This window comes from Carcharhinus amblyrhynchos, chromosome 5 (genome assembly GCF_965287045.1).
Source record: "Carcharhinus amblyrhynchos chromosome 5, sCarAmb.v2.hapA, whole genome shotgun sequence".
NCBI classification, from domain to species: domain Eukaryota; kingdom Metazoa; phylum Chordata; class Chondrichthyes; order Carcharhiniformes; family Carcharhinidae; genus Carcharhinus; species Carcharhinus amblyrhynchos.
Window position 1 is genome coordinate 122,881,747 of NC_137328.1, and position 72,089 is coordinate 122,953,835.

Sequence of the window (72,089 nt, forward strand, 5' to 3'; positions counted from 1 at the left end):
TTGCCAATATTGAAACTGATCATTGCAGGAGAGCTGGGTGGCTATGTGTTTAAGAAAGGGTTTGATGTCCAAAGGGAGTGCTGACTGATTTTGATTTGATTTGATTTATTATTGTCACATGTATCAACATACAATGAAAAGTATTGTTTCTTGCGTGCTACACAAAGCGTACCATTCATAGAGAAAGGAGAGAATGCAGAATGTAGTGTTACAATCATAGCTAGAGTGTAGAGAAAGATCAATTTAATGTGAGGTAGGTCCATTCAAAGGTCTGACAGCAGCAAGGAAGAAGCTGTTCTTGAGTTAGGTGGTACGTGACCTCAGACTTGTATCTTTCTCCTGAAGGAAGAAGGTGGAAGAGAGAATGTCAGGGGTGCGTGGGGTCCTTAATTATGCTGGCTGTTTTACCAAAGCAGTGGGAATTGTGAACAGAATCAATGATGAGAAGCTGGTTTGAGTGATGGATTGGGCTACATAAGAACACAAGAACATAAGAAATAGGAGCAGGAGTAGGCCATCTAGCCCTTCGAGCCTGCCCCGCCATTCAATAAGATCATGGCTGATCTGTCATGTCTCAGTTCCACATTCCCGCCCTCTCCCCATAACCCTTAATCCCCTTGCCTATCAAAAACCTATCAACCCGCGTCTTAAATATATTTAGCGAGGCAGCCTCCACCACTTCAACGGGCAGAGAATTCCAGAGATTCACCACCCTCAACTCTGTTCTAAACCGCCCCCCCTTTATCTTGAGGCTGTGCCCTCTAGTCCTACTGTCCTTTCTGAGCGGGAAGAGCCTCTCCACCTCTATCCTATCCATCCCATTCATCATCTTATATGTCTCAATGAGATCTCCCCTCATTCTTCTAAACTCTAACGAGTACAAGCCTAGTTTATTCAGCCTCTCCTCATAGTTCAACCCCCTCAACTCCGGTATCAGCCTAGTGAACCTCCTCTGCACTCCCTCCAAGGCCAAAATATCCTTGCGTAAGTACGGCAACCAAAATTGCACACAGTACTCCAGCTGCAGCCTCACCAGTGCCCTGTACAGTTGCAGCAAGACCTCCCTACTTTTATATTCAATCCCCCTTGCTATGAAGGCCAGCATCCCATTTGCCTTCCTGACCACCTGCTGCACCTGCAAGCTGGGTTTTTGCGACTCATGCACAAGGACCCCGAGGTCCCTCTGCACCATCGCATGCTGCAGTTTTTCGCCATGTAAGTAATAATCCTTCCTACCATTATTCCTACTGAAGTGGACAACTTCACACTTGCCAACATTAAATTCCATTTGCCATTTCCTGGCCCATTCGCCCAGCCTATCGAGATCCTTCTGTAGACTTTCCACACCCTCCGCACAATTTGCCGTTCCACCAATCTTGGTGTCATCAGCAAATTTCGACACCATACACTCGGTTCCCTCCTCCAGATCATCTATATAAATGGTAAATAGCTGAGGCCCCAGCACCGACCCCTGGGGCACTCCACTAGTCACCAACCGCCAATCCGAATAGCACCCATTGACCCCCACTCTCTGCCTCCTATTTGACAGCCAATCCCCTATCCACACTAACACCCTACCCCCAACTCCATGCCCCCTGATCAGTTTCAATATTGGCAATCAGCGAAAGGTTTTCACTCCGCACAGGTTCTGGGAAACACACTGTTCTCCCATGTACACTGAGGTGGGTACAAGGCAGCAGACCCATTAGCTCAGCTTTCTGATTCTCTCAACAACCCTGAAAATGTTGGCGCAATGTCAGGACATGAAAGAGGAAAAGTTCTTGCCCCATTCATGGCCTTTTGTAGTTCCCTGCGGCCTTGGGCAGAGCAGGAGCCATACCAAGCTGTGATACAACCAGAAAGAATGCTTTCTATGGTGCATCTGTACAAGTTGGTGAGAGTCATAGCTGACATGCCAAATTTCCTCAGTCTTCTGAAACATTCTGGAAACTGAGCTGTTGGAGCCTTGCAACCGAAAACAGTTAAGGAGAAAGGTAGGATGTCAGGTCTCACAGCAGCACCTACATTTCACTCAATTTCTTTCTGAACTGGCATGAGTTTTTTGGACATTTACTCAGGAGATTAAATGGGTTTTGTAGACTTCGCGGATGAGTGAATTGAGCCTTTGCTCATTCCACAATTTTTTAAGCTCTTATGAATGATCCACACATGATGTCAGTTTGCTTGACAACAGCAGAAAGCCTGGAGCTATTAAGTCAGGCTTGAGTTATGTGATGTGACAGAGACTCTGGTCACAGAAGGGGCAATGAGAGAGTGAGGAGCACACTGAGACACTGTGGGGGCAATGGGACAGAGAGAGGGACACACTGTCACTGTGAGGGCAATGAGAGAGAGAGAAAGGAACACACTGGGACACTGTGGGGGCAGCGAGAGAGAAAGGAACACACTGTCACTGTGGGGGCAATTAGAGAGAGAGAAAGGAAAACACTAGGACACTGTGGGGGCAACGAAAGAGAGAAAGGAACACAGTCACTGTGAGGGCAACGAGAAAGGGACACACAGTCACTGTGAGGGCAACGAGAAAGGGACACACTGTGTCACAGTGGGGGCAGTGAGAGAGAGAGAGAGAGGAACACACTGTGTCACTGGGGGGGCAATGAGAAAGAGAGAGAAACACACTGTGTAACTGTGGGGACAACAAGAGAGAGGAATGCACTGGGTCATTGTGGGGGCAACGAGAGAGAGAAACTCACTGGGTCATTGTGGGGGCAATGAGAGGGAGAAAGGAACACACTGGGTCATTGTGGGGGCAACGAAAGAGAGAAACTCACTGGGTCATTGTGGGGGCAACAAGAGGGAGAGAGAGGGACACATTATGTAACTGGGGACAACAAGAGAGAGAAAGAGAAACACACTGGGTCACTGTGGGGGCAATGAGAGAGAGAGAGGAACACACTATCACTGTGAGGGCAACGAGAGAAAGAGAGGGACATACTGTGTAACTGTGGGGACAACAAGAAAGAGAAAGAGGAACACCTTGTGTCATTATGGGGGCAATGAGAGAGAGAGAGAGAGAGAGGAACACACTGTCGGGGCAACGAGAGGGAGAGGAACATGTTGTATATCTGTGGGAACAACGAGAGAGAGGAACTCTCTGGGTCACTGTAGGGGCAACGAAAGAGAGAGAGGAACACACTGTGGGGGCAACAAGAGGGAGAGAGAGGAACACACTGGGACACTGTGGGGCAACGAGAGAGAGAGAGAGAGGAACACGCTGTGTAACTCTGGGAACAACGAGAGAGAGAGGAACACATTGTATCACTGGAGGCAACGAGAAGGAGAGAGACAGGAGCACACTGTCACTGTGAGGGCAACAAAAGAGAGAGAAAGGAACACACTAGGTCACTGTGGGGACAACGAGAGAGAGAGAGGAACACACTGTCACTGAGAGGGCAACGAGAGAGAAAGGAACACACTGGGTCACTGTGGGGACAACGAGAGAGACAGAGAGGAACACATTGGGACACTGGGGGCAATGAGAGAGAGAGGAACATGCTGTGTAACTATAGGGACAAGAGAGAGGAACACACTGTCACTGTGAGGGCAACGAGAGAGAGAGAGAAAGGAACGTACTGGGTCACTGTAGGGACAGCGAGACAGAGAGAAATACACTGGGTCACTGTGGGGACAACGAGAGAGAGAGGAACACACTGGGTCACTGTGGGGACAACAAGAGAGAGAGAGGGATGCACTGGGACACTGGGGACAATGAGAGAGAGAGAGGGACGCACTGGGACACTGGGGACAATGAGAGAGAGAGAGGAACACGCTGTGTAACTATGGGGACAAGAGAGAGGAACACACTGTCACTGTGAGGGCAGCGAGAGAGAGAGAAAGGAACACACTGGGTCACTGTGGGGGCAACAAGAGAGACAAAGAGGGACACACTGGGACTCTGTGGGGGCAAAGAGAGAGAGAGAGAGAGGAACATGCTGTGTAACTGTGGGGATAACAAGAGAGAGAGGAACACACTGGGGGCTACAAGAGGGAGAGAGAGGGGAACAGCCTGTGTAACTGTAGGGACAACTGGAGAGAGAGGGACACACTGTATCACTGGGGGGGCAATGAGAGGGAGAGAGAGAGGAACACATTGTGTCACTAGGAGCAACAAGAGAGAGAGAGGAACACATTGGGTCACTATGGGGGCAATGAGAGAGAGAAAGAGGAACACACTGGAACGGGTGAATGAGGAAGAAAGTAACACATTATCACTTTGGTGGCCTATAAATTATTTTGTAGAGCCCCATAGTGATCCAGTGTGTTCCCACAGGAATATAATGTGAATAATCAGAATCCCTACAGTGTAAAAGGAGGCTATTTGGCCTATCAAGTCTGCACCAACTCTTTCTCAGGCTTACACCTTCTCCATGTACTTACCCTGTTAACCCACACATCTTGGGACAATTTAGCATGGCCATTGCACTGAACCTGCGCATCTTTGGAGTACGGGAGGAAACTGGAGCACCCGGAGGAAACCCACACAGACACGGGGAGAATGTGCAGACTCCGCACGACTGTGACCGAAGCTGGGAATCAAACCCAGTCCCTGGCACTGTGAGGAAGCAGTGCTAACCAGTGCTAATGAAGCAGCTTGTGATAGCCTCTGCTGTACCTTCACAATATCTTCTCAGTATTCAGAGTGGAAACGATACTAATGAATAATCAGTGTAAATGTGGAAGTGGTGAGCTATCAGCAGCTTTTCTCAGCTGTATACTAACAGATCCTCAGCAGAGTGACAAGAAAAACAATGATTACTCATCTTACCCACACTTATAATTAAGGTGGAGTTGTCCTTCAAGCATTATAACACGGTAACAGTTATAATTGTAGTTATTAACTAGAATTTACTATATAGGCTATTGGAGCTCTGGTTTCCCAGTAAAGACCCTGTGGCTCATTTGCCATTCTGTAGCTATTTAAAATCCTTCTTTTAATTTATAGTAATGTTGATTGTTAATTTGCCCTCATTTTATTTCTAGATTCTCAGTAAATCAGTGATGTGTTTACTCTGCTCTCAGTTGGCCTGGCCCACAGACATTGCAATCGACAGTCCCAATTCTGCCCCCTCAGTGATTTGATTTGATTTGATTTATTATTGTCACATGTATTAGTATCCAATGAAAAGTATTGTTTCTTGTGCGCTATACAAAGCATACTGTTCATCGAGAAGAAAATGAGAGAGTGCAGAATGTAGTGTTATAGTCATAGCTAGGGTGTAGAGAAAGATCAATTTAGTGCGAGGTAAGTCCATTCAAAAGTCTGATGGCAGCAGGGAAGAAGCTGTTCTTGAGTCAGTTGGTATGTGACCTCAGACTTTTGCATCTTTTTCCTGACAGAAGAAGTTGGAAGAGAGAATGTCCAGGGTGCATGGGGTCCTTAATTATGCTGGCTGCTTTGCCTAGGCAGCAGGAAGTGTAGACAGAGTCAATGGATGGGAGGCTGGTTTGCGTGATGGATTGGGCTTCATTCATGATCTTTTGTAATTTCTTGCGGCCTTGGACAGAGCAGGAGCCATACCAAACTGTGATACAGCCAGAAAAAATGCTTTCTGTGGTGCATCTGTAAAAGTTGATGAGAGTCGTAGCTGACATGCCAAATTTCTTTAGTCTTCTCAGAAAGTAGAGGTGTTGGTGATCATTGCTTTCAGCCATTCTAGTTCTGCCACTCCCCTCAGCATCAACATCGCTCCCAACTCAAGAGTAACTTTTTCACCATGGTGCACCCTCCCCCTCCTCAAAACCCATATCTTTTGAGCACCTTTATTCATGTCCCCTAACTTTCTACCTGAACTACTCACTGACCAGGTCTAAGCCATTGAGAGGCCTGAGCAGAGGTTCATAAAGGGCTGCTGCAGGGTGTCCACAAAAAAATGAGGCAAAGTTAAGTCTCTTTATGGGGCCAGCAGGAATAATTGCTTCCCGCTTAGTGCAGATTCCTTCCTCTCTTGCTGTTATTGCCTCTACCTCTCTAACATCTACTTTCTGGTTGGGGTACAAGGAAGAGCCATTAAACTTCCAGCCCTTTCCTCCCCAACCCCTGTTCCTCTAACATTGACACAAGCTGCTTATGAGCGCTGGTCATAGCTTGCAGATTCCCAGGCTTGAAACTTCCTCCCCCAGCTCCCAGCCCTCGAGTGGATGGTGTTAAGGCTTCAACCATTTCTGGTTGCTAGAATAGTATCTTAACCACAACCCTAGTGCCGCTGTGTAAAGGCACTGCCTGCCACAACATTGAGACACAGCAACAACAACTTGTATTTACGTCACAGGTTTATGTAATGAAATGTTCCAAAGTGCATCAGAGGACTGTTATCAAACTAGATATAAACCAAGCGACGTAAGGAGACATCAGTACAGATGCTCAAAAATGTAGGCTGGGATTTTGCGCTGGGGGTGGGTAGTTGGCATATATGTGTGGGATGTGTTCCTGTGTACGTGGGGGATGGGGGAGGAGAGAGGGACTGGGGGTGTTCCTGTGGCGGGGGTGAGGTGGGGGAGGTGGTTTTCTGTTTTTTTCCAGAGATCTCTGGGAAGCCGACAATGCTGGCTGTTTGAGGTCCCACTCCACTAGCGTGACGGTGATTTTAATCTCCTAAGTACTGGACAATGTGGTGAGAAAAGCCAGCATACTGCACACTGCTTTTCTCACCTGGTCCTGCACCTTGAAGGAAAAGCAGAAAAATCCACCTGTGGGTCAGTGGTAGACCTTAAGGAGCATCTTATAGGAAGTGGGAGAGGTGGTGAGGTTTTGGAAGGTGATTTCAGAGTAGATGAGTTGTCACATTAAAATTGAGGATGTGCAAAAGGCCCGAGTTGGAGTAGTGCAGACCATATCCTGGGGGTTTCAGTATCTATCCTGTGATATGATAGCTGATGCTCACTAAGGGAGAGGTAGGGCTGCTGTCAGTGGCTTTATCGCCCGCAGGATAAGAAGGCTGAAAGGCAGCCTGAGTTCTGCTGCTCACTTCTATTCAATTGTCTGATAGAAAGTTGACATCAGGTAAAGACAGCATTAAGCTCAACTGCAATGATCCCTCAGATCTAATTGCCAGCTATAGACCGTCTCTGACTGGGCATATCCATGGAGAATGGCCACTCTGACAATGGACAGAACAAACCAAGTCCTCATGAAACCCCAAGAATCTGCTCTCATGAAGAGCAAATGATCAAAAAGTCTTTAATTCCCTGTCATTACCAAATGAAAATATTACCTCCAAAAATGCTTTCACACTTTAAAAATACATCAGTGCATTCTTTGTAGAGCAGCCTTAATTACTCAGTCACTGTGACTGATTCTAACTGACTGTGAAACTGGCTGACACATCAGTTAAGTACAGGGTTTCTGAGATGCACATTAACACACACAGTGCAGCTAGGTCTAGCACAACATGAATTCCAAAAAAAGGGGCATCTATTTTTAAATGCTTTTGAGAACTCAACTCATTGTAGCTTTGGAGAATGGAGATGGATAGGAAGCTTCTTATGTTTGAAACTGTCTTTAAAGTGACCACGGGATTTTAAAAATACATTCTTTTACATGATGTGGGCATCGCTGGATAGGCTAGCATTTGTTACCCATCTCTAATTGCCCTTTGAGAAGGTGGTGGTGAGCTGCCTTCTGGTCCATCATGTGTAGTTACACCTAAAATGTTGTTAGGAAGGGAGTTCCAGGATTTTAATCTGGCAGTAGTGAAGGAAAAGCAGTCTATTTCCAGGTGGAATTACAAAAGTAAGGAAGTATTTATATGGCACCTTTCATGATATCCCAGTGTGCCTTATAGCTAATGAAGTGTAGTCACTATCCTAAAATAGGAAACATGGCAGCGAATTCAAAATCCCACAAACAGCAATGTGTTAATGATTAGATAATCTGTTTTTAGTGAGGTTAATTGAGGGATAAATATTGGCCAGGTCACTTGGGAGAACGCCTTTCTTTTTTAAAGTAAATGCTGTGGATTCTTTCATATCCACCAGAGAAGGCAAACAGTTTAACGTCTCAAATGAAGGACGCGATCTCCAGCACCCTCTCAGTAGTACATTGGGTGGGTCAACCTTAATTTGTGCAGCTTGAGCACTTAATGCTCTGTTTCAGAGGCAATAGTGCTATCCACAGAGCCACTTTAAACATAACCTTTACAAACAATCTATATTCAAGATGTATAAGTGATGTACAGCAATATAAGGCTGTACAAACACTATTGGAGTGAAGGACAAAACTTGTTACAATGCATCAAAATGAAGAGATGGTACAAATGCAAAGATGCAATTTCCAGTATTCTTAAGTACCTCACAACTTTGACCACTTTGCAAAGAGGTGAAATTAGTCTGAGCAGGAAGTGAGAGATTAGCTAGGGCTGTCATTGACCTTTTCCTCAAGTGGTCTTTCGAAGACAGAGAGAGAGCTACCAAATAAAAGTGGCTTTGGAAGAGGATTTGAATTGGCTGATCTGTACAGACTGATAGATCAACCTCCTTCTACTGCAGGAGTAGCAAGAAAGGCAGTGGTTGCAGGTGCGAACATAGGCCTGGAGGAGATTAACGAGATAAGTTTACATGAGGCCATTTCGGGTTGAGGACATATGGGGGAATCATGAAATCGATTTGCTGGAGTGCAAAGTGGGCAGAAACTGGGGAGAAGTGGAGTGAAGGTAGTTGGAGGGTTTTGTACAGAGAATTGGGTGAGTTGATTGTTAAGAATAGTGGGAGGATTGCCTAGGTCTTCAAGGCGTGGCTATGGATTTTGGCAGCAGTGACAGTAGATAGGGTTCCCTTCCACACTCCAAAGATGTGCAGGTTCGGTGGATTGGCCATGCTAAATCCCCCCTTAATGTCTAATAATGTGTAGGTTGGGGGATTTGCCTTGGTAAATGTGCGGGGTTATGGGAATAGGGCAGAGGGATGGTGGGCTTGGTTAAGATGCTTTCTCAGATTGTGGGTGCGAATGAGATGAGCTGAATGGCCTCTTTATGCACTGTAGGGATTCTCTGATTCTATAAGGGTGACAGGGAGTGGTGGAGGATCAGGTGGGCCATATGTAATGGAAATTTGTTGGAAAGTTCAGGATTGAACAATGATTAATGCACTGATTCTGGCTGAATAAGCAGCCTGGTGGTGCTCCCCAACATGATTATTCCAATCTTGTCAATTTGCAGCTGTCTTATTGATCGAAAGCAGAGGCTATTGGCAGTCAGGTGGTTCAACAGCAATTTTGAAATCAAGCATTTGGAATGTCTTTCTGTATCAAAACTTCATCTCCTGATGCTAATGTAATATTTGTAGTTGTGACTGTTGATTTACTGTGAAATGATCTGCAGCTGATTAACAGCAAAGGTTATATTCAGTGGCTGTTAGAACAGAACACCATATAATTACAGAATCACAGAATTGTCACAGCACAGAAGGAGGCCATTATGTCTGCAGCAGCTCTCTAAATGAGCATTTCACCTAGATCCTGCCTTCTCCCTGTAACTGGCACATTCCCCCTTTCCAGTTAACAGTCTAATTTCCTTCTGAAAGCTTTGATTTAACCTGCCTCCACCACATTCTCAGACAGTACATTCCAGATCCTAACCACTCACAGTGTGAATCTGTCTCTATGACACCCTCAGACAGTGCATTCCAGATCCTCAGTACTTGCTGTGTGAATCTGCCTTCAGCGCAATCTCAGCTAGTGCATTCCAAATCTTAACCACTCACTGTGTGAATCTGCTTCCCCACTATAAGATCACCCCTAAGTCTCTTATGCTCCAGGGGAAAAAGTCCCAGTCTATCCAGCCTCTCCTTATAATTCAAAGCATCCAGTCCCAGTAGCACCCTAGTAAATCTTTTCAGTTTAATAATAACCGTTCTATAATAGGGTGACCAGATCTGTACACAGTATTCCAAGTGTTGCCTTACCAATGTCTTGTACAGCTTCAAAAAGACATCCCAACTCCTGTATTCAATTGGTCCAATAAAACCAAGCATGCCAAATGCCTTCTTCAGCACCCTGTCCACCTGTGACTCCACTTTCAATGAATTATGAACATGTAAACCTAGATCTCTTAGTTCTATAACTCTCTCCAACGCTCTACCATTAACGGAGTAAGTCTTGCCCTGGTTTGATCTACTAAATTTCATGACCTCGCATTCACCTAAACTAAACTCTATCTAGTAGTTGCCCAGCAGTTCCTGGGATCAGAGGCACTTTGAGTGGGAGGGCAGGGATCTGCTGCAACCTCCTGCCCCAATGTAAGTGAATGCTCCTTCACTCATTGAAGACCAGAGAGAGACAATTCCCAGAACCTTTTGTTTCAAATTTGCCACCTTCCTTTTGATTTCCTTAGGAAATCTGTTCTTTGAAACAAGATGAATCCCCACATTCCCCAGGGTTAGGGTTTTGTTGCAGGCAACAACATTGACATTTTTAAAAAAACATGAGCACTCTCTCAAAAACCCTCTCCCCTCAAATATCTTTGGAGGCTGATTCTCAGTTGTAAATTTTAAAATGGAGATAGATAAGATATTTGTTAGACAAGGGCATTTTAGGTTACAGGAGTAAGGCAGACAAATAGCATTAAACTACAGATCAGCCGTGATCTTTTTGATGTGGAGGTGCTGGCATTGGACTGGGGTGGGCATAGTAAGAAGTCTCACAACATCAAGTTAAAGTCTAACAGGCTTATTTGGTAGTGTGAGCCTTCAGAGCACCGCTCCTTCATCAGGTGAGTACAGAACTTCGTTTACAAACTGCATGTACGGACATAAACTCAATTACAAGATAATGGTTGAAATGTGAGTCTTAACAGGTAATCAAGTCTTTACAGGTACAGACAATGCGAGTGGAGAGAAGGTTAAGTACAGGTTAAAGAGGTATGAATTGTCTCAAGCCTGGACAGTTAGATTTTGCAAGCCCAGGCAAGTTGTGGGCGTTACAGATCGTGTGACATGAACCCAAGATCCCGCCTGAGGCCATCCCCATGTGTGCGGAACTTGGCTATCAGTTTCTGCTCGGCGATTTGCGTTGTTGTGTGTCTTGAAGGCCGCCCTGGAGAACAGTTATTTGAGGATCAGAGGCTGAATGCCCTTGACTACTAAAGTGTTCCCCGACAGGAAGGGAGCACTCCTGCCTGGTGATTGTCGAGCAAGTCCATTCATCCATTGTCGTACCATCTGCATGGTCTCGCCAATGTACCATGCCTCGGGCTATCCTTTCCTGCAGTGTATCAGGTAGACAACACTGGCCGATTCACCTGGTATACCTGGTGGATGGTGTTCTCACGTGAGATGATGGCATCCATGTCGATGATCTGACATGTCCTGCAAAGGTTATTGTGGCAGGGTTGTGTAGTGTTGTCACAGTTCTTCTGAAGGCTGGGTAGTTTGCCGCAGTCTGAAGTTGCGCAGTTGCTTGGGGGCAAGTAGTTAGGGTGTGGGGGATGGCCTTAGAGAGATGTTCGTCTTCATCGATGACGTGTTGAAGGCTCCGGAGAAGATGGCATAGCTTCTCCGCTCTGGGGAAGTACTGGACAATGAAGTTCTGTCTTCTGTGTCCCGTGTTTGTCTTCTGAGGAGGTTGGTGCAGTGCAGAAGGTAACAAGGCCAACCCGGCCATCCCATCGCATCAGGAATTGGGACCCTGTGTGAGAACCTCTCCGGCTACGTCGAGGGCATCCTGAAACCAATCCTACAAGGAACCCCCAGCTTCTGTCGCAACACCACGGACTTCTTACAGAAACTCAGCAGTTGAACCAGGAATACTCCTTGTACAATGAACGTCTCGGCACTCTACACAAGCATCCCGCACGACGACGGCATTGCTGCACCTGCCTCAGTACTCAAAGCAGACAACTGCCAATCTCCAGATGCAATTCTACAACTCATCTGCTTCATTCCAGACCACAATGTCTTCACCTTCAACAATCAGTTCTTCATGCAGACACATGGAACAGCCATGGGGATCAAATCGCACCTCAATATGCCAACGTCTTCATGCACAGGTTCGAACAAGACCTTTTCACCGCACAGGATCTTCAGCCAACGCTATACACTAGGTACATAAGAACATAAGAACATAAGAAATAGGAGCAGGAGTAGGCCATCTGGCCCTTCGAGCCTGCCCCGCCATTCAATAAGATCATGGCTGATCTGTCGTGGCTCAGTTCCACATTCCTGCCCTCTCCCCATAACCCTTAATCCCCTCTCTTATCAAAAACCCATCAACCTGCGTCTTAAAATTATTTAGCGAGGTAGCCTCCACCACTTCAACGGGCAGAGAATTCCAGAGATTCACCACCCTTTGAGTGAAGAAGTTCTTCCTCAACTCCGTTCTAAACTGCCCCCCCTTTATCTTGAGGCTGTGCCCCCTCGTCCTACTGTCCTTTCTGAGCGGAAAGAGTCTCTCCACCTCTATCCTATCCATCCCATTCATCATCTTATATGTCTCAATGAGATCTCCCCTCATTCTTCTAAACTCTAACGAGTACAAGCCTAGTTTATTCAGCCTCTCCTCATAGCTCAACCCCCTCAACTCCGGCATCAGCCTAGTAAACCTCCTCTGCACTCCCTCCAAGGCCAAAATATCCTTGCGTAAGTACGGCGCCCAAAACTGCACACAGTACTCCAGCTGCGGCCTCACCAATGCCCTATATAGCCGCAGCAAGACCTCCCTACTTTTATATTCAATCCCCCTCGCTATGAAGGCCAGCATCCCATTCGCCTTCCTGACCACCTGCTGCACCTGCAAGCTGGGTTTTTGCGACTCATGCACAAGGACCCCGAGGTCCCTCTGCACCGTCGCCTGCTGCAGTTTTTCTCCACGCAAGTAATAATCCTTCCTACCATTATTCCTACCAAAGTGGACCACCTCGCACTTGCCAACATTAAATTCCATTTATTTCTTCCTTTCTACTCACAGCGAGCAATCACTGAAATAACGATATGATGACATCAACAAGTTCCATCCCACCATCAGACTCACCACGGAATACTCTCCAGAATCAGTTGCATTCTTGGACACACGCATCTCCATCAAGGATGGTCACCTTAGCACTTCACTGTACCACAAGACCATAGATAGCCTCACGATGCTCCCGTACTTTAGCATTCATCCGAAACACCTTAAAGAAGCCATCCCCTATGGACATGCCCTCTGTACACACAGGATCTGCTCAGATGAGGAGGATTGCAAAGACATCTACAGACGCTGAAAGGCGTCCTTAGAAGAACAGGATATGGTGCTCGACTCATCGATTGACATTCTGACATGCCACAGCGAAAAACTGCACTGATCTCCTCAGAAGACAAACACTGGACATGGCGGACAGTGTACCCTTCGTTGTCCAGAACCTCCTCGGAGCAGAGAAGCTACGACATCTTCTCTGGAACCTTCAACATGTCATCGATGAAGACGAACATGTCACCAAGGCCATCCCCACACTCCACTACTTGCCTTCAAACAACCTCACAACCTCAAACAGATTATTGTCCGCAGCAAACGACCCAGCCTTCAGGAGAACAGTGACCATGACACCACACAGCTCTGCCACAGCAACCTCTTTAACCTGTACTTAACCCTCTAACCACTCGCATTGTCTGTACTTATAAAGACTTAATTACCTGTTAAGACTTGCATTCCAATCATTATCTTGTAATTGATTTTGTGTCTACATATGCCCAGTTTGTGAACCAAACCTTCCACTCACCTGATGAAGGGGCAGCGCTCCGAAAGCTCGTGCTACCAAATAAACCTGTTGGACTTTAACCTGGTGTTGTGAGACTTCTTGCCATGATCTTATTGAGTGCTGACATAGAATAGAGGGGCTGAATGGCTCTTCCTGTTCCTATGTTCATACCTCCACTAGGTTTTCCTTCCACTGAGTTGAAGCTTTTGAAATTGTTCTTTGTTTTTAACCTGATCTCTTGAACTTATCTGTGGTTTACTGTCTTTTTAACAGAACATTCAAGCAATACCAACCCAACCAATTCAAATTGCCAAGCAGCAGTATATCCACGGTAACTAGCTTCCTTACTTTGTTCATATTCTTGGGATGTGGGCATCGCTGGAAAGGCCAATGCTTATTGCCCAGCTTCAGTTGCTGTTTCCTGAAGCACTCAGTATCAGTTTGATATAACTGAATGATTCGCTAGGCCACTTTCAGAGGGCAATTCGGAGGCAACCATCTTGGCATGCGACTGGGGTCAAATGTAAGAAAGAATGATTTGCATTCACACTGTGCCTTTTACAAGGTCAGGACATGAAGTACTTTAGAAGTGGAGTCCGTGCTGTATCGTGGGAAAGGCAACAGCCAGGTTGCACACAGCAGAATCCCACAAACAGCAATATGATAATAATCAAATAATCTGTTTCAGTGATGTTAGCTGATGGATAAATATTGACCAAGATACCAGGAAAAACTCATCTTCAAAATAAAACCATGTCAAGATCTCATAAATTCAATCCCAGTGGGCAAATAGAGTCATAGAGGTTTATAGCATGGAAACAGGCCCTTCGGCCCAACTTGTCCATGCTGCCTTTTGTTTTTAAAACCCATAAACTAATCCCAATTGCCCGCATTTGGTCCATATCCCTCTATACCCATCATACCCATGTAACTAAATGCTTTTTAAAAGGTAAAATTGTACCTGCCTCTATTACTGTCTCTGGCAGTTTGTTCCAGACACTCACCACGCTCTGTGTGAAAAAATTGCCTCTTTGAACACTTCTGTATCTCTCAACTTAAACCTATGCCCTCTAGTTTTAGACTCCCCTACATTTGGGAAAAGATATTGACTATCTACCTTGTCTATGCCCCTCATTATCTTATAGACATTTATAAGGTCAGCCTCCTACGCTGCAAAGAAAGAAGTCCCAGACTATTCAGCCTCTCCTTATAACTCAATCCATCAAGTCCCAGTAGCATCCTAGTAAATCTTTTCTGCGCTCTTACTAGTTTAATAATATCCTTTCTATAATAGGGTGACCAGAATTGCACACAGTACTCCAAGTGTGGCCTTACCAATGTCTTGTACAACTTTAACAAGATGTCCCAACTCCTGTATTCAATGTCCTGACCGATGAAACAAAGCATGCCAGATGCCTTCTTCACCACTCTGTCCACCTGTGATTCCACTTTCAAGGAGCTAAGAACATGTACCCCTAGATCTCTTTGTTCTGTAACTCTCCCCAACGCCCTACCATTAACGGAGTAGGTCCTGCCCTGGTTCAGTCCCCCAAAATGCATCACCTCGCATTTGTCTCAATTAAACTCCATCTGACATTTGTCAGCCCACTGGCTGAATTGATCAAGATTCTGCTGCAATGGAGATAACTTTCCTCACTATCCACCATGCCACCAATCTTGGTGTCATCTGCAAATGTATTAACCATGCCTCCTACATTCTCATCCAAATCATTATTATAAATGACAAATAACAGTGGGTCTAGCCAAGAGAGCCAAGAGTGCTGGACCCCATTTCACAGTTCACTGTGATAGAAAGTGCAGCAAAAGTGTACCACACAGTTGAACCTGTGATGAGATCGAGGTTGCTGAAATAGGAGGCCCAGATTCTGTCTCAGCACCATTATTGGTCAAGTCAGTCAGTGGAAAAGTGAAACCAGTGAATTCAGAGGAAACTGACAGCATTCCTATTTTCTATTTGGTTGTAGGAAGGGAGCCTGAAATGGTAATGATCTCACCAAGAAGTCTATTTGTTTCATCTGATGGGTGGACCTTTTTAGCAGCAGGTAAACAGTGAGTGTCAGAATGGAGAGCAGACCAGATCTTATCCTATTTGATCTGCATCAAAACTTACATTTGCTCAACTTTTTATGGTACAAATGCACTGAGTCTGGAAGTGAATAACCCCATTTATTTTTTCGATGTCCATTCAGAAGGCTGAATTCCTCCTAGTATAGAGGCTGTACTAATGGTGTTTCCTATCTCTAGTTAACAGATCACACTATTAGATGCCCCACTCCTCTGCGACTTATTGCTGACAAATTCATAATTAATTAATGCCCCTTTGGTAACGGTGCTTGTGTTTAAGCCTAATCCAGACTGTGGTTCAATTCTCTAAAGTTGCGATATGAAGTGAGTTTGGATTGTCTCAGCTTAGATGTTCGTTGACAGGACCCAGCTCTACCTCATCACCATCTTCTATGACTGCTCCATTGCCTTTGTGTTTTCAGCCGACTTATCTGTCACCCAGTTCTGGAAGCTGCAGTTTTCACTGACTAACCATTGGGAAGATTGAAGACAATGTCCACCCCTCCCCCACTCTCCCCTCCTGCCATACTCTCTGTTCCTAATGATTTCATTCCTCCTCTGTCTGAGGATGAACCAGACCAATTGACATCCTATTTGACCCTGAGCTGAATTTCTGACCCCACATGTTCTTCTTTGTCTTTATCATTTAGTGGGATGTGGGCGTCACTGGCTAGGCCAGCATTTGTTGCACATCCGTAATGTTATGGTTCAGGTTAGAAACTCCAAAGTCTTTATGAGCCTGCCTGGATCATAAGTTTTGAATCTTGAATTTGGCTAGGATAAGCATGATAGGTTTCACTTCAGGTGTGATTCAAATAACCGACTAGGGAGGTTTTATTAAACAAAGTTTATTTAAGAATATAGTTAACAATGTATAGTAAGAATATTGGTCGTAAGTTCTATCAGTTACAAACAACTCCAAAACAACCACGTTAATGTATAATCCTTAATGAATATAGGAGCTATCCCAAACAAAAAAAACCCTTGCCTTAGACCAAAACCCTTTAAACAGGTTTAATACGGTATAGACTAATGCTGACGTGATACTGGAATTGAGTCCTTTGGATGAAGTCTGCAGTTCTCTGGATAGACTCAGAATAGCTTGAAGTCAGAACAGCTTCCAAAACACCAGGGACTGTAGGGGAGCTACCAACAGCAGATTCCTCTCTTCAAAAAGGCAAGACCTTGCTTTCAGATGGTCAGAGAATGTCCAAAACCCAGGGAGAGAGAGACTTCTTTTCAGCTTGATGCCTCTTCTGAAACTAAAATCAAAACCTACAGCTCCAAACTGAAAATAGAAAAAAACTCAAATCACTTGACTGGCAACCAGTTTTTCTCCTAACAATGCAGAATCATAAAAATAAACAAACCCTCGTATAAGCAACAATAAAAGGACATCTGCAATCAAGTTGGCAACATCATGAAAAAACAACTGAAGCCAAAAAGGCCTGCTTACAATTGCAGAAAACATGATTTAGAAAAAAAAACTCTTAAAAGCACATTAACATCACATTAATTGCCCTTGAGAAGGTGGTGATGAACCATCTTGAAGCAGTGCCGTCCATCTAATGGAAGTACATCCACTGTGCTGTTAGGAAGGAGTTACAGGTTTATGATCCAATGGCAGGGAAAAATAGCGATATAGCTCTAAGCCAGGATGACCTATGGTGTGGAGGGGAACCAGTAGTTGCTGGTGTTCCTATGAGTCTACTGCTTACTTCACCTCTGTATCATCACTTTCATCCTATCTATCAGCTGTTGACAATTTGATCTGTGCTTTTGCTAACTCCATAGCTGACTTTTGCATTTCCTCCCTGGCTGGCCTCCTGCCTTATACTCTCTAAACTTGAGCACATACAAATCCCTGTTGCACATATCCTAACCTACACCAAATCGAGTGCTTGCTGACGTATATTGGCTGCCCGTCCCTCAATGATTTTAAAATTTCATTCATCGCATCCACATGCTGTATATCTCCTCCCAATCGCTGGAGTCTCCTCCAGCCCTACAGCCTTCAAAAACTCTGAGTTCCTCCTCGTGTACTTCTCTTACTCTCTGCGCTCCATCATTGGCAGCTGCGTCTTTAGCTCTGGAGTTTCCTCCCAAAATCTCCCTGCCTTGTCACTCATCCTTTATCATTCTTCCTAAAACCTGTCACAATGATCAAGTTCCCTCTCTTAATATTTCAAATATCATAGAATTATAATCATTGAGGCATACAGTGCAGTAAAAGGCCCTTTGACCCATTGAGTCTGTACTGACAGTAACTACCACTAAAGGTGTGCTGATCCCTTTATCCTGCACTTCTCCCATATCTTTGGACGTTATGACATTTCAAGTGCTCATCTAAATACTTTTTGAAGGTTGTAAGGTTTCTGACCTCCACTGCCTTTCTGGGCAGTGCATTCCAGATTCTCACCACCCTCTGAGTGGTTCAGTTTACACTCTTGTAAAATATTTTGGGACATTTACTGATGTTAAAAACACTATAGAGATGTAAGTTGTCGTTTTAGTCAAAACACCATGTTAGAAAGACAGAAAATGTAGAAAAAACAAACAGACATCTTCTGATCTCCTGAATTTCTCTGACAGTCCAAGGACTTCCATCCTGTAGGGAGTGATAGAACAATGTATCCCATGGCAGACCGAAATTTTAGGCAATGCATCTTCTAAGCTGCTTTATTGGGAATTAGATAAACATAAAGGTTTACTAAAGGACCTAGTGGAATTCAATGAGTTAACAGAAAACAGGGAAAAGAAACTGGAAGCCAGGGAGATATAGCAGCATATTACACCTCCCAATAACATTGCAGAGCACTCCACACACCATATGTGTTGCTGAAGTGCTGTGATTGTTGTGTTGGCAAATGCAGCAGCTATTTTGAAAGTTCCTACAATAAACAATAGAATGGATGAACGCTTGTATTCATCTGGTTAGTTCAAGGGGAGGATTGTTGGCCAGGGGACAAATCCTCTCCTTTCTTTGAAATAATGATATTGGGTCTTTAATAATCACCTTTTTAGATGTGTGGGACATTTTTAAAATATTTCACCCAAAAGAGAGCACCTCTGATAGTGCAGCGCCCTCTGAGTACTGCAACAGAGAATGGCTTGATTTATATTGCTCTAGATTCTAGATATGTTGCTCTATATGCTCTAGATCATCCTCCTGACTTTGAAATGAGTGTCCTTTGTAACTGATATGCAGCTATTGGATTACAGAAGCCTCACATACGCTGTATGGTTCAAACACTTCTTTATAACTCAGCACGTTTTTCATTGAAGTGTTTCACAAATGAGGGATGTATCAAGTACCAGAGAAAAGGCTGCTGCAGCTGAGAAAGATCGAAAGATAAAATACTAATTTGCTGCATTGTGTCTGGGGTGCAAGTTATTCAGAAGGAATTGATGAAACCGCAGGGGCAGGGCAGTGAGCCAGAAGCTGCATCTTGACAACTCAGTGAAACACTTTAGGTTTCCGGAACTGGGGCCTTTATGTGGCTGCTATTGGTCACAACTTGGTCACGTTTGGTTATAGTAAACCACAAATTGAAGCTCATTCTCACAATGGACAGCAACCACATCTAACATCGAAATGACCAGCTGCTGTCACTGAATGACTGTCAGTTTTACTTTAATAACACATCGAAGTAAAGAGGAGAAACAAAGAGTATCAGCTGAGCCACATTTCAGCTATGCAAAGTCATGGTCAGACCATATCATCAGGAGCATCAATGGTTCAGGACACCACAGATCAGAAAGGAGGTGGTTCAGCTTAGGTATACCAGAATAATATTAAACTCCAATCACAAGGAGAAATTTCCTGGAACTTAGAAAGTTATGGGGTAATTTGATCAAAGTTAAAAAGGGAAACAGATCAGGAGAAACTATTTCCACTGCTTGGGATGTTTAAGACTAGGAAGCAAATTAGAGTCAGATGTGAAAATTAGGAAACATTTCTATACACAAAGTATTGTAGAGGTTTGTAACTTTCTTCTGCACATGCTGATTGATGTTAGCAAAGTTGCTAATTTTAGCTGTGAGATTGACAGGTTTTGTTATTAATGGGTATGAGGAATAGGTGGGGAATATCGATTTAGTTCACACATCAGCTAAGATCTCATGAATGGTAGCAGAACAGGCTGCAGGGGCTGAATGGCCTAATCCTGTTCCTGCGTTCTACACTTGCAATTGCAAACACATACTGTCATGGGTGTAGACATATTTAGAATCAGAAGATGCCAGAGGAACATTGTAAGGCAAACAATGAATAACATTGGAGTGCAGTGACTGTGATTGATAAATATGGCAGTGAGAACTCACAAGGAGATAAATTGCTTTTTAACTATTGGCAGAGTGAGTTAAGAACAAAGAACAACCCAGCACGGGAAACAGGCCCTTCGGCCCAACGAGCCCGCGCCGCCGCATCACCCTACACCTATTCTACCCTGCGTGTCTACGAATGGAACCCCTAACTTAGCCAGATTCAGGGGAGTTGAAGATGATGTTTGAATATTACGAATATAGTGAAGTGATTCGCTATGTTATTAATATTGATGGTTAGCCTGCTCCATTCCTTCCCAAATAACAAAATATTTCCTTTCCTGTAAGTGATCAGTCCAAATTATGCCCAGTTTTATTGATGTTGTCTGTTCTCTTTTACAATTTGTCTCTTTCTGCGAATAATGCTGCATCATTACCAATGTGAAGACTGCCAAATTTTTGCTGCTTTTTTTTCTGAGTCTGTAACTCAATTCATTTTCCCATTATATCATCCCAATGATTTATTCCTGGACTATCTCCATTTTAAAGTGCATTCAGAATTACAAAATTGTTATAGTATAGAAGCAGGCCATTCAGTCCATCATGTCTGCACTGGCTTTCTGATTGAACAGTTCATTTTCTGCCATTCATAGATTCATAGAGGTTTATAGCATTAAAGCAGGCCCTTCGATCCAACTTGCCCATACCACCCTTTTTTTTAACCACTAAGCTCATCCCAATTGCCTGTGTTTTGCTCATATCCCTCTATACCTATCTTACCTATGTAACTGCCTAAGTGCTTTTTAAAAGACAAAATTGTACCCGCCTCTATTACTACCTCTGGCAGCTTGTCCCAGACAGTCACCACCCTCTGTGTGAAAAAAATTGCCCCTCTGGATCCTTTTGTATCTGTCCCCTCTCACCGTAAACTTACACCCTCTAGTTTTAGATTCCCCTACCTTTGGGAAAAGATGTTGACTATCTAGCTGATCTATGCCCCTCATATTTTAATAGACCTCCATAAGATCACCCCTAAGCCAGCTACGCCTCAGGGAAAAAAGTCTCAGTTTATCCAGCCTCTCCTCATAACTCAAACCATCAAGTCCTGGTAGCAGCCCAGTAAATCTTTTCTGCACTCTTTCTAGTTTAATAATGTCCTTTCTATAATAGGGTGTCCAAAACTGTAAACAGTATTCCAAGGTGGCTTTACCAATGTCTTGTACAACTTGAACAAGACATTGCAACTCCTGCATTCAGTGTTCTGATCAGTGAAATCAAACATGCCGAATGCCTTCTTCACCACTCTGTCCACCTGTGATTCCCCTTTCAAGGAGCTATGAACCTACACCCTTTGATCACTTTGTTCTGTAACTCTCCCCAACACCCAACCATTAACTGAGTAAGTCCTGTCCTGGTTCAATCTACCAAAATGCATCACCTCGCATTTATCTAAATTAAACTCCATCTGCCATTGGCCCAATTAATCAAGATCCAGTTGCAATCCTAGATAACTTTCTTCACTGTCCACTATGCCACCAATTTTGGTGTCATCCGCAAACTTACTAACCATGCCTCCTAAATTCTCATCCAAATCATTAATACAAATGACAAATAACAGTGGACCCAACGCTGATCCCTGAGGCACACCACTGGTCACAGGCCTCCAGTTTGAAAAACAACCCTCTATAACCACTCTCTTTCTTCTGTCATCGTCAATTTTGTATCCATTTGGCTACCTCACTCTGGATCTTGTGAGATTTAACCTTCCCTTGCCTTCTTCCCAGAACCCTGCACATTCAATTTCTTCAAATTATGATGTAATCCCCTCAATTGAACCTACCTCCACTACACTCTAAGGAACCTTAATCACTTGTTGTGTGAAAAAGTATTTTCTCATATCATGCTTATTTTGCCGATTGCTTTCAATATGTGCCCTCTTGCTCATGATTCCTTCATGAGTGAGAATAGTTTCTCCATATCTGCTCTGCCCAGTCCCTCATAATATTGAATTCCTTTATCAAATTTCCTCTTAGCCTTCTTTTCGCCAAGGAAAACAGTCTCATCTTCTCCAATATGCCCTCAACTGAAGTTCCTCACCCTGGAGCCATTCTGGTGAATCTTTCCTGCACGCTCGCAAGTGTGTTCACCTCCTTCCTAAAGTGCAATTTCTAGAACTGCATGGTATACTTCAGCTGAGGCCAAACAAGTTCCAATTAACCTCCTTATTCTTGTACTTAATGCTCTGATTTATAAAGCTGTGGATATTGTACGCTTAATTAACCACTCTTTCAACCTGTCCTGCCACTTTTGTTGACTTAAATTGAATAACCTGTAGCTGCTGCGCTGATCGTTACACCCTTTCTTGAACAAGCATGTAGCATTTGCAATTCTCTAGTCCCCTGGACCATCGCTGAGTCTAATGAAGACTGAAGGATTATGGCTGTGCAATTCCATCCTCAGTTCCCTTAGTATCCCTGAATGCCTTGTCAACCTTGTCAAGTACAGAAAACTGATCGAATACCTCCTCTCTATCAATTTAAATCTTCCTAGTGTCTGAGTTATCGCCTCTTTCACCATGGCCTGGGTAACGTCTCCTTCCTTGTTAAAGACAGATTCAAAGTACTCATTTAATATCTCAGCTACGTCCCCTTTGTGGTCCCTACTCGGCCTGACCTTTTATCGTTCTTTTACTGTTCACATACACCCAGTTGAATTGGGAACATGAGTAAGCCAATTGGTCCCTTGAGCCTGCTCCACCAATAAGATTATGTGGATCTGGTAATAACCTCAACTTCACATACTTGCTTATCCCTGATAATCTTTGACTTCCTTGTGAATCAGGTATCTATCCACCTCTGCCTCCACTGCTCTCTGGGAAAGAGGGTTCCAAAGATTCCTGAATTAGAGAAAATATTTCTCCTCATCTCTGTATTAAGTGGGAGACCCCTTGATTTTAAACTCTGTCCCCTGGTTCTACTCTTTTCCATGAGGGGAAACATCCTCTCAGCATTCACCCTGTCGAGTCCCCTCAGTATTTTTCATGTTTCAATAAGATCACCTCTCATTCTTCTAAACTCCAATGAATACAGGTCAGCCTGTTCAGCCTTTACTCATAAGATAACTCCACATCTCAAGTATAAATCAAGTGAACCTTCTCTGACCTACATCTATCCTTTCTTAAACCAGGAGACCGCAACTGTACATAGTGCTCCACATGTGGTTTCACCAACCCCTGTACAGCTATAGCAAAACACCCCTACTTTTAAATTTCATTCCCCTTGCTGTAAACAACAATCCATTTGCCTTTTTAATCATCTGCATTAACTTTTCCTGATTCATGTACTGGGAAGTCCAGATCCTTCTGTACCTCAGGGTCTGCAGCCTGACTCCAAAATTTAAATAATATACTGCCTTTTTAGTATTTTATAAATACCTTTTGGAATATGGTGGTATTCTGTAAAGAAGGCTAAGTAAGTATGTATGTGTCCACAATTAATTAAACTGGGGAAGCTTAATAGAGTCGGCTTGTCTGTGAACGCTGAGGGATAAAGGGCTAATGGTGTAAGGTTCCTACTTTTGTGATGTGAAGTTGGATTTACAAGTAAATACGTTGGGGTTAAAGTTTGCATTTTACATAAATAGGACTTGAATTTTCAGCAGTTGAATCTCAAAGTGAAGTCTGAAAGTGACAAGGAACTTTTACAATTTACAAAAGTTTCATAAGTAAAGAAGGGCAGGTATATTAAATCAGACTATAATAGCTAAAAATTTATAAGGAGGCTATTGCTAGTTTACTTGCGCGTTTTGGCCAAGTGTCTTTTATAGAGGTTATTCCATAAGACCGTTTTAACTTTGTAACTTTAATTTTATGTGCTTAATAGTATTTTCTTGATGATAAATCTTTTAGTTTTTTAAACCCTAAGGGTTTTACTGGAGTTTCATGCTCTTGGGGTTGACAATTTTTCCTTCTCATTTTCAAGATACAAAAAAAAGGTTTCCCTCTAGGATTTGGTTTACTCAGTACAACCAATGTTAAGCTAATTTGGCCTGTAGTTTCCAGTCTCCCTCCTTTCTGAATAGAGGAATCACATTTGCTACTTCTCAAACCACTCCAGACTCTAGGGGATGTTTGAAAATTAAAATGAATGCAATACGACCCTATGATGAAATCCATCAGCTTTTAGCTCTAATCATTTTCTTCGTACCCTTACCCTTGTGATTGCAATTGATGTTCCACTTTCCCTTTCACCTCCTGATTCGCAAGTGAATCAGGGGTGTTGTTGTGTCCTCTACAGGGAAGACAGGTACAAAATATCTGCTCTATTAATTCACCATTTCCTTATTTTCCATTAATTCTGCATTCCCACTCTCTGAAGGACCAACGTTCATTTTACTTACACTTTCCCTTTTTAAATGCCTGTAGAAATTCTTACTGTCTGCATTTTATATTTCTTGCTAGCTTTCTGTCATGCTTTAATTTCTTTCCCATGACTACTCTTTTAGATATTCTTTGCTGTTCTTTGTATCCTGTCCAATATTCTCACCTGTCATTCATCTTTCCAGAATCATACACTTTTTATTTCAATTTGATTCAGAAACCTAAAGGAGACTTTGAGATTCCCTTTTAATGTCAGCTGCAAGTCTCTCTCTTTTCAAACTTCTTCTTGCTTCTCTTATTTGCTTTTTCACTACCCCTTGAACCTTTTGTATTCAGCCTGGTTTTCAGTTTTATTTTCTACCTGACATTTGTCTTAAGCAACTTCTTCTCCTTCATCCTAATTTATATCTCTTTTGTCATCCAGGGAGCTCTGGCTTTGTCTGCCTTACCTTTCCCTTTCGAGGGAATAAACCTTGATTGTGCCGGAATTATTTTTTCTTTGAAAGTAGTCCATTGTTCAGTTACCTTTGTTTATCCTGCCAACCTTTAACTCCAGTTTATTCAGCCCAGATCTTCTCCTATTGGATTGTACTTTGTCTTTTTCCATAATCAGCCGAAACCTAATGGTAGAATGATTACTGTCCCCTTAATGTCCTCCAGCTGACACTTGATCTAGTTAGCCCAACTTATCCCCAAGAACCAGGTGTGACAGTACTGCCTATCTTGCTGGACTGGAAACATACAGCTGTAGAAATTTCTCCCGAACACACCCTAGGAAACTCTTGCTCCTCTCTGCCCTTTATACTAAAATAATGCCAGTCTGTAATCCCATTCTAATTTGAGAAATCAAAGTCCCTATTATTCAATTTTTGCACCTCCCTGTAATTCCCTTGCAGATTTGTTATTTTACATTGTTACATCCATCTGAGCAATATAATCGCACCCATGTTTGTTCCTTAGCTCTAGCCAAGTAGATTCTCTGACTCTCTGGACATCCTCTTTCTCCAGCACTACAGTGCACTCCTTAACCAACACTGCTACTTCCCTGGCCCCTTTTCTACTTTCCCTATCTTTCCTGAATGCCATTTATCCAGCAATATTTAAGACCCTTTCCCGCCCTCCTTTGAGCAAGTCTCTGTTATAACCACAACATCATATTTCCAAATGGCAATCTGCGCCTATAATGTACCAATATTATTTGCCACACTCTGTGCATTCATATACATGCACAGTAATCTTGATTTAGACTTTATTACTTTCTCCCTTACTCTGATCCCAATTTACTGCTTCCTATTCTGGTACTATCTATTGCTGCCAGTATGCTGTGTACCTTGCTGTTCCTCTCTGATGTTATCTTCTGATTCCTATACCCCCGCAAGGCTAAACCTTCTACAATAGCTCCAGCAAAGTCAGTCCCAGCTCGATTCAGGTGCAAACCACCCATCCTGTAAATAGTGCCATGGGATCTTTTATATTTTCCTGTTAGGACAGAAAGGTTCTCAGTTTAACATCTCATCCAAATGACAGCACCTCCACCTGTAACATCCCTCGATACTGCACTGAAGTATCAGTCTAAATGTTTGTGCTTAGATCCTCCAAAGGGATATGAACCCACAGCCTTCTGACTCAGAATTGAGAGTGCTACTCTAACTGCTCACCACTAACTCAGCCCAGAACTGAGCACACTGCTACATATTAGCACCTTCTTGCTTTTATATTCCACTGATGAAAGCAGGAGAATTGCCAATAAATTAAAGGCCACAGAGATGTGGATTTTGAGATGTAAGATGAGGATTAGTTGGACAACACAAACAACTCATGAGAAATTTTGAAAAAGGCAGCAGGCACACAAGATTTGATTTTGATTTGATTTATTATTGTTACATGTACTCATGTACAGTGAAAAGTATTGTTTCTTGCGCTGTACAGACAAAAACATACCATTCATTGAGAAGGAAACAAGACAGTGCAGAATGTAGTGTTACAGTCATAGCTAGGGTGTAGAGAAAGATCAATTTAATGCAAAGTACGTCCATTCAAAAGTCTGACGGCAGCAGGGAAGAAGCTGCTCTTGAGATGGTTGGTACGTGACCTCAGACTTTTGTATCTTTTTCCCGAAGGAAGAAAGTGGAAGAGAGAATGTCTGGGGTGTGTGGGTTCCTTAATTATGCTGGCTGCTTTGCCAAGGCAGCGGGAAGTGTAGACAGAGTCAATGAATGGGAGGCTGGTTTGCATGATGGTATGGGCTATATTCATAACCTCGCAGTCTTGGGCAGAGCAGGAGCCGTACCAAGCTGTGATACAACCAGAAAGAATGCTTTCTATGGTGCATCTGTAAAACTTGGTGAGAGTTGTAGCTGACATGCCAAATTTCCTGAGTCTTCTGAGAAAGTAGAGGCATTGGTAGGCTTTCTTAACTATAGTTGTTGGTGATCTGGACCTAAAAACTTGAAGCTCTCGACCCTTTCTACTTTGTCCCCATTGATGTAGACAGGAGCATGTCCTTTACACTTCGTGAAGTTGATGACAATCTCCTTCATTTTGTTGACATTGAGGGAGAGGTTATTGTTGCCACACCAGTTCAGCACATTCTCTATCTCATTCCTATACTCCATCTTGCCATTGTTTGAGATCTGGCCCACCATGATGGTATCGTCAGCAAAATTGAAAATCGAATTAGAGGGGAATTTGGCCACACTGTCATAGGTGTATAACGAGTATAGTAGGGGGCTGAGAACTCTGTCCTGTGGGGCACCAGTGTTAAGGATGATTCTGAGGATGATTGCCTATCCTTACTGATTGTGGTCTGTGAGTTAGGAAGTTCAGGATCCAGTTACAGAGGGAGATGTCAAGGCCCCGGCCACAGAGTTTGGAGATGAGTTTCGTGGGAATAATAGTGTTAGTGCTGAGTTGTAGTCAATAAGTAGGAGACTGACATAGGTGTCCTTGATGTCTAGGTGTTCCAGGGTTGAGTGCAGGGCCAGGGATCTGACATCTGTTGTGGACCTGTTGCAGCAATAGGTAAATTGTAGTGGATCCAAGTAGTCTGAGTGGCTAGAATTGATTTGTGCCATGACTAACCTTTCAAAGCATTTCTTAATGAGCCAATAGTCATTAAGGCACGCTGCTTGGTTTTTATTAGGTACTGGGATGATGGTCATCTTCTTGAAGCAGATAGAGACCTCAGATTGTTGTAAAGAGTGGTTGAAGATGTCTGTGAATACCTCCTCCAGCTTGATCTGCGCAGGATCTGAGTGCACATCCGGGTACCCCATCTGGGCCAATTGCTTTCCATGAGTTGACATCTGCAGTGGTGACCCCTGATACAGGATCATCCAGGGCATCCAGGGTGGAGGGCATGCTTTCGCTGACTTATTGCTCAAAACAGGCATAGAATGCACTGAGCTCATCAGGAAAATAAACTTTTAGAAATGATCACCAAGAGGCAACTGCAAATCCTTGGATATGTGCTTAGGAGAGAGAAACTAGAACGTCTGGTAGTGATTCGTAAAGTTGAGCGTGGCAGAGCAAGAGCCAGACAAAGGAGGTAGGTACACTGACAGATTTAGAAACAGACCAAATAAAAGATTTGAGAACAGTACCAAAAAGTTTGGCTGTTATGAACAACCATGGAAGTTGGAGAGCTGTGGGTCAGAATTTTATCATTCTGCCCACCGGGGGATTCAGAACGGGCGAGGGGCAGCTCATGGAAAGGTCCGTTGTCCTTGGGTGGAATTTTATGCTTCTGGGATGAGGCTATAAAATCTCGCCCATGATCACTGCTGTTGCAAAACATGGCACCTACAGAAGAAGATAAAAACCAGGGAAGTCAGGGCTGCAGGGGACGGATAAAGGTAGTGCTTTCCATCACCTCCACCATCCCACAGCATTACCCAAGATAATTCTGCCTTGCTCAAGTGGAGCTGAGACCTCTATAACTGAGACCCATCCACCCACCTTAATATTCTCCCCAGTCTGCCATTAAAGACTTTGAGTTCTCTGTCTCAGTCAAGTTAATTATATTTAACCTGATTTTCTCAAACGTTTGACCAACTGTATCAACTTTTAGAAGCATTCTCTCTCTCACTGAGCCTTGATGTATTCTAACATGGTTGTCAAATAGGAGGCAGAGAGTGGGGGTCAATGGGTGCTATTCGGATTGGCGGTTGGTGACTAGTGGGGTGCCCCAGGGGTCGGTGCTGGGGCCTCAGCTATTTACCATTTATATAGATGATCTGGAGGAGGGAACCGAGTGCAGGGTGTCGAAATTTGCTGATGACACCAAGATTGGGGGAAAGGCAAATTGTGCGGAGGGTGTGGAGAGTCTGCAGAAGGATCTAGATAGGCTGGGCGAATGGGCCAGGAAATGGCAAATGGAATTTAATGTTGGCAAGTGTGAGGTGGTCCACTTTGGTAGGAAGAATGGTAGGAAGGACTATTACTTACGTGGCGAAAAACTGCAGCAGGCGACGGTGCAGAGGGACCTCGGGGTCCTTGTGCATGAGTCGCAAAAACCCAGCTTGCAGGTGCAGCAGGTGGTCAGGAAGGCGAATGGGATGCTGGCCTTCATAGCGAGGGGGATTGAATATAAAAGTAGGGAGGTCTTGCTGCAGCTGTATAGGGCATTGGTGAGGCCGCAGCTGGAGTACTGTGTGCAGTTTTGGGCGCCGCACCTGCGCAAGGATATTTTGGCCCTGGAGGGAGTGCAGAGGAGGTTTACTAGGCTGATACCGGAGTTGAGGGGATTGAGCTATGAGGAGAGGCTGAATAAACTAGGCTTGTACTCGTTAGAGTTTAGAAGAATGAGGGGAGATCTCATTGAGACGTATAAGATGATGAATGGGATGGATAGGATAGAGGTGGAGAGACTCTTCCCGCTCAAAAAACACAGTAGGACTAGGGGGCACAGCCTCAAGATAAAGGGGAGGCGGTTTAGAACGGAGTTGAGGAGGAACTTCTTCACTCAAAGGGTGGTGAATCTCTGGAATTCTCTGCCCGTTGAAGTGGTGGAGGCTGCCTCGCTAAATATTTTTAAGAAGCGGGTTGATGGGTTCTTGATAAGAGAGGGGATTAAGGGTTATGGGGAGAGGGCGGGAAAGTGGAACTGAGCCACAACAGATCAGCCATGATCTTATTGAATGGCGGGGCAGGCTCGAAGGGCTGGATGGCCTACTCCTGCTCCTATTTCTTATGTTCTTATGTTCTTATGTTCTAACAAAACCAACTCTAAATCCATTATGTGATGCATCATTTCATTTGCCTGTTCCTCTCCTTTCTATAATTATTTGCTATTTTCCAATTCCGTAGTATTATCCTTTAATCTTTTGAATATTGTAAAGAATTTATCCCCAATTTTCTCAGTCATACTTCCACACATGCACATTGAGAAATATCTAAGTTTGCAGCCTTTCTATTGCCTCCAATTCATTATTTCATGGAGTTCAATTTTGCTGATAATGCAATAAATATCAATTTAAATCTGGACAGTTGAAAAGTTTAAATTCAGTGTAAAGGAAACGGGAAATTAAAGAAATGCTGGCAGCGTAAAGGTAACCATGAAGCTCGTCAGATTAAAGTAAATACACAGCCGATTCAATAATGTCCTCTGGGGAAGGAAATCCTTACCTGGCCTACATATGACTCCAGGCTCACAGCAATGTGAGGAATTTTACAGTAACTTCATTGCAGTGTTGATGTAAGCCTTACTTAGAACTAATAAATTAACTTTTTAACTTTAATGTGGTTACCTGTTAACCAGTATTTGAAGTGACCCAATGAACTTGTCAGTTGCGGCAGCTATGAATGTGAAAGTAAACGTCAGCCTTGCTAGTGAGAGCAACATCACCTGATATCTATTGTACAGGCTGAAAGTATTATTTAAGAAAAAAGTTTATCTTCTTTTAAGTAAAAACAAAATACTGTGGATGCTGGAAATCTGAAATGAAAGATTGAGTATGTGGATATTAGGAAAGAGGATGTGTTGGAATTTTTAAATTCTATCAAGATAGATAAGTCGCCGGGACCTGATGGGATGTACCCCAGGTTATTGTGGGAGGTGAGGGAAGTGATTGCAGCGCTCCTGGCGATGATCTTTGCATCGTCAATGGAGATGGGAGAGGTTCCAGAGGATTGGAGGATTGCGGATGTGGTTCTATTTTCAAGAAAGGGAACAGGGATAGCCCGGAAAATTATCGACTGGTGAGTCTGACCTCAGTGGTTGGTAAGTTGGTGGAGAGGATTCTGAGGGACAAGATTTATGAACATTTAGAGAAGTTTAGAATGATCAGGAATAGTCAGCACAGCTTTGTCAAGGGCAGGTCGTGCCTTACGAGCCTAGTTGAGTTCTTTGAAAATGTGACTGAACACATTGACGAAGGAAGAGCGGTGGACGTGTTTACATGGACTTCAGCAAGGTGTTTGTTAAGGTCCCCCATGCAAGACTTCTTGAGAAGGTGAGAGGGCATGGGATCCAAGGGGCTTTGGCCTTGTGGATCCAGAACTGGCTTGCCTGCAGAAGGCAGAGAGTGGTTGTGGATGGGTCTTTTTCTGCATGGAGGTCAGTCACCAGTGGAGTGCCCCAGGGCCCGTTGAAGTGGTGGAGGCTGCCTCGCTAAATATTTTTAAGACGCGGGTTGATGGGTTTTTGATAAGAGAGGGGATTAAGGGTTATGGGGAGAGGGCGGGAAGGTGGAACTGAGCCACGACAAATCAGCCATGATCTTATTGAATGGCGGGGCAGGCTCGAAGGGCTAGATGGCCTACTCCTGCTCCTATTTCTTATGTTCTTATGATCTGTTCTAGGACCCTTGCTGTTTGTCATTTTCATAAATGACCTAGATGAGGAAGTGGAGGGATGGATTAGTAAGTTCGCCGACGATACAAAGGTTGGTGGTGTTGTGGATAGTCTGGAGGGGTGTCAGAAGTTGCAGTGTGACATAGATAGGATGCAAAACTGGGCGGAGAAGTGGCAGATGGACTTCAACGCGGATAAATGTGTAGTGGTCCATTTTGGCAGGACCAACGGGATGCAGGAGTACAATATCAAGGGTAGGAGTCTTAGCTGGGTTGAAGAGTAGAAGGATCTTGGGGTATGGGTCCATAGGACTCTTAAATCGGCCTCGCAGGTGGAGGATGTGGTCAAGAAAGCGTATGGTGTACTGGCCTTCATTAATTGAGGGATTGAGTTTAGGAGTCGGGAGGTAATGCTGCAACTTTATAGGACCCTTGTCAGACCCCACTTGGAGTACTGTGCGCAGTTCTGGTCGCCTCACTACAGGAAGGATGTGGAAGCTATTGAGAGGGTGCAGAGGAGATTTACAAGGATGTTGCTTGGATTGGGAGGCATGCCTTATGAAGATAGGTTGAGGGAGCTAGGTCTCTTCTCCCTGGAGAGATGAAGGTTGAGAGGCGACCTGATAGAGGTTTATAAAATGTTGAGAGGAATAGATAGGGTGGATTCTCGGAGGCTATTTCCCAGGACAGAGTTTTAAGGTGCTGGGAAGCAAGTAGAGAGGAGATGTTAGGGGAAAGTTTTTCACTCAGAGGGTGTGAGTGAGTGAAATGGGCTGCCGTCAGTGATGGTAGAGGCGAACTCACTGGGGTCTTTTAAAAGACTTTTGGATGAGTATATGGGATTTAATGGCATTGGAAGTTGCAGATAGTTCTATGGCTTGGTAGGTATAGATGTGATCGACACAACTTGTGGGCCGAAGGGCCTGTTTGTGCTGTAGTGTTCTATGTTCTATATGAAAATAGGAAGTTCTGAAGAAGAGTGGTATTGGATTCAATATTAACTGTTACTCTTTGCACCAATGCTGAGTTTTCCCAGCACTTTCTGCTTTATTTGTTTAATTTCTAATCTTGGCAGAGCTAGGTTTGATTTTAATGTGTTCACCTTGCCAAACACTTCTTGATTTAATTCTAAAATCCTTTACAATATCCTTGGCACCATCTCTAAAGTTTCTTTGCATACTTCTTTTTTGCCTTACCAAACATGTCGGTATTAATACTAAATGTTTGAACATAAGAACATAAGAACATAAGAAATAGGAGCAGGAGTAGGCCATCTAGCCCTTCGAGCCTGCCCCGCCATTCAATAAGATCATGGCTGATCTGTCGTGGCTCAGTTCCACTTTCCCGCCCTCTCCCCATAACCCTTAATCCCCTCTCTTATCAAGAACCCATCAACCCGCTTCTTAAAAATATTTAGCGAGGTAGCCTCCACCACTTCAACGGGCAGAGAATTCCAGAGATTCACCACCCTTTGAGTGAAGAAGTTCCTCCTCAACTCCGTTCTAAACCGCCTCCCCTTTATCTTGAGGCTGTGCCCCCTAGTCCTACTGTGTTTTTTGAGCGGGAAGAGTCTCTCCACCTCTATCCTATCCATCCCATTCATCATCTTATACGTCTCAATGAGATCTCCCCTCATTCTTCTAAACTCTAACGAGTACAAGCCTAGTTTATTCAGCCTCTCCTCATAGCTCAACACCCTCAACTCTGGCATCAGCCTAGTAAACCTCCTCTGCACTCCCTCCAAGGCCAAAATATCCTTACGTAAGTATGGCGCCCAAAACTGCACACAGTACTCCAGCTGCGGCCTCACCAATGCCCTATACAGCTGCAGCAAGACCTCCCTACTTTTATATTCAATCCCCCTCGCTATGAAGGCCAGCATCCCATTCGCCTTCCTGACCACCTGCTGCACGTGCAAGCTGGGTTTTTGCGACTCATGCACAAGGACCCCGAGGTCCCTCTGCACCGTCACCTGCTGCAGTTTTTCGCCCCGTAAGTAATAGTCCTTCCTACCATTCTTCCTACCAAAGTGGACCACCTCACACTTGCCAACATTAAATTCCATTTGCCATTTCCTGGCCCATTCGCCCAGCCTATCTAGATCCTTCTGCAGACTCTCCACACCCTCCGCACAATTTGCCTTTCCCCCAATCTTGGTGTCATCAGCAAATTTCGACACCCTACACTCGGTTCCCTCCTCCAGATCATCTATATAAATGGTAAATAGCTGAGGCCCCAGCACCGACCCCTGGGGCACCCCACTAGTCACCAACCGCCAACCCGAATAGCACCCATTGACCCCCACTCTCTGCCTCCTATTTGACAACCAATCCTCTATCCACGCTAACACCCTACCCCCAACTCCATGTCCCCTGACCTTCTGCAATAGCCTCTTGTGAGGTACCTTGTCAAACACCTTCTGAAAATCCAGAAAGACCACATCCACCGGCTCTCCTCTATCCACTGCCCTAGACACATCCTCATAGAACTCCAGTAAATTTGTCAGACACGACTTCCCTTTAATGAAACCGTGTTGCGTCTGCCCTATCAAGCAATTCCCTTCAAGATGCCTCGCAATTTCCTCCTTAATGACGGATTCTAACATTTTACCTACCACAGACGTTAAACTAACCGGCCTATAATTCCCCACCTTTTGCCTGGCACCCTTCTTAAACAACGGCGTAACATTAGCCGTTTTCCAATCTTCCGGCACTTCCCCGGAATCCAGCGACGTCTGGAAAATAACCACCAAGGCATCCACTATCACCTCCGCCATTTCTTTCAGAACCCTCGGATGCATTCCATCCGGTCCTGGGGACTTGTCCACAATCAGCCCCTCCAGTCTGTCGAGCACCACCTCTCTAGTAACAGTAATGTCATTAAGACCCTCCAGTCCTACCACCTTTCCATCGCATCATTAATAAGCATTAATAAACTTTTGTGTTACTCATGTATGTTTACATTGTTAAGACATGTTTATCGTATTAATACATGTTTGCATTACTAATACACAATTACTTTATTTATTAATGATTACCTTATTAATATGCTTTTTTATTAATACCACAACAAACATTTTCATGGCTGAGTGTGACTTGGCACAACTTAAGATTGGGACAATAGTGATGCAGAGGCTGACCAGAAAAACACTGGAATAATCTAGAGGTTACGAAGGCGTGGGCGAGGGTTTTGACGGCAGGTGAGCTGAGGCTGGGCCAGAGCTGGGTGATAGTACAAAGTTGAAGTAGGCAGTCTTTGTGTTAGTGAGAGTGTGGAAAGTTAGCTCAAGGTTAGCTGGGTGGCACGGTAGCACAATGGTTAGCACTGCTGCTTCACAGCTCCAGGGACCTGAGTTCGATTCCCGGCTCGGGTAACTGTCTGTGTGGAGTTTGCACATTCTCCTCGTGTCTATGTGGGTTTTCTCCGGGTGCTCGGGTTTGCTCCCACAGTCCAAAGATGTATGGGTTATGTTGCTTGGCCATGCTAAATTGCCCCTTAGTGTCCTGAGATGCGTCGGTTAGATAGATAAGTGGGTAAATAAGCAGGGATATGGGGGTAGAGCCTGGGTGGGATTGTAGTCAGTGAACTTGCTGGGCTGAATGGCCTCTTTCTGTGCTGTAGGATTTCTATGAAATAGGTTGCAGACAGCCTGGTTCAGGGAGGAGGATGGAATTGGTGCCCAGGGAATGGAGTATGTCATGGAAAACTGAGCACAATGGCTTCTGCCTCCCCAAGTTTTAGCTGGACAACATTGAGGTTCAACTAGGACTGGATGTCGGATAAGCAGTTGGACAACGCAGAGGGAGTGGGTGGATTCAGAAAGGCACAGAGCTGGGTGTCACCAATGGACATGTAGAATTGATACTGTGGGCAGAATTCTCCTATCCCCCCCCCAAGTGGATCAATGGCGTGCAGTGGGGAGGATGGTGGAATTTGGTGGGTGATCCAAAAATCAGATTCACGCTGGCATGAAATTATAATGGGATCTTCTGATGTTGCCTGCTAATGCAGATCAGGAACCCCGCTAAAGGCTGGTATGAATAGGATGCAGATGTAAACCTGACCAGAATCTTCCCCCCAAGCCCGATCCTTTGCTGTGCCAGCAGTGGGCTAATGTGGCAGGCAAAAATTGTGACTAACCTGTCTCCAGCAACCCTGAAGCCCAGAATACCTCAGCAGTGGGTGGGGGATATTTCAACTTCAGTGTCTTAAAGGAGGTCCAAATTCCAGCCTCAGGAGTGTTCCTGAAGATCCATCTTCTTTCTTAAATAGTCAGTCAGGATGTCGGGCACCTTTTAAAGATGGAACCTGGAGATGAAAAAATGCCATCAAGCCTGCCCTGCCAAGGAAGATGGGACAAAATCCCTTTATGCATTATTAATTAAACCTGGGATGGAAGATATGGCAGGAATCCTGTTGACCTCTGCAGCAGGAAGCACTCCACTTCCCTGGCCCTGACATGGGACTTAATCCCAGGTGGAAGAATTCCACTCTGTGTATCTTTGGACTGTCAGCATGTAGCTGAGGAACAGGAGGGGGCCAAACGTAAATCCTTAAAGGGTTCCAGAGAAACCTTTAAATGAGAAAAAAGGTTAAATTCAATTATATGTAAATTATATGTTAATATTCCCTTTGGCTATTGTCGCTGTTCCATTTGACAATAGGTTCTTTGTCTGTTTTAGTAGGGCATGCTTTAATTAAAGTTCGCAATGCAACCCTTTTAAAGAATTCAATATATTGGTTACTACGGTAACTACCATGGCTCAAGCAGAGAGCCAAGCTGTTGTTTATTATTCATTGAATGGAAATCACTACAAGGGAATCGCTATGAAATTGTACCAGTTGTGTGTTCCACAGTGTTAAAGGGAATTTCCCCAGCCTCACTCTCCCAAGGTCCTGGGTAGACACTGAGGCAAAGTTTACTGCATTTGATCAGTTTGAGTGGCCTCTGGAATTTGCAGGCCAGGGTATTAATGCAGCAAGATCCAGACAATGTAAATGGCAAGAAACGTTTGCGCCACGCTAGTGCCACCCTGGCAGGGTTCAGCTTGAAACTGAAGAAGGAGATGTTTGAGGAGCTTGCTCCTTGTGTTAAAAGCAGTGGTTTGAAAATCAGAAGTGTTGTAGATTGGGTGGACATTACTGCCAAAGAAGCCATGCTGGGAATGAACCTTTCCTTTTCAGAACACTTTCTGCCATGAACTGAAGTTTATTTGAGTCAATGTGTTTGCTGGGATGCTTCCAGCTGTTAGCTGCGCACACAGTTCATTAATATTTATACCAAAGGGAAATATGTAAAGCTGATTAGCCCCAATGTGTTGTGAGAAACACATTTAATTATACAACAGAACCAGCTAACCTACCCAGCAAAGGAAATCATCATAGATATCACATCCCTTTAAAAACATGTAACTTCAATGATCAAAGGACCTTTTATAATTCTCTGCTTTATACTATTTCTTTACAAAAATAACCAGCAGATGAAGCTGTTATATCTTCTCTAGGCTCCATTCTGTATCTGCTCTGTATTAAATGGGACTTTGGTGAGACCAGACCTGGAACTGTGCGCAGTTTTGGTCTCCATATTTAAGGAAGACTACGCTTGCATTAGAGCAGTACAGCAAAGGGTCACTAGATTGGTCCCCTGGGACGAGATAGTTGTCCTGTGATGAGGCCTATTTTCTCTGGAGTTAAAAGAATGACGGATGACCTCATTGAAGCACGCAAGATTCGGAAGGGCTAGGTGGGATAGACATTGATGGTGGGGGGATTTTTGGGCTTTCCTGCTGTGCGTTTCTCATGGCGGGAGGCAATGCGCTATTCACTGGTGGCTGGATTTTCTGATCCTACTGCTGTCAATGGGACTTCCCACTAACTGCACCCTATGTTGCTGGTAAACCTGTGGTGGGGGTGCACTGTCAGCAGGACAAGAAGATCCCACCACGTGAACAGTGGGAAAATTCCAGCCTGATTGTTTCCCCTGGCTGGGGAATCTGGAACACAGTCTTAGGATGAGGGACTGAGTTGAGGAGGAACTACGGAGTTGAGGAGGAGCTTCTTCACTCAAAGGGTGGTGAATTTCTGGAATTCTCTGCCCATTGAAGTGGTGGAGGCTACCTCGTTGAATACATTTAAGTCACGGGTAGATAGATTTCTGATAGACAAGGGAATTAAGAGTTATGGGGGGAAAGCGGGAAAGTGGAACTGATCCACTTCTGATCAGCCATGATCTTATTGAATGGTGGGGCAGGCTCGAAGGGCTAGATGGCCTACTCCTGCTCCTATTTCTTATGTTCCTATGTTCTTATTTAAGACTGAGACGAATAGAAGTTTATTTTCTCTATGGGTTGTGAATCTTTGAGATTCTGGATCCCTGAGGGTTGGGGATGCTCCATCATTGAATACGTTTAAAGCTGCAATTGACAGCTTTTTGGGCTCCCCGGGAATCAAACAATATGGGGAATGGACAGGAAAGTGGAGTTGAGGTTTAAGAGCAGACATGATCGTATTAAATGGTGGAGCAGGCTCAAAGACCCTATGGCCTATTCCTTCTTATGTTCTAACATTTTTATGTTCTTATGTGACTAGTTTCCAGAGCAGTGCAGTGGTGTAGACCAGACGCAATCCTGGTGCTCAAGATCTGAGTCCTGGGCAGGTTCAACAAATTTTTAACAGCAGCTTGCCTTAATAAGAGGTGAACATTTGCATAGTGGTTTTGTTACTGAGTTAGTACTCGAGAGGTCCAGACTAATCCTCCAGAGTTATGAGTTCAACTCCCACTATGTCAACTGGGGAAATTTACATTCAATTAGTAAAATGAGACTACTGGATGGTCTTTAAAAACTCATCTAGTTCACTAATGTCCTTCTGGGAAGGAAGTACCTGGTATGGACTATATGAATATAGGGCTAATGGAAGGACTCTTAGTAGTGTTGACGAGCAGAGAGATCTCGGTGTACGTGTGCATAGCTCCCTGAAAGCTGGCACCCAGGTTGATAAGGTTGATAAGAAGGCGTATAGTGTGTTAGCTTTTATTGGTAGAGGGATTGAATTTCGGAGCCGTGAGGTCATGTTGCAACTGTACAAAACTCTGGTGCGGCCGCACTTGGAGTATTGCGTACAGTTCTGGTTGCCGCATTATAAGAAAGATGTGGAGGCATTGGAAAGGGTGCAGAGGAGGTTTACCAGGATGTTACCTGGTATGGTGGGAAGGTCTTATGAGGAAAGGCTGAGGGACTTGAGGTTATTTTCATTAGAGAGAAGAAGGTTACGAGGTGACCTAATTGAGGCATACAAGATGATCAGAGAGTTAGACAGGGTGGATAGTGGGAGCCTTTTTCCTCGGGTGGTGATGGCTAACACGAGGGGACATAGCTTTAAATTAAGGGGTGGTAGTTATAGGACGGATGTCAGAGGTAGGTTCTTTACTCAGTGGGTAGTAAGGGTGTGGAATGCCTTGCCTACAGCAGTTGTGGACTTGCCAACTTTAAGGGCGTTCAAATGGTCAGTGGATAGGCATATGGATAACATTGGGATAGTTTAGGTTAGAGGGTCATTAGATTGGTTCCACTGGTCGGTGCAACATTGAGGGCCTAAGGGTCTGTACTGCGCTGTAATGCTGTATGTTCTATGTACATGTGGCTTCAGACCCTCAGCAATGTGGATGGTTCTTAACTACCCTCTGAAACAGCCTAAAAAACCATTCATTTACATCAACCTGCTTATGTTGGAGGACATTCCCCTTCTTTCCCCACCAAACAGAACTCCTGGACAGTTGTTCAAAGTTTTTTTTATTCATTTGTGGGACACGGATGTCAGTGGCTAGCCAGCATTTATTGCCCATCCCTAGGTCCCCAAAGCAGTTGAGAACGAACCACATTGCTGTGGCTCTGGAGTCACATGTAGACCAGACCAGGTAAGGCCGGCAGATTTTCCTCTCTAAAGGACATTAGTGAACCAGATGGGTTTTTCAGACAATCAACAGTGGTTTCATAGTCATCAGTAGATTCTTAATTCCAGGTATTTTTTATGGAATTCAAATTCCACCACCTGCCATGACAGGATTCGAACCTGGGTTCCCCAGAACATAAGCTGAGTTTCTGAATTAATAATCTAGCAATAATACCACTAGGCCATCGCCTCCCCTTAGTTGTTCAAAGTAATCTAAGAAGGCAGTAAAATTTGCTACCCAAGGTAACTTTGCCAAAGGAGTAAAAACCAGGAGAGATGTGACCTAAGCCAGTGATCCATGAGTAGGCTGGAAACAGAATAATCTTCCAGAATGATCCACTTCCCTTTGGCTTTTTAATGTCACTGGGATCACGAATCAAGGAGAAGTTCAACATATTTATGAAGTAAATATTGTTCTGCCTGCACGATCCTGCTCCTGGACTAAATATTTATAGTCCTTTAATAATGGGCCATACTTACTCAAGGTCCAGGTGTCTGCCTACCCTAAGTAATATGTTTCAGTAATTGCACACTCCCAGCCACTCTGCTTGTTACAAAAGGCATTAAGCAAACCCAACACTTGGGTTTTTCTACTGAACTAGCTAATCATTAATGAACTTCAAATCCACTTATGCTGACCGGTGGTTGCTGCACTGCACCATCATTAAGCACGTTATGTTGGCACAACATCTTGTGATCACACGGCTTCTGTAAAATTATGAGTCTGCTGGTAGATTGGCAAGTTCTGGAGGATGTACATTGCAGAACGTGGAATACATGAAGATCTAAGTCAGAATTTACTTATCGATATATTCATTGAAGTTAAACAGAAAAAGATGCTAGGGCGAATGTTGTGGTCCCCCGCTGCCATATTTGAAGGTCAGGGGCATTTGAAATAAAGTTGTTGCCTCCTTACTCACCCCCAACCTGTCCCTATATTACAGGTAAGGCATCAGACAGCCCCATCCACCCTTAGGCCCATTGAACTCCTGTAGTGTAGGAGTTTGAAAAAAAGGGGATTTATGAGTGTAAGGCCAGTTTGTTGTTCTCAATGTCGGATGTGGGACATCCTGGAGTTTCCTAGCCTCCCGGATGTCCATATCTGTGCCGGGTGTGTCAAGCTACAGCTCCTAAGGGACCGCATTAGGGAACTGGAGCTGCAGCTCGAGGACCTTCATCTGGTCAGGGAGAACGAAGAGGTGATAGATGGGAGTTACAGGCAGGTGGTCACACCGGAGACACGGGAGGCAGGCAAGTGGGTCACAGTTAGGAAGGGGAAAGGTCAGGTGCTAGAGAGCACCCCAGTGGATGTGCCCCTTCACAATAAGTACCCCTCTTTGAATACTGTTGGGGGGGGACAGCCCACCTGGTGGAAGCAGCAGTGGCCATGCCTCCGGCGCAGAATCAGGCCCTGTAGCTCAGAAAGGTAAGGAAAGGAGGAGGAAGGCAGTAATGATAGGGGACTGTACAGTGAGGGAGTCAGACAGGCGATTTTGTGGAGACAGATGAGAAACTCGGATGGTAGTTTGCCTCCCTGGTACCAGGATCCAGGATGTTTCTGGTCGCATCCAAGAAATCCTGAAGTGGGAGGGAGAAGAGCCAGACGTCGTGGTACATATTGGTACCACTGACATAGGTAGGAAAAGGGAAGGGATCATGAAAAGAGGACATAGGGAGTTAGGTAGAGAGTTGAGAAGGAGGACCGCAAAGGTAATAATCTCAGGATTGCTGCCTGTGCCACAAGAAAGTGAGAGCAGGAATGGAATGAGATGGAGGATAAATGTGTGGCTGAGGTGTTCAATAAGGTCTCCCATGCAAGGCTTATTGAGAAAGTGAGGGAGCATGACATCCAGGGGGACATTGCTTTGTGGATCCAGAACTGGCTTGCCCACAGAAGGCAAAGAGTGGTTGTAGATGGATCTTTTTCTGCATGGAGGTCGGTCACCAGTGGAGTGCCCCAGGGAACTGTTCTGGGACCCTTGCTCTTTGTGCTTTTTATAAATGACCTGGACAAGGAAGTGGAAGGATGGGTTGGTAAGTTTGCCGATGACACAAAGGTTGGAGGTGTTGTGGATTGTGTGGAGGGATGTCAGAGGTTGCAACGAGACATAGATAGGATGCAAGACTGGGCGGAGAAGTGGCAGGTGGACTTCAACCCAGGTAAGTATGTGGTGATTCATTTTGGCAGGTCAAATAGGATGATGGAATATAATAAAAAGGGTAAGACTCTTGGCAGTGTGGAAGATCAGAAGGATCTTGGGATCCAGGTTCATAGGATGCTCAAATCAGCTTCGCAGGTAGAGGATGTGGTTAAGAAGGTGTATGGTGTACTGGCCTTCATCAATCGAGGAATTGAGTTTAGGAGTCAGGAGATAATGCTGCAGCTGTATAAGACCCTGGTCAGACCCCACTTGGAGTACTGTGCTCAGTTCTGTTCACCTCATTACAGGAAGGATGTGGAGGCCATTGAAAGGGTGCAGAGGAGATTTACAAGGATGTTGCCTGTATTGGGGAGCATGCCTTATGAGGATAGGTTGAGAGAGCTCGGTCTTTTCTCCTTAGAGAGACGAAGGATGAAAGGTGACCTGATAGAGGTATATAAGATGTTGAGAGGTATTGATCGGGTGGATTCTCAGAAGCTTTTTCCCAGGGCTGAAATTGGCTGCCACAAGAGGACACAGATTCAGGGTGCTGGGGGATAGGAACAGAGGAGATAAACAAAAACAAAACAAAGAACAACCCAGCACAGGAAACAGGCCCTTCGGCCCAATGAGCCAGCGCCGCCGCATCCTCCTACACCTACCCTGCCCTGCGTGTATGCGAGTGGAACCCCTAACTTAGCCAGATTCAGGGGAGAATAGTGTCAATTTGGTATACCAATCAGCCTAAGAGCACATCTTTGGGGTGTGGGAGGAAACCGGACCGCCCGGAGGAAACCCACACAACCACAGGGAGAATGCGCAAACTCCACAGACACAGGCCCAAATCCATGTATCTGCACAGCTAGCAGTGCTAGTCACTGAGCTGTTGCGGCGCCCATCTACCGGTCCAGGATCAAGCACACACATCGACACGAAGTACTAGGCCACTCCCGGAACCTCCAAGAGCAGCCCATGCACGACCCACCATGTGCATACCCCTCGTTTGACAACAAGGTGGACCGCCACCTGCGGAATAAAAAAACAAAAACGTTAACATATAAGTCTGCATTTCCGGTGTCTCCCGAGGCTCTGACCCTATTTAATACCCCCTACTATAACCTTCCATCCTTGTTTCGCTCATGTGTCTATCTAAGTAAACCTTAAACAAGTCCAACGTGCCTGCCTCCACCACCCTACTCGGTAGTGCGTTCCATACCCCCATGACCCTCTGCGTGAAGAACCTTCCTCTCACACCCAAATTATACTTCTCCCCCCTCAGCCTTAGATCATGACCTCTCGTAATTGTACCCAATCTAGGGAGCAGCCTCTCACTATTGACTCTATCTATTCCCTTCAGTATCTTATATACCTCTATCATGTCTCCCCTTAATCTCCGTCTTTCCAAGGAGAAAAGTCCCAGTTTCTCCAACCTTTCCTCATAACTCAGTCCTTCCATGCCAGGCAACATCCTGGTAAACCTCCTCTGCACCCTCTCCAGAGTCTCCACATCCTTCTGGTAGTAAGGTGACCAGAACTGGACGCAGTACTCCAAATGCGGTCTAACCAACGTTCTGTACAACTGAAGCATTAGATGGCAGCTCCTATACTCTATACCCCTTCCTATAAAGGCTAGCATTCCATAAGCTTTCCTCACAACCTTCTCCACTTGTGCTGCAACCTTCATAGACTTGTGAACCTGCACTCCCAGGTCCCTCTGTATTTCTATACTCCTAATCGGTCTACCTTTTGTCACGTAGCTCCTCTCTGCATTACTCCTTCCATAATGCATCACTTCGCATTTGTCAGGATTAAATTCCATCTGCCACCTATCTGCCCAATGTACCAACCTATCTATATCCTGCTGTATCACCTGACATTCCACCTCAGTATCCGCCAATCCTGCCGTCTTGGTGTCATCCGCAAACTTGCTGATCACACCATGTACGCTCTCTTCCAAGTCGTTTATGTATACCACAAAGAGGAGAGGTCCCAGTACTGAGCCCTGTGGCACACCACTGGTCACTGGCCTCCAGCCCGAAAAGGTCCCCTCAACAACTACCCTCTGTTTCCTATTGCCCAGCCAGTTCTCAATCCACCTAGCTACCTGTCCTTGTATCCCATGCGCCTTAACCTTTTCTACCAGCCTACCATGAGGGACTTTGTCAAGCGCCTTACTGAAATCCATATAGATGACATCAACGGCTCTCCCATCATCAAGATGTCAGGGGTAAGTTTTTCACTCAGACGGTGGTGGGTGCAAGGAATCGGCTGCCGGCTGTGGTGGTGGAGGCGGATTCGATAGGGTCTTTTAAGAGTCTTTTGGATAAATACATAGAACTTAGTAAGATGGAGGGCTATAGGTAAGCCTAGTAGGTAGGGACATGTTCGGCACAGCTTGTGGGCTGAAGGGCCTGTTTGTGCTGTAGTTTTTCTATGTTCTAGTGGACAATCAACAGCCACTTAAGGGCCTCATTTTACCTCCCCTGTAATTTTTCAGCCTGAGACGTAAGGTGGAAAGCAGCCCAGTGGCTTTGACAATAAAAAGTTTATTTATTTATTAGTCACAAGTTGGCTTGCATTAAGACTACAATGAAGATACTGTGAAAAATCCCCTAGTTGTCACACTCCGGCAGCTGTTCCAGTACACTGAGAGAGAATTTAGCACGGCCAGTCCACCTAATATGCATATCTTTGAACAGTGGGAGGAAACCGGAGCACCCGGAGGAAACCTACGCAGACACGGGGACAAGGTGCAGACTCCGCACAGCCACCCAAGCCAGGAATCAAACCCGGATCCCTGACATTGTGAGGCAGCAGTGCTAACCACTGTGCCATCGTGCCACCCGTGAAGATACAATTAGGCATGAAGATGGGTACCTCCTTTGAGAGGATGCCTGTTACAATCCAGGTCAGAAACTCCTAGGTGATTTATGGACTCAGCTTAGACCATAAGTTTTGCATTTTAAATTTTGGCAGGGGTAAATGTAAGATGTTTCACTCCAGATATGATTCAAGTGACACACTAGTGAGCCGTTATCAAACAAAATTTATTTGAGAATACAGTTAACACACAGAAAGAAAATTAGCAATAACTTTAATCAATTACAAGCAAAAAAAAGCCATGATATTGCATAAACCTTAACAGCTCAATGCACTGTTCCAATTAAATAAATATTCTTACAAACATACACCCATCCTAGGTTTCGCACAGAAAATAAGTATGCTCATGCGATGCTGGATCTTGCAGCTTTCCAACCCCTTCTGTAGTTTACTTCTTTGGATGTTGAAAATGCTGAGGTCTTCTGACCCTGGAATTTTCAGCACATTCTAAAAGACAGAGTCACTCCGTGCCTCCTTGACTAGCTAGTCAGCCACCAAAATCTCCAATATCAGAAAGAAAGACACAAACACTGTTTACAGTATGGATTCCATACAGCTTCTAACTAGCCAAACTCAAAGTAATTCTGGATTTCCCGATGAAATAATCACCTGACCTTGACCTGTCAATCAGCCGCAAACCAGACAATTGGAATGGGTTGTAAACTTCAGGAGATTCCATTAGGCCCAAGTTAAAAATAAACATTGCTGCAATTATCCTGCTACAGCAAACATAAGAGATGCCAGTGCAGACAGTACAGCATGAAAGAACTGCAAAGAAACATGACTAAAATGCATTTTTTAAAGGCACAGTATCATCACCTCCCCAACAATAGCTCCACACCCCAAGATGGTATCTCTGGTCCTTTTATGTCTCTCTGCCTCTGGCATGTCTAAGACCTCCTCCTCATTGTGGTCTCCCAGCTGTGCCAATTCAAAATTCTCAGACCTACCCCAAATCAGATATCCGTCTTGACTTCTTTCTGATCTTCGTAGTCCCAGCAGTGACCACTATACTGTCTCCTGGCCCTGCAGTTCTCTAGGACAGGACTTCCTGTTGTCTTGGAGGGGTAGAAATCCTAATCTCTACTAATTAAAGCTGCTCCATTGTAATATCCCCCCGCGCCCCACAAGCCCTGCACCCCTGTCATAATAACCACTCCGGTAATTTTTTAAAGTAGATATTAGTAACAAGAGCAAAATATTGTGGAAGTTGGAAATTTGAAATAGAAACAGGCATTTGGGGATGTTTGTATGTCCCTGTAGTTGGGTGCATTGTTCACAATCTGTGATCTACTCATGCTGGCTCTGAACAAGGTGGGCAGCACATATATTTTGATATACCCATACCACCTATATGTAATATGTGGCACTCTTTCCTTCTTCATCGAGCTGCTAGCCGTCTCTGTGCCAGGAAGAGGCTGAACATCACGGTACAGATACCGTGAGGTGGAACCAGCCACTCATTTTAAAAGCGGGCTGTTCCATGTAATGGAGTAAAAAGTCTGACAACACCAGGTTTTAGTCCAACCTATTTATTTGATAATAGACTCACAAGCTTTCGGGGTTAGCCCCTTCGTCAGGTGAATGGAGAGTTCACCTGACGAAGGGGCTAACCCCGAAAGCTTGTGAGTCTATTATCAAATAAATAGGTTGGACTAAAACCTGGGGTTGTCAGACTTTTTACTGTGTTTACGCCAGTCCAACACCGGCATACCCACACCATGTAATGGAAGCAGCTATATGCAATTGTATTGGTGGAATTTGAATGATGGAAGATTGAATACCTTGAGTAGAGAGAAGGTTCCAGGGTGATAGGTGTGATGTTGGAGATGTTAGTGGTGCAGATAGACAGTTAGAGAAATGCTATAGTTCTAGGGGGCTCTCAAGAATGCCCCTCAGATGGGAGTGCATTAGTGAAGTAAGTTATGCCTCGACACTTGGCCTAGAAGTCTGGCAGCAGCATTCTAACAAGTTTAATGACCTCACATGGATGGTGAAAATTGGTGAATGCATCTTCACAGGACAGCTGGAATTCCTCACCTGCTTGCCAGTGGCAGATTTTCTGGTCCTGTCAGCAGTGTATCCCTGCTGTGGGTATCCCATTGACAGTGGCGGGACCCAAAGATCCTACGGCTGGTGAACGGCACGATACCTCTCACAACCAAGAAACCGACTGATGGGAGGCCGGAGAATTCCAGCTGACATCTCCTACACGCCAACCACCTCAGGCCACTCAGTGCAGCACTAACCCGTTGCTGTGTGCAGGTTTGACAGATCCTTATCTATCAAAATAATTTGTTAATTATGCATTTACAAATACATTAATTTGAACGGCGGGAATAGACTAGTCCATTTGGCCTGCCCTATGCATCATGATGCTTCAAACATTCTGACTGGACATTTTTCCTCAACGCACACACAACCATGTAATCCACCGGAGTAAGAAATAAGGCTGAATATTGGAAAACCAACTGTGGAAGATTCCTCTCCAAGAAAGGAGGAACTAAATAAACACATGAAGGAGAGAAAAGTGAATGATAGAGTGAGATGAGGAGGGCTGGGAGAAGGCTCGTGAGGGGTATTAACACTGACATAGGTCTGGAGAGGGCAAATTGCCTGTTCCCCTCATTGCAAAGTTCCATTTAATTATCCCTGCCATGTGTAAATTCGACTGTTGCTCTTTGAAAAATGTGAAGGACTTACCTTGCACTAAGTTGATCTTTCTCTACACCCTAGCTATGACTGTACACTACATTCTGCACTCTCTCCTTTCCTTCTCTATGTACAGTATGCTTTATCTGTACAGCGTGCAAGAAACAATACTTTTCACTGTATGCTAATACATGTGACAATAATAAATCAAATCAAAGTGGCCTTATCTGGTATTTTGACCTTAAATTTTGCGCACGTTTTTGCTTTGGCTGGTTTTGTACTCTGACTTCACTTATGATTTTGCACGCAAAACCTTGCAGCCAGTTACATGTTTCTGATAGCTGGGCGCCTGGAGGATATTTGCAAGCAGCAGTGCAGCATTGATTCCCACTTAACAGTAATCACTGGAATGGAAGCATTCAGCCAGATATTTGTATAAATTGATCTGTTCTGCGTGCCATAAGACAGAAGGGTTGCAGCATGCCTCTCAACTTTATTTCCATATTGGCAGTGCTGCATTATTATCAGGAAAAGTGTGTGGCAGAGTGTGGTTACGATCGTGTGGGAGATGATAACTTGAAATAGATTAGAATGTTTGGAAATTTCAAAAACCAGGAGCTGGGGAAAGAAAGGAACATCAAGGAAATTTAAGACTATTTGTCTTTTGTCCACCTCCACAATTTGCTTTATCTGAATGTTTAAAATTAAAAATGATGGCATTCCAACATTACGACTATTATAATGCTTGTGGGAAAATATATGGGCCAGATTCTGTGGCTGCTTTGGAGAAAAGTCATCCAGCCTGCTCCAACAAAGGGTCATCCAGAATCGAAATGTTGGCTCTATTCTCTCTCCACAGACGCTGTCATATCTGCTGAGATTTTCCAGCATTTTCTGTTTTTGTTTCAGATTCCAGCATCCGCAATATTTTGCTTTTATTTTACAATATTCTTTGGAGTGCAGTTGTTGTCCATGCAGACTGGATGGGCCAAGTGACTTCCTTCTGCACTGTAAATTCAATGAAATCAGTGAGGGCTAATCACATTGGAAGGTATAAGGTTCAGAGAGGGGCTGATGATGCTGAATGGTTCTTGTTCCTGGTTGGTGAGTCCAGAAATATAGAAACATAGAAGATAGGAGCAAGAGGGGGCCATTTGGCCCTTCAAGCCTTCTCCGCCATTCATTACGATCATGGCTGATCGTCCAGTTCAATAGCCTAATCATGCTTTTTCCCCATAACTTTGATCCCATTCACCCCAAGTGCTATATCTAGCTGCGTCTTGAATACATTCAATGTTTTGGCATCAACTACTTCCTGTAGTAATGAATTCCATAGGCTCACCACTCTTTGGTTGAAGAAATATCTCCTCACCTCCGTCCTAAATGGTCTACCCTGAACCCTCAGACCGTGAACCTGGTTCTGGACTCCCCCACCATTGGGAACACCCTCCCTGCATCTACCCTGTCTAGTCCAATGGAGCATGATCTGAGGATATGGGGTTGACTTGGATCCGAGCCTAAGACCCACAACTGTCTGTTTGAGATGAGGAAAAATTTCTTCGCTCAGAGGGTTATAAATCTTTGGAATTCTCTATCCCGAAGACTCAGTTACAGATTCTAAGGGAATCAAGGAATACTGGATAGAGCTAAAAAATGGAGTTGATTGATGATCTCTCATTGATCTTATTGAATGGCAGAGCAGGATTAAAGGGCTATCAGGCCTAGACTGTCCCTATTTCTGGTGTTTGTCTATTGTTTGTGCTTCAATACAGCACTGTAAAGCACATTGGGGCATCTTGAGACGGTCAAAGATTAGACATAAATGCTCCCCAAAATGTTTTTCTTAAAATATGTTATCTGCTTTGTCTTCAAATAATGATTATGGGGGATACATACATAAACACAGATACCTATTAAACCATCCACAATCAGAGTGCTCTGACTGAACCTTACCTTTATTTATTCTTTATCTCAGTATAAAGTGCACTAGCCATGAGATTGGATCCACTGCTTGTGCAGTTTCACAGTATTTAACGTAGTACAGCAGGGCATTTATAAGATGGTGACAGACTGCCAGTCTCACTACTCTGATCCTGCTTAAACTTCGGCCCCCAATTTCTGCATTTACATTGATGTTATTTTTAAAAAGATTTTATCCTCTCAACATGCTGGCAAAGATGATTACCGAGCAGTAGGTGGCAGCAGTACAGCACACCATCTGAGTAGAAATTCTTTTAGATTTTTGGCATTGCTGAATAGACTCACAGACTGGCTTCCTGTGCTAATATTGTTCCATTTTATTTTTTTGTCCTTGTTCTGCCTTCCTGCACAAGTCAAACTTATAAAGACTTTAAATAGAGTAACCAATGGGGAACTGGGGGATGGGTCAGTATTCAGAGGACACAGATTGAAAGGAACTGGCAAAAAAATCAGGGGTGTGAAAAGGAGAATATTTTTGTACAGCAAGTTGTTGGGATCCGGAATGCACTGCCTGAAAGGATGATGGAAGCAAATTCAATAATAACTCTCAAAGGGGAATTGGATAAATACTTTAAAAGGAGAAATTCGCAGGACTATGGAGACAGCGTATAGTTGAACTAATTGGACAATTCTTTAAAACCGCAAGCACAAGCATGATGGGGTGAATGGCCTCCTCTATAAATCTTTGACCCAAAATTACCTGATTCATTGCCACTGTGACCTCATCCTCATCAGCCTGCCTGCTGCAGATGCATCTGCCCATGACCGTGTTGGTGGGAGTGACCACTGCACACTCCTTGCAAAGTCAAAGTCCCATCTTCACATCTTGTTGTGTGGCACTACCACCGTGTTAAATTGCATGGATTTCAAAAAGACCTAACTCAAAACTGGGCAGCTATGAGGCAATGTGGGCCATCAGCAGCAGCAGGTTTGTACTCAACCACAATCTGTGACCTCTTAGCCCGGCATATCTCCCACTCTACCATTACCACCAAGCCAGGGGATCAATCCTGGTTCAATGTAGGACATGCCAGGAGCAGTATCAGGCATACCTAAAGATAAGATGTCAACCCGTCAAAACTATTTGCATGTCAAATAGCAAACCCAGCATGCGATAGATAAAGGTAAGCGATCCCACAATGTACTGATAAGATCGAAGCTCAGTATCCAGTCATGAATAGTGATGGACAATTAAACAACTCACTGGAGGAGGAGGTTCCACAAAAATCCCCATCCTTAATGATGGAGGAACCTCGTGCATCAGTGCAAAAGATAAGGCTGAAGCATTCGCAGCAATCTTCAGCTTTTAGTGCTAAGTGGATGATCCGTCTGACCTCCGAGTTCCCCAGAATCATAGATGCCAGTCTTTAGTCAATTCAGGTTCACTCCATGTATGTTATAAAAAGCTGCAGGCCAGGGATACTGCAAAGCCTTTGGGTCCTGACAACATTTCCAATAATAGTACTGAAGACTTGTGCTCCAGAACTAGCTGCATCCTTAACCAGCTATTCTAGTATATCTACAACATTGGCAATTACTTGGTAATGTAGAAAATTGCCTGGGTATGTCTTGTACAGAAAAAAAGACATATTTCAGTCCAGCCAATTACCGCCCCATCAGTCTACTCTCGATCATCAATGATGTACTGGAAAGGGCCATCGACAGTGCTATTAAAAAACACTAACTCAGAAACAACCTGTTCATTGACTCTCAGTTTGGGTTCTGGTATGCCCATTCAGCTCCTGACAACCTTAGTTCAAACATGGACAATAGAATTGAACTCAAGAAATGAGATGAGAGTGACTGCCCTTGGCATCAAGGCAGCTTTTGACTGAGTGTGGCATCAAGTAGCCCTAGAAAAAACGGACTAAATAGGATGAGTGGAAAACTCTCCACTGATTGGAGTCATACCTGGCACAAAGGAAGCTGATTGTGATGACTGATGATCAATCATCTCAGCTCCAAGACATCATTGCAGGAGTTCTTCAGGATAGTATCCTGAGTAGAACCATCTTCAGGTGCTTCATCGATAACCTTCCTTCCATCATAAGGTCAGCAGTGGGAATATTCGCTGAAGACTGCACAATTTGTGACTCCTCAGATACTGAAGAGTCTGTGTCCATATGCAGCAATACTTGACAACATTCAGGCTGACAAATGGCAACTAACAGTTGTGCAGCACAAGTGTGAGACAATGAACATCTCCAACAAAAGGGAATCTAACCATTGCTCCATGGCTACAAGAGCAGACTGGGAATTCTGTGGCACATAACTGACCTCCTGTCTCCCCAAAGCCTATCCACCATCTGCAAAGCACAATTCAGAAGTGTGATGGAATATTCTCCACTTGCCCAGATGAGTGAAGTTCCATCAGCATTCAAAAAGCTTGACATCATCCAGTCATGATTGGCATCCCATCTACTACCTCCTCAACATTCATTCCCTCCACCATCATTGCACATTGCCAGCAGTATGTACCATAGTCAAGTTGCACTGCAGCAATTCACCAAGGCTCCTTCAACAGCACCTTCCAAATTCACCTAGAATGACTAGAGCAACAGAACACCATCACCTGGAGGTTCCCCTCCAAGCCTGACGTCAACTTGACTTCTCTGTCACAGGGTCATCATCCCAAACAGCATTATGGATGTGTCTACACTACATGGACTGCAGCAATTCAGGAAGGCGGACCACCACCACATTCTCAAGGACAATTAGAGATGGGCAATAAATACTGGCCGAGCCAGCGATACCCACATCTGACAAAGAATTTTTGAAAAATGTTGAATGTTGGCAGACCATTCTGCCATAGATGGAATTGCAATTAAGCCCAACTTATTTTACCTGATGCTTGTACATGTTAAGTTCTGAGTTGATTTTCCCTCCCCTGATCCTGAGGCCAATTGTGGGTGTCCCTGCACTCTGCTGAGGTCAGTTCGCCCAGCGCAGACTGCAGTGGAACATAAGGGACCTTCCTAGTGAGTCATTCTCAATCATGAACTATCTACAACTGTAAATACACACATTTATTCACAAATGCGATTACTAAAATAACGTCAACATCTAGTCACCTAAGGAGGTATTAGGACATTGACCAGAAGCTTTGTCAAAGATGTATGTTTTAGGTGGAGAGAGATGTGGTGAAGTTTAGAGAAGGAACACCCACAGTCAATTATCTTAAATCTGTATCCTCTGCTTACTGACCCTCCTTGTTCTTTCATTATACAAGTTAAGGGTCTGCAGTTGTGGGGGAACTCATTAGATAATTATTTGACCACATGGACACTCAACAAATCTGGGCTGTGGAGAGAGTTGGTAGACCCAACTGTCTGCTCTATTCTATGTTAGCGTCTGGGTGCCCCTGGAAAGGGAGCATCTGATGTCGGCCAGGATGCATGAGGCTTTCTGTGGCTGGTAGGTGTCTCACTTGCCTCTGAAACAACTTTTTAGTTTAATTTATTATATTTCCTTTTAAAGTTTTGTTTGATACTTGGCCCCTTTAAGGTGCTTTTATTAATTAGCCTATTGTTAGTTTAATGATTTTAAAAGAGGATGTAAAACCCGCTCCCTTTAAAGGGTATTTAATTAGTTTAATTGGTTTATTTGTTTTATTCAAAGAGTATAAAGAGATACTTATTGATGCTGGTGGTGGGCTGTAGAATTAGAAGCTATCATGGAGAGATGATGGCATAGTGGTATTGTCACTCGACTAGTAATCTAAAGACCAGAATTCACAACCTACCTGCCAATGGCGAAATTTAAATTCAATAAAAATCTGAGATCAAAAGACCAATGATAATGATTGTTGTAAAGAACCCAACTATTGTCATCATTAGGGTGGGAAATCTGCTGGCTTCACCTAGTCTGGTCTACATGTGACTCCAGTGCCAGACTAACTACCCTTTGTGGATAGTGATGAGTACCATCAGAGAATACAGCAGGATATAGATCAGTTGGAGACTTGGATGGAGAGATGGCAGATGAATTTAATCCAGACAAATGTGAAATAATGCATTTTGGAAGGTCTAATACAGATAGGAAATGTACAGTAAATGGCAGAATGCTTAAGGGTATTGATAGGCAAAGAGATCTGGGTGTACACATACACAGGTCACTGAAAGTGGCAATGCAGGTGAAAAAGGTAGTCAAAAAGGCATGCGGCATGCTTGCCTTCATCGGCCAGGGTATTGAGTTTAAAAATTGGCAGGTCATTTGCAGCTTTATAGAACCTTAATTAGGCCACACTTGGGATATAGTTTTCAATTCTGGTTGCCACACTACCAGAAGGATGTGGAGGCTTTGGAGAAGGCATAGAAAAGATTTACCAGAATGTTGCCTGGTATGGAGGGTATTAGCTGTGAGGAGAGGTTGGAGAAATTTGTTTTTTTCCCACTGGAGCGACAGAGGTTGAGGGGCGACCTAATAGAAGTCTACAAGATTGTAAGAGGCATGGACGGAGTGGATAGTCAGAAGCTTTTCCCCAGGGTGGAAGTGTCAATTACTAGGGGGCACAGGTTTAAGGCGCAAGGTGCAAGATTTAAAGAAGATGTACGAGGCAGATTTTTTACACGGAGTAGTGGGTGCCTGGAACTCGTTGCCGGGGTGGGGGGGGTGGTGGTGCGGTATTGGAAACAGATATGATAGTGACCTTTGAGAGTCATCTTAACAAGTACATGAATGAGATGGGAATAGAGGCATATGGTCCCTGGAAGGGTAGGGGGTTTTAGTTCAGTTGGGCAGCATGGTCGATGCAGGCTTGGAGGGCTGAAGGACCTGTTCCTGTGCTGTAATTTTCTTTGTTCTACAATGGCCTCATGAGCCACTCAGTACAAGGGCAATTAGGGTTGGGCAATAAATGCTGGTCCAACTAGCAATTCCCACATCCAATGAAAAAAAATTGTAATGTCTTTCTTTGTGAATACATCTATAACTGAGTAAAATTTGACTCATCTCTTCCTCGACCAACTGGCTATAAGGATTTTAAAACTCCAGCCGCTGATTATTTAGACTATTCAATCAAATCTTTCTCTGTTGTGAGAACAACTCCAGCTTCTCCTGTCTCCCCATACAAGTCATTGCTGGTACAGCTCCTTTCACCCTATTGTCCAAGACTGTACCTCCTAAAGTATGATGCCCACATAATCCAACTGAAACCAAACCAGTGAATTATAGATGTTTGGGATAATTTCTTAGGCAGGATTTTACATCTGCGCTTGCCACACAACTGGAAAATGCCACCCAAGGTCAACAGACCTTAGCATGGTATGCCCCCAGCCCGCTATGATTCCAGTGGTGGGCAGCCTGGGAAAATTCCAGCCTTTATATTTAATGGAACATTTTGAAAATGTGTTAATAGCACTTGGTTTAGGTAGTGTTCATGTCTCTGGGTCAGAAGGTTACAAGTTTAAGTCCCACCCCAGAGACTTAAGCAAAAAAAATCCAGGCTGACACTCTAGTGTAGTAATGAAGACTACTGTAATGTCAGAGGGTGGTAGGCATGGTAGCACAGTGGTTAGCACTGCTGCCTCACATTGGCAGGAATCTGAGGTCAATTCGGCCGAAGGTCTGTGTGTAGTCTGCTTGTTCTCCCCATGTGTGCGTGGGTTTCCTCTGGTGCTCCAGTTTCCTCCCCCAGTCCACAGTGCAGATTAGGATTGGCCATGCTAAATTGCCCCTTGGTGTCCAAAGATATGCAGGTTAGGTTGATTAGCCAAGATCAATGCGTGGTATTAAAGGATAGGGCAGAGGATGGGCCTAGGTAGAGTGCTGTTTTGGAGGCTCAGTGAAGGCATGATGGGCTGAATTGCCTCCTTATGCACTGCAGGGATTCTTTGTTTTTTGCCTTTTGGATGAGATGCTAAAGGTGCTCTCCCAGGTGTTGGTAAAATATCTTTTCGTACTATTTCAAAGATATACAGGGGAGATCTCCTTGGTCAATACTATCACTTTTCTGTTTGTGGGATTTTGCTGTGTGCAAATTGGCGATTGAGTTCCCTACATTATAACAGTGACTATAGCTCTAATGTGCTTCACTGACTGTAAAGCGGGTTAGGACATTCTGTTATTGTGAAAGGTACTATCCTAATGCGCAACTTTTTTTTGTGAGACAATTGGGATGAAATTTTGTGAGACGGCAAGAAAAGGTTTGTATGAGCGAGCATTTAATTGGGCGGTGAGCAGTGTGAGGCTCAGGGAGCAGATAGGCCACACAGTCACAGTCAGATACCTAAAGATACCAGATCCTCTCTGGTTGAAAGTTCTGATGAAAGGTCACACTCTGAAATGTCACCTCTGTGCATCTCTCCACACATGCTGCAGGACCTGCTGAGTGTTTCCAGTATTTTCCTCTTTGAATTTGGATTTCCAGCGTCTGCAGTATTTTGCTTTTTGAACACTCTTACAATGTCTCGGTTGTTGGTTGCCGGGAGGGAGCAGCTGGGTAGGAGGGTAAAATATACCAACTCTCCACCCAAACAAATTGTCATTTTTATTTTGTGTTTCAGATTTTTCCCACATTGAGTTGCGGATTCTAGCACATCTCACCTCAGATCCTGAACTTCTGAAGCTGTTCCAGGAACCTGAATCGCCAGATGTTTTCTCCTCACTTGCCTGCCAGTGGTAAGCCATAGAATCCTACAGTGTAGAAGAAGGCCATTCAGCCCATTGAGTCTGCACCAACCACAATCCTCTCCGGGCCCTATCCTCATAACCCCATATATTTACTATAGCTAGTAACCCTGACACTAAGGGGCAGTTTAACATATCCTAACACTAAGGGCCAATCCAACTCACCCACTCATCTGTGGACTGTGGGAGGAAACTGGAGCACCTGGAAGAAACCCACACAGACACTGGGAGAAAGTGCAAACTCTACACAGACATTAACCTAACCAGAGAATTGAACCTGGGTCCCTGGTGCCATGAGGCAACAGTGCTAACCACTGTGTCACTGTGCCACCCCAGTGCTTAGCATATGCTAAGTGTGCGATGGCCAAAGGTTTTCACAGTGAACAATTTTAAAAGCCCGCTTCCCACAAGAGTGTGACCAGCACTCTCTACACCACTTAAAACACCACTTTCTGCACAATCACATGGTTAATGTCAAATGTTAATTAGCACAAACCTGCTTCATCCCTCTCTATTCTGTTGTGGCCCATAATTGAGGTGGTGGAGACAAAGAACAAAGAACAAAATCAGCCCGGGAAACAGGCCCTTCGGCCCAATGAGCCCGCGCCGCCAACTCAACACCACCAGTCCACCACCTCTCCACCCACGACCCCTGTCTAATGTTTTATGGCCATCCAGATTGAGGGAAACTGATTTAGGGACAATTTATTCCTGCCAATCAGCCTAACAGCACATCTTTGGGGTGTGGGAGGAAACCGGAGCATCCGGAGAAAACCCATGCAAGCACGGGGAGAATGTGCAAACTCCCACAGACACCGGCCCAAATCCATGTGTCTGCACAGCAATCAGCGATAGTCACTGAGCTGTCGTCTTGCCCAGTATCTTGTCCAGTTTAGGCACACACTAACGACATGAAGCACTAGGCCAATCTGGAACAACCAAGAGCAGCCCCAGTATGACTCATCGCGTGTATGCCCCTCGTTGGACACGAGGTGGACCGACTTAAAACCTGTGAATGAAAAGAGAAAAACGTTATTATCATACTATACCCATTTACATTACCAGGGACGCCCCAATGCTAATGACCCTTACTTAAAAGGATCTCCTATATCCACCCATCTCCAACTCAGTCACATGCCTGTCTAAGTTACTCTTAAAGGACTCTAGTGTGTTTGCCTCCACCACCTTACTATGAGACTATGGGGCAAACTTTCCCATTCCGCCCACCATGGGAATTGTAGCGGGTGAGGGGCGGCCCATGGAAAAGTCCATTCACCTCAGCAAGATTTTCCGGTCTCGGGGTGCTTGTGGTTGGAAAATCCTGCCCTATGACTCAATTGCTCAGGTCTGTACTGCACTGAAATGGCAGCTTAGCTTCTGTGCTCAAAGTCTCTATGCAGCGGGTGGGGGGCAGAGGGCAGGATTTGAATACACAGCTATGTGACGTGGAAGCAAAAGTACCCATGGAGTCACGGCACACACTCACTAATCTACTGCAGCTTGCTTCACTTTACTGCAGCCACGGTTTGCCAGCAGGCAGTTGGTAGACAGGGTCCGTACACCCCCTGGGCACTCAATAGTTTGGTGAGCCTGGGGGACATGTGGAATTGTTTGGCCATTGATCAACCAAAGAAAGATTGTCACCTGGGCCTTCAATCACTAAGTCTGAATTCTGGTTATAGCAGCATTATGTGACATGTACAAAAGTCTGAGATCACATACCATTCGACTCAAGAACAGCTTCTTCCCTGCTGCCATCAGACTTTTGAATGGACCTACCTTATATTAAGCTAATCTTTCTCTACAGCCTAGCTATGATTGTAACACTACATTCTGCACCCTCTCCTTTCCTTCTCTATAAATGGTATGCTTTGTCTGTATAGCATGCAAAAAACAATACTTATAGGGATAGGCAATAACTGCTGGCCAGCCAGTGATGCCCATGTCCAACAAATGAATAAAAAAAGGTCTCTAGATTGAGACTCAAAGTCCCACGAGTGAATTTTGCTGTATCCCAATACATGTGACAATAATACATCAAATCAAATCATATGCAGCTTGTTTGAGGGACAGTCTCGACATCAATTCATAAATGTCTAACTTTACACTATAAACACCATGAGATGGTGATAGCTTTGTTTTATTCTTTCGCAGCATGTGGGTGTTGTTGGTTGAGCCAGCATTTATTGACCTTTCCTAATTGCTCTTTAGAAAGTGGTGGTGAGCTGCTTTCTTGAATCGCTGAAGTCATGTGATGTAGGTACACCCACAGTGCTGTTAGGGAGGATTTTGACCCAGCAACAGTGAAGGAATGGCAATTAGGACAAAAACCTTAGGTCCTGCCAGCAGCAGGAAGCTTGGAGGGATGGGGAATTTAGTTTGACATGAGGTCAAATATTGGTTTCCCGAAGACAGAATGAACTTTAGGAATTTCTCAATCTTTAATTGTGGATTAAGCTTCCTACTGGACAATGTTGGGAAGTAACTTTGCATATATTAGCATCTCATGCATGCTCATTAAAAGACCAGCTCACCAGAATTAAGCTCCCCTCTCCAAATTAAGTTCATGCCAGCGAGAAATTAGGGAGGTCACTTTTACAATTGAACACAGGTGGCCTGCACCTAGTAATGGGCAGACCACTTCCATGATTAACATTGAGTTGCTTCAGTGGCTGAGCAAAGTTGAAAATTTGTCTGGGAATCCTTTAAATATGGTGCCCAGACCTTTGACCCCATGAGATAATGATGGGGACAGTGATTTCCTGCTTATCCTCTTGCAAGAATTGGCGAGCTCCTCTTCGATATGTATTTATTGAGCTGAACAACACAGGATTGTGCAACCCCCCCACCCTGCCTTCCTATGGATTTAAAACTCCAGAACAAAAGATACTGGCTATAGTCCCAAGTCAGTTTGGTGTGAGTCCTGGAGGGACACTGGCAGGTAATGTTGTTCCCATATGACTGCTGTCCTTGTTATTTTAATGCTTGAGGTCACAGGTTTGGAATGTGCTATAGAAGGATCCATTAGCAAGTTGCTGTAATGCATCATCTAGATGGTACTGCTGCCACTGTACACTGATGATAGTGGAGACGGCGAAGAATCTTCCATGGAGCAGAAAGGGAGCGCCTCGTCAGAGATGTCAGGAGGAAGTTACTTTCACTCCTCGTTTAGCCCAATTCCATGTCTGCCTCCTGTCATTGGACATGGGTATTCGCAGGACAACCCACATGACATTGGTGAGTGGTTTGTTAGTGAGTAAATGTCAGTTGATGGCACTAATAATGGCTTTCCTGATCACTTTACTGATGAATGTGAAGAGGGTTGTTGGATGTATGGATCAATCATTCTTTTTACTGGACAAACCTGGGAAATCTCCTGCACTATCAGATAGATACCAATATTTTAGCTGAGCTGGAACAGTTTGGCTATGGTAGTGGCTAGCTCTGGTGCATAGGCCTTCAGCACTACAGCTGTGTTGTTGTCAGGATCCATGGCCTTTGCCAAGTCCAGTTCACTTAATGTCACATGGAATGAACCCAGTCTCCTGGGTGCTGATATTTAGGAATAAGAGGGACTTTGGGAGCAGGTTTTGTAGGATTGTCTGCACAGCAATTTTGGCTTAAGATGCTTACAAACACTCGAACTATGTCTCTTGCACTTATACCCTTGCTCTTCCTACAGCAAACGCTAAGAGGAGATTTAATAGAGGTTTTAAGTTTATTTATGTTTATTTATCAGTGACAAGTAGGCTTACATTAATACTGCAATGAAGTTCTGTGGAAATCCTCTGGTCGCCACACTCTGGCGCCTGTTCAGGTACACTGAGGGAGTATTTAGCATAGCCAATGCAGACATTGGGAGGAAACAGGAGCACCTGGAGGAAACCCATGCACACTCAGGGAGAATGTGCAGACTTCACAGTGATCCAAGCCACGAATTGAACCCGGGTCCCTGGCACTATGAGGCAGCAGTGCTAGCCACTGTGCCACCATGCTGCCCTAGTTCAAAATCATGAAGAATTTTGATAGAGTAAATGAGGAGGAACTGTTTTCCCCTCGACAGGAGAGTTGGTAATCAGAGGACACAGATTTAAGATGATTGACTAAATACCACAGCCAACATGAGGAAACATTTTTGTTTTACACAGTAAGTTATTGTGATTTAGAAATGTCTAAGAGTGTGATGGAAGCAGATTCAATTGTAACTTTCAAAAGGGAATTGGACAAATACCTGAAATAATTTTTTACTACTGTGCTTAGAGAGGGCTGTGGTAGGAAAAATACATAAGCCAGCAGGGATATGTGGGCATTGCTTATCAACTGGAGGCCCTTGTAAGATTAAAAAAAGCTTTTAAGTTTTTGTTTTAGCTGACATAATGTAATTGGAGATAGGACACTGGGAATGAACCCTCAACTCTGCCAGGAGGAGCTGGACAGAATGAGAGAATTGCAAAGATGCAAACTTCCTAAGGGACAAGTTACAATCTAGATAACCAGGGAATTGGGACAGAAAAAATGTCTAAGGAGAGTGGAGTTAAGAGAACAGAGGTTGAGGTATTGTTAAGAAGAAATCGAGGAGTAACTGAAGTGTTCTGAGTTACAGACAATTGCGGTAACCAGATTTAAAGTGGGACAGCAGACTTTAAGGGTAAATCAGACAGCTGATTTCATTTTAATAGAGTCTAGAATTGAGAGACCAAGCAATTGTGAACAGTTTGTACAGCAATCAAGACAATCAAATCCTAAAGTGGGTTGGTAAAAAATCTTGAACTGGATTTGCTATTAAAATTACAGCATACATGTAATTTGGAAAACCTGGACTGGATTTTGAAATGCAAACCACTGAGGGAAAGCAGTATTGTGAGAGATGATTTTAGAGTGTATTTTGGGAGTGGAGTTTGGAAACTCTCTCATGATAATCATCTGGGGGGTGATTTTGAGAAGAAATCCACAAATAGAGGGTGCAGAGGAGGTTTACCAGGATGTTGCCTGGTATGGAGGGGAGGTCCTATGAGGAGAGACTGAGGGATTTGAGGTTGTTTTCGTTAGAAAGAAGGCGGCTAAGAGGGGACCTTATTGAAACATATAAGATGATTTAGAGTTTAGATAGGGTGGACACTGATAGCCTTTTTCCTCGGATAGAGAAAGCTAGCACGAGGGGGCATAGCTTTAAATTAAGGGGTGGTAGTTATAGGACGGATGTCAGAGGTAGGTTCTTTACCCAGAGAGTGGTGAGGGATTGGAATGCCCTGCCTGCTGCAGTTGTAAATGCGCCTAGTTTGGGGGTGTTTAAGAGATCCGTGGATAGGTTTATGGATGGAAAGGGTTTGGTTTAGGTTAGAGGGTCATTGCTTTTTAACTGGTCGGCGCAACATCGTGGGCCGAAGGGCCTGTTCTGCACTGTAATGTTCTATGTTCTATTCCATCACACTCTTGACTTGAGCCTTGTAGATGGTGGATAGGGGCTTTGGGGTATCAGGAGGTGAGTTACTTGCTGTCGTATCCTAGCCTGTGACCTGCTCTTGTAGCCACTGTGTTTATGTGGTGAGTCCAGTTGAGTTTCTGGTCAATGGTAGTCCCAAGGATGTTGACAGTGGGGGAATTGAGTGATAGTTACACCATCGAATGTCAAAGGGCGATGGTTAGAGTGTCTCTTATTGGTGATGGTCATTGCCTGGCATTTGTGTGGAGTGAATGTTACTTGCCATTTGTCAGCTTAAGCCTGAATATTGTCCAGATTTTGTTGCATTTGAACATGGACTGCTTCAGTGTCTGAGGAGTCATGAATGGTGCTGAACATTATGCAATCATTGGCGAACATCCCCACTTCTGATCTTATGATTGAGGGAAGGTCATTGATGAAGCAGCTGAAGATTGTTGGGCCTCAGACACTACCCTGAGGTACTCCTGCAGAGAGGTACTGGAGCTGAGATGACGACCTTCCACAACCACAACCAACTTCTTATGTGCCAGATACAGAAACATAGAAACATAGAACAGTACAGCATAGTACAGGTCCTTTGGCCCTCAATGTTGTGCTGAGCTATGTCCAAACCCAAGATCGGGGGAGGGAATCAAGATGAGGTGACTGAGAGCGAGGAGGTTAGCCCGCAAGTAGAGAAGAACTGTAGACAGTGTAAGAGGGAGGATAGACGGGTGATTGAGAAAAGGAGCACCCAGACCGAAGGTCTGAGGTGTGTCTATTTTAACGCCAGGAGTGTAGTGAATAAAGTGGATGTGCTTAGAGTGTGGATCGCTGCTTGGGAAATGTGATGTGGTGGCCATTACAGAGACTTGGATGCCTCAGGGACAGGACTGGGTACTTCAGATGCCAGGATTCAGATGTTTCAGGGAGGGGGGCAAAAGAGGGGGCGGAGTGGCACTGTTGATCAGGGATAGTGTCACGGCTGTAGAGAAGATGGACGCTGTGGAGGGATTGTCTACAGAGTCTCTGTGGGTGGAAGTTAGGAACAGCAGGGGGTTGGTAACTTTGCTTGGTGTTTTCTATAGGCTGCCCAATAGTAGCAGGGATGTTGAAGAGCAGATAGAGAAACAGATTTGGACAAATGTAGTAATAACAGAGTTGTTGTGGTGGGAGACTTTAATTTCTCAAACATCAACTGGAATATCCCTAGGGTAAGGAGTTTGGATGAGAAGAAGTTTAGTATGATCAAAAGTAGTCAGCACGGCTTTGTCAAGGGCAGGTCGTGCCTTACAAGCCTAGTTGAGTTATTTGAAAATGTGACTAAACACATTGACGAAGGAAGAGCGGTGGATGTGGTTTATGTGGATTTCAGCAAGGCATTTGATAAGGTCCCCCATGCAAGTCTTGAGAAAGTGAGAGGGCATGGGATCCAAGGGGCTGTTGCCTTGTGGATCCAGAACTAGCTTGCCTGCAGAAGGCAGAGAGTGGTTGTGGATGGGTCTTTTTCTGCATGGAGGTCGGTCACCAGTGGAGTGCCCCAGGGATCTGTTCTAGGACTCTTGCTGTTTGTCACTTTCATAAATAACCTGGATGAGGAAAGTGGAGGGATGGGTTGGTAAGTTTGCCGACGATACGAAGGTTGGTGGTGTTGTGGATAGTCTGGACGGATGTCAGAAGTTGCAACGAGACATAGATAGGATGCAAGACTGGGCAGAGAAGTGGCAGATGGACTTCAACATGGATAAATGTGTAGTGGTCCATTTTGGCAGGTCGAATGGGATGAAGGAGTATAATATCAAGGGTAGGACTCTTAGCAGTGTAGAGGATCAGAAGGACCTTGGGGCCCGGGTCCATAGGACTCTTTAATCGGCCTCGCAGGTGGAGGACGTGGTCAAGAAGGCGTATGGTGTACTGGCCTTCATTAATCGAAGGATTGAGTTTAGGGGTGAGAAGATAATGTTGCAGCTTTATAAGATCCTTGTCAGACCCCACTTGGAGTACAGTGCGCAGTTCTGGTCGCTTCACTACAAGAAGGATGTGGAGGTTATTGAAAGGGTGCAGAGGAGATTTACAAGGATGTTGCCTGGATTGGGTGGCATGCCTTATGAAGATAGGTTGAGGGAGTTCGGTCTCTTCTCCCTGGAGAGACGAAGGTTGTGAGGTGACCTGATAGAGGTTTATAAGATGTTGAGAGGTATAGATAGGGTGGATTCTCAGAGGCTTTTTCCCAGGGCTGAAATGGTCACTACGAGAGGACACAGGTTTAAGGTACTGGGGAATAGGTACAGAGGAGATGTCAGGGGTAAGTTTTTCACTCAGAGGGTGGTGAGTGAGTGGAATTGGCTGCTATCAGTGGTGGTGGAGGTGAACTCACTGGGGTCTTTTAAGAGACTTCTGGATGAGTACGTGGGATTTAATGGGATTGAGGGTTATAGATAGGCCTGGTAGGTACGGATATGATCGGCGCAACTTGTGGGTGGAAAGGCCTGTTTGTGCTGTAGTGTTCTATGTTCTATCAAGCTGTCCCACTCCCTATAATTCTGGTGTGCTCCATGTGCCTGTCCAGTAACTGCTTGAAGTGTCTGACTCCACTATCACAGCAGGCAGTGCATTCACACCCCAACCACTCTCTCTGAGTGAAGAATCTACGTCGGACATCCCTCCTATGTCTCCCACCATGAACCTTATAGTTATGTCCCCTAGTAATAGCTACATCCACCCGAGGAAATAGTCTCTGCACATCCACTCTATCTATCCCCCTCATCATCTTATAAACCTCTATTAAGTCGCCTATCAACCTCCTCCGCTCTAAAGAGAAAAGCACCAACTCATTCAACCTTTCCTCATAAGACCTACCCTCCAAACCAGGCAACATCCTGGTAAATCTCCTTTGCACTCTCTCCAATGCTTCCACATCCTTCTTATAGTGAGGTGACCAGAACTGAACACAATATCCCAAATGTGGTCTCACCAATGTCCGGTATAGTTGCTGCATAACCCCACGGCTCTTAAACTCAAACCCCCTGTTAATAAACGCTAACGCACTATAAGCCTTCTTCATAGCTCTATCCACTTGAGTGGCAACCTTCAGAGATCTGTGGATATGAACCCCTCTGTCCTCCACATTCCTCAGAACCCTGCCGTTGACCCTGTAATTTGCATTCAAGTTTGTAGGGAGGTCTTGCTGCAGCTGTATAGGGCATTGGTGAGGCCGCAGCTGGAGTACTGTGTGCAGTGTTGGTCGCTGTACTTACGCAAGGATATTTTGGTCTTGGAGGGAGTGCAGAGGAGGTTTACTAGGCTGATACCGGAGTTGAGGGGGTTGAGCTATGAGGAGAGGCTGAATGAACTAGGCTTGTACTCGTTAGAGTTTAGAAGAATGAGGGGAGATCTCATTGAGACGTATAAGATGATGAATGGGATGGATAGGAGAGAGGTGGAGAGGCTCTTCCCGCTCAGAAAGGATGGTAGGACTAGGGGGCACACCCTCAAGATAAAGGGGGGGCAGTTTAGAACGGAGTTGAGGAGGAACTTCTTCACTCAAAGGGTGGTGAATCTCTGGAATTCTCTGCCCGTTGAAGTGGTGGAGGCTGCCTCGCTAAATATATTTAAGACGCGGGTTGATGGGTTTTTGATAAGCGAGGGGATTAAGGGTTATGGGGAGATGGCGGGAATGTGGAACTGAGCCACGACAGATCAGCCATGATCGTATTGAGTGGCGGGGCAGGCTTGAAGGGTTGGATGGCCTACTCCTGCTCCTATGTCTTATGTTCTTATGTGAGGCAGGACTTACCCCTCTCAAAACTATGCTGATTATCCCGGGTTAAACTGCATCTTTCCAAATGGTCATAAATCCTATCTCTCAGGACCCTTTCCATTAACTTACCGACCACTGAAGTAAGACTAACTGGCCTATAATTACCAGGGTTATTCTTATTTCCTTTCTTGAAGAGAGGAACAACATTTGCCACTCCCCAGTCCTCTGGCACAATCCCTGTGATGTGGAGATGCTGGCATTGGACTGGAGTAAACACAGTCAGAAGTCTCACAACACCAGATTAAAGTCCAACCAGTTTATTTGATAGTAAACCCCCAAGCTTTTGGGGTTTGCCCGTTCGTCAGGTGAGTGGAGAGTTCTGGTTTCAGAGCATTTAAAGGCACGCACAGTTTACAGAATACTGATTAGAATGCGAGTCTTTACAGCTAATCTGCTATTCAAGCCTTAAAGATGCAGACAATGTGAGTGGAGAGAACATCAGGCACAGGCTAAAGATATGTGTATTGTCTCCAGACAGGACAGTAAGTGAGATTTTACAAGCTCAGGCAAGTCGTGGGGGTTACAGGTAGTGCGACATGAACCCAAGATCCCTGTTGAGCCATCACGTGTGCGGAACTTGGCTATAAGTCTCTGCTCAGCGACTCTGTGCTGTCGTGTGTCGTGAAGGCCGCCTTGGAGGACGCTTACCCGAAGATCAGAGGCTGAATTCCCGTGACCGCTGAAGTGTTCACCAACAGGAAGGGAACAGTCTTGCCTGGTGATTGTCGAGTGATGTTTGCAGTGTCTGCATGGTCTCCCCAATGTACCATGCTTCGGGACATCCTTTCCTGCAGCGTATTAGGTAGACAATGTTGGTTGAATTGCAAGAGTATGTGCCATGTGCCTGGTGGATGGTGTTCTCACGTGAGATGATGTCATCCATGTCGATGATCTGGCATGTCTTGCAGATGTTGCTGTGGCAGGGTTGTGTGGTGTTGTGGTCACTGTTCTCCTGAAGGCTGGAACATTTGCTGCTAACAATGGTCTGTTTGAGGTTGTGCGGTTGTTTGAAGGCAAGAAGTAGGGGAGCGGGGATGGCCGTGGCGAGATATTTGTCTTCATCAAGGATATGTTGAAGACTCCGGAGAAGATGTCGCAGTTTCTCCGCTCCGGGGACGACGAAGCGTACTCTGTCCACCATGTCCCGTGTTTGTCTTTTGAGGAGGTCAGTGCGGATTTTGGTTGTGGTGCGCCATAACTGTCGATCGATGAGTTGATCACCATATCCTGTTCTTGTGAGGGCATCTTTCAGCATCTAGAGGTGTCTGTCATGATCCTCCTCATGTGAGCAGATCCTGTATATACGGAGGACTTGTCCTTAGGGGATGGCTTCTTTAATGTGTTTATGGTGGAAGCTGGAGAAGTGGAGCATTGTGAGGTTTTCTGTGGGTTTGCGGTACAGTGAGGTGCTGAGGTGACCGTCTTGATGGAGATGCGTGTGTCCAAGAATGTAACCAATTCCGGAGAATAGTCCAAGGCGAGTCTAATGATGGGATGGAACTTGTTAATGTCATCGTATAGTTGTTCCAGTGATTGTTCACCATGAGTCCAAAGGAAGAAAATGTCATTGATGTATCTAGGGTATAGCATCGGTTGAAGGTCCTGTGTGGTGAAGAAGTCTTGTTCGAGCCTGTGCATGAAGATGTTGGCACGTTAACTTTCTGCATGTCCTGTAAGGGCACACCCAAGTCTCATTGAACATTGACATTGTCTTTTAGGATTTTAGAGATCTCTATCAGGTCTATCCTCAGCCTTCCCTTTTACCCAGAAAAGAGTTCTGGTCTGTTCAACCTTTCCTTTAAGTATAACCTCTCACTTCTGATTTCACCAGGCTTGTGAATTTCCCCCTCACCGACCTTTTCAGTGTAGCTCTATCCTTTTTAAAAGATGGAGACCAGAATTATGCACAATACTCCAGATATTGTCTAACTAAGCTTCGATCTATATTTAGCTAGCATGAGCAGCAAGTCAAGAGCAGTTCTACAGCAGCATTTCATTAAGATCAACTGAGACTGTAAGTCGTTGAGTAGCGCTAAAGTTGTCAAGATTACCATCTTCACCATAGAACATAGAACATTACAGCATAGTACAGGCGCTTCAGCCCTCATTGTTGCGCTGACCTGTGAAACCAATCTAAAGCCCATCTAATCTATACTATTCTAATATCATCCATATGTTTATCCAACGACCATTTAAATGCCCTTAGTGTTGGCGAGTCCACTACTGTTGTAGGCAGGGCATTCCACGCCCTTACTACTCTTTGAATAATGAACCCTACCTCTGACATCTGTCCTATATCAATCACCCCTCAATTTAAAGCTATGTCATGCTAGCCATCTCCATCCGAGGAAAAAGGCTGTCACTTTCCACCCTATCTAATCCTCTGATCATCTTATATGCCTCTATTAAGTCACCTCTTAATCTACTTCTCTTTAATGAAAACAGCCTCAAGTCCCTCAGCCTTTCCTCATAAGATCTTCCCATCATACCAGGCAACATCCTGGTAAATCTTCTCTGCATCCTTTCCAATGCTTCCACATCCTTCCTATAATGCAGCAACCAGAACTGTGCATAATACTCCAAGTGCGGTCACACCAGAGTTTTGTACAGCTGCAACATGACCTCATGGCTCCAAAACTCAATCCCTCTACCAATAAAAGCTAACACACCGTACGCCTTCTTAACAACCCTATCAACCTGGGTGCCAACTGTTAGGGATCTATGCACATGGACACAGAGATCTCTCAGCTTATCCACACTACCAAGTAACTTACCATTAGCCCAGTACTCTGTATTCCTGTTACTCCTTCTAAAGTGAATCACTTCACACTTTTCCGCATTTAAATTCTATTTGCAACCTCTCAGCCAAGCTCTGCAGCTTATCTATGTCCCTCTGTAACCTGCAACATCCTTTCGCACTGTCCATAACTCCACCGACTTTAGCGTCATCCACAAATTTACTAACCTATCTTTCTACCCCCTCATCCAGGTCATTTATAAAAAAGACAAACAGCAGTGGCCCCAAAACAGATCCTTGCAGTACACCATTAGTAACTGAACTCCAGGTTGAACATTTCCCATCAACCACCACCTTCTGTCTTCTTACAGCTAGCCAATTTCTGATCCAAACCGCTAAATCACCTTCAATCCCATGCCCCTGTATCTTCTGCAATAGTTTACCGTGGGGAACCTTATCAAATGCTTTACTGAAATCCATAAACACCACATCAACTGCTTTACCCTCATCCACCTCTTTGGTCACCTTCTCAAAGAACATTGGCCACATGCAAGAGAAGATTCTTCCGTAGGAAAATTGCAGACAAATGGAAAGAAGCCTAATAAGTCTCAGGATAATGATGCTACAATAACTGGCACAATTCCATGGCATAAACAGCAGGCGTTCATACACACTTTCAGTTTCTCCATCTGATGGGTGTGTTGAGAAACCTGTGTCAGTGTTTTCAGAACATGAGGCCCATACCAACAATTTCTGGGGGTGTGATTTAAATCTAAACAAGGCAGCATGATGTGTCAAACAAGAAGGAAAGATAAAAAAACTTTGCTGTTTATATCACAACTTTCTTCACGAAGTTTATATTGGCCTTGGAGGGAGTGCAGAGGAGGTCCACAAGGCTGATACCGGAAATGAGAGGGTTAGCCTATGAAGAGAGACTGAGTAGACTGGGTCTGTACTCGTTGGAGTTTAGAAGGCTGAGGGGGGATCTTAAGAACATAAGAACATAAGAACATAAGAAATAGGAGCAGGAGTAGGCCATCTAGCCCTTTGAGCCTGCCCCGCCATTCAGTAAGATCATGGCTGATCTGTCGCTGCTCAGTTCCACTTTCCCGCCCTCTCCCCATAACCCTCAATCCCCTCTCTTATCAAAAACCCATCAACCCGCGTCTTAAAAATATTTAGCGAGGCAGCCTCCACCACTTCAACGGGCAGAGAATTCCAGAGATTCACCACCCTTTGAGTGAAGAAGTTCCTCCTCAACTCCGTTCTAAACCGCCCCCCTTTTATCTTGAGGCTGTGCCCCCTAGTCCTACTGTCTTTTTTGAGCGGGAAGAGTCTTTCCACCTCTATCCTATCCATCCCATTCATCATCTTATAGAGACATAAGATAATGAAGGGGATAGATAGGATAGAGGTAGAGAGATTCTTCCTGCTTAGAAAGGATAGCAGGACTAGAGGGCACAGCCTCCAGATAAGGGGGGGGGTGCAGTTTAGATCGGAGTTGAGGAGGAACTTCTTCAGTCAAAGGGTGGTGAATCTATGGAATTCTCTGCCCGTTGAAGTAGTGGAGGCTGCCTCGCTAAATATATTTAAGTCACGGGTAGATAGGTTTCTGATAGACAAGGGAATTAAGGGTTCTGGAGAGAAAGCGGGAAAGTGGAACTGATCCACTTCAGATCAGCCATGATCTTATTGAATGGCGGGGCAGCCTCGAAGGGCTAGATGGTCTACTCCTGCTCCTATTTCTTATGTTCTTACGTTAGGATATCCCAAACTGTTTTACAGTGCACTAACTGTTGCAATGTAGGAAACTCGACGGGCAATTTGTAGAATTCCACTTCAAAGATTTTAGTATAAGATTCCAGGCTGACACTCCCAGTGTAGTGCTGAGTGGGTGCTGCACTGTCTTCAAATGTTAGGGTCCCGGGGACCAGAATCCCAAATTACATGAGGAAGCCATTTTAGACACCAACAATTCTTCTATTTTGGCATAAATATGAGGAAAGAATAGTTCTTTCCAGGAATGATTCCACTGACAAATTAAGGATTTCTTATAGTGAAACAAATTTTATTTAATAGGTTTAAATATAACTCTATCAAATGAAGCAGCTTAACTATTAACAGTTGGATAATATTTAAAAATGAAAGTAAGCAACTTGACTTTCAAGCTTATGACTGTTCCAGTTCCAAATAAGCCCCATTCATGCATAAATCAGTTTAAATAAATACAGTTAGGAAACCCAGGCATACTTGCTTTAACATTTGTTAACATCTTGGAGCTTTCAGGAAGAGATAGAGTTCCAGAAGCCTTCAAAATCCTTCCAATTTTAACCAATCTTCAGCTGCAAACTCACAACTTTCTGCAAAAACTTTTCCTTTCTGCTACAGACTGAGGATTGCACACAAACCACATCATTTGTATGACCCTGTCAATCACTCTAATCAAAAATCCTAGCTGAACTTAAGTAAACAAAATTCCATTAACTCTACTTAACATAACCACTTGCAAGCCAAAATGAATAACTATCCTACAGAGGAAACAGAGTACAGAGGAGATTTACAAGGATGTTGCCTGGACTGGGAGGCATGCCTTATGAAGTTAGGTTGAGGGAACTGGGTCTCTTTTCCCTGGAGAGACGTAGGTTGAGAGGCGACCTGATAGAGGTTTATAAAATGTTGAGAGGAATAGATAGGGTGGATTCTCAGAGGCTATTTCCCCGGGTTGAAATGGTCGCTACGAGAGGACACAGGTTTAAGGTGCGGGGAGGAAAGTACAGAAGTGATGTTAGGGGTAAGTTTTTCACTCAGAGGGTGGTGAGTGAATGGAATCGGCTGCCGTCAGTGGTGGTGGAGGCGAACTCGCTGGGGTCTTTTAAAAGACTTCTGGATGAGTATATGGGGTTTTATGGGATTGGGGGTTATAGATAGGTGTTGATGTGATCGGCGCAACTCGTGGGCCGAAGGGCCTGTTTGTGCTGTAGTGTTCTATGTTCTCTCCCAGAGTCTGAGTTGTGTTCCCGCTGATATGTGGTCCGTTTAGCATAAAGCTGAATTTTTAAATATTCCCCAGAAAACTATATAATATATATATATATATAATATATACTTATATCAATTGCTTACACAGATGAGATAGTAAACGAAGAGCCAGTCTACACTCCGACATGCTCACAAAATAAATCATAACTATATTTCAAAGAAAAACAGGTGATTTCTCCCTGGTGTCTTGACCAATAGTTACCCTCAACATCACTAAAAGAAAGTTTGATTATGTGGTCATTACCACATTGGCAGTTGTTGTGCAAAAATACCTTGGGTATCTCGCCATCAGACAAGTTCTTTCCTTGCTTCTCTCAACTTTCTTGCACATAAATACCTAAAGCCACTTTCCCTCACTTCCTTCACTCGACTCTCTGCCTCTGTTTCATTTGTTATAAGGGATGCCTAATTTGCTGGATTTTTTGTACCTGCCCTTATAATGACCTGTTGGTAGTTACAATGCTGCACTGCCCAAACCTCAGCAAGTTAGCCTTGCACCAGACAAGGGCTTGATTCCATTCAGGGGCTTTATATGAAAATGTTATGTTCTGCACATTTTGTAAACTTGCTGATTGAAAACCTTCCCTGAGTGTTTTAAAGTTTAAAATTTATTTATTAGTCACAAGTAGGCTTACATTAATATACAATGAAGTTACTGTGAAAATCCCCTGCTGTGGACAATAGTTGAAAATATATGACAGATATGGTCTCTTAACATTTTATAAGCGAATGAGGTTTGTGATTGCAGTGGGACACTCCTTATTGGGACAACAGCGTGTTTATATAGGGTGGGATTCTCCCAAAAAAACTGCCGATTTTACCATTGTGTTGTGCCTGTTTTCGGGCACGAAAACTTGGTAAAGTCGGTAGTGAGGCGAATAGCGCGACCTGTGCTCGTGTCCGTGCTGATTCTCCCTTTACCAAGGCCCGAAAATGGACGATCAGGACTGTACCCAAAATGGGCGCAACGTCAGTTTAAATGCATTTGCATGCATTTAAATTGACTTAATGGGCTGGACGCCCAAACTTAGCTGCATTTCCCCCTTTACCTTTGTGTTCGCCTATCCAGATTCAGCACGAAACAGATATGTTCGGGAAAAGTCTGTTTCAAGTGCTCCAGCTTCTGAAGAAATAAGTTCAGAGCTTCCAGTCACTCTCTGACTCAGATTGGTGGTGGGGGGGGGAGGAAGGTGGGCCAGTTCACTCTCTAGTGGGTGGGTAGTGTGGTGGAAGGAAATCAGATGGATCTCTGGTGGGGGGGGGGTGGAATGGTTGGGCAGGAGGAAGCAGGGGCGGGGCTGTCCACTGCCACTCTGCAGATGATCGGTGAGAGGAAATGGGACAAGGAATCACGATCGGTCTGAGTAGTGGGGGGAGTGGTGGATAAGGCGGACAGTTAAGCTGTGGGGGTGGAGTGCTGTCTGTGGGGGCCATCGCTCTTGGCCGCTTTATCCACTTTTTGTGGCCTGGGAGCGATGTGGCAGGGGAGCGTTTTTTAATTTTTTTTTACTGTGCATGCTCAGTTGAAGGCTGCAATTGAAGCTGCAGCATTTCAGGCGCAATAAGCCCCACCCACAGCGCAATTCAGATTTGCACCTTTTTTTCAGGCTGAGTGCATATGTGGGCACCTGGGAGCAGGGT